Raw genomic sequence first — 71215 nt, 5'->3', positions numbered from 1 at the left:
ATAAATTTAATGGTAAAAGTTTGCTTACTCAAATTATCTGTGATTCTGTGATGAGCAGTGGCAGGGCCAGTATTTTCAAATTGGGTGTACATAAAAAAAATTGTTGTTGGGTAATTAACTGGGATTCTTGGAATAGTTGAGTTGAAGAGCAATATGTTGTGCTTATCCGATTGATGCTCCCTTGAAAGATGGGATTATTGGAATTGGAAGTGTTTCTTTCTTTCTCTCCCCAGATTTCTTGCCAAACAAAATTAACCAGATCATATAGATATAGTCATCACATTATTTGTAATAACTCCCCCAAGCCAAGTCATAAGATCAAAGGTTGAATCCGATAACCAGATGGGATCATGGGAGCTCCTCATATTCATATATATTCAAGTCAGAACTCTGAACAATCAATAATGCATCATGATTCATGAGTCAGAACTCAGAACTTTTACTCGTCTAAAACTCTAAACTCTAAATTAGCAATATGAACAACAAATTAGCACTATGAAGTATGAACATTGAACAACAATGTAGCAAATAGCAATAACATCTATGAAGTATGAATAACAGAACAAATCAACAAATCACCTTCATAATCGGAAATAACACCAATGGGCACTGACGCGCTCGCGCCACCCTGCCAATGCTGAGCTGCGCTTGCGTCAGCGCCGCCGCATTCCCGCACGCGCGGCCGCCGCCCTCCATTTCCAATTTTCCATTCTCGAATTGGGGCTTTTGCCTTTGGGCGTTGGATACTGGGATCAGATTGACCGATTAGGCCGGTCATGGACTCATGGGCGTTAGCTTCGACAGTAAGGCGGTTGGGAGTTGGGCTACGGAGGTTGCCAGGTTGGGCTGTCGGGAGTTGGATTGGCTACCACAGTTCACATAATACAACATGTAGTTAATTTTTTGCACAAAAATTTGGGTGTACATCTGTACACCCTTAACCCTACATGGGCCTGCCCCAGGTGCTGTGGGATCCCTAAAAATTCTGTTTGGTCATATCATCTTTTGTTCATGCAGAATATAAGATCGTAAGCTGTTGTTTAAAATTTCGAAATTTAATATCCTGTTGTATGATAAGATATTAGACTAGATTATATTTGCCACCATCATTGGATAATTTTGCAATACTTGTTACATCTATTTATAACCTTTGATTACTGAACTAGGAGCTCACTCTAATATAAAGGGATACATTTAGGCATTTAGCTCAAACTTATATTTGAGTGCAGCTATTTGCACTCCCGTATTGACTGGGGTCAGATGGAAGTCTTGAGAAGGTTGGAACCCTATTAAACGACTCATTGAGCCTCCATAATTCTGGTCCATCCGCCCTGCACCCGTCGGTCCATGTAGAAAGTTTGCATGATTACACCCAAATATGAGTTTGCACCAGATATCCTGTGATACTAATTCCTGACAAATCCTTCTCAGTTGTTGTAAATTGCTGCTTATTATGCCCTTGATATAATAGCAAGAGCCAAGAGTTCCAAGCTGAAAATTATATAGAAATGTCGAACTCAAAATTTCTAGATTTCACAAGGAAACTGCCCCCTGTTCCCATTTGTATGCCTGTGGAAAGCATTATTAGTTTTTCCAAACTTTCTGGAAGAAATTATTTATTTATATGTTTTATCATATCTTTTTTTGCATATGAATTGACATTCTATCTCATTTGCCAGTGTCTTCGGCCTCTTCAATGTTCCTGCAAAATGGTATTCTTCCTATGCACCTGTTGTTGTTCCTCACTTCGAGTTTATTAGATGGTATTGGAAAGCAGTATGCTAAATGTGTATGATGTCAGGTATGCATGGATTTTGCTGGTGCTGTTTCAGTTTCTTGCAAGCAACGTTTCATTGCTGGGGCACCTGTGCGGCATCTTGTCGGGATTTGCATGTTTGTCCCTTGTTTCCTTCTTATTTGTAAAATCTCCATGAGCTAGGTTATTAATTATCATATTTCTTTCTAATCTTCTCCTTTTGTCACCAGACACTTATGGGCTGTTCAACTACTTGCTGCCTGGACCATCATTCTATTCTTCTATTGAGGGCTTGTCAATGCTAGTAAGTTTTGGCTAAATGATTTTAAGTCTCCTGGACTCCTGGTCATACCATACTCCATCATCCATAGGAAAATGCTTCAATTACCGATATTTATTGTCTGAAATACTGGATGCTAGTCTGTTTGCGTGAGGCGTCCTGGATTTATTCTTTGTACTGGAGGGACTACATATGGCCAGCTTCCTACATACTCTAACACGTCTACCGCACCAAGGTATTATTGCCACATTGATTTCTATCGATGTCATGTTCACAGAAGTAATATAATAATTTTTTTAATTTACAGCGCTCTGATTAATGGAAATTTCTTAAGAAATATTTCTTCATGGATGCCAAGCAGGCAGACCTCCACTACCCAGGTAAATTAAAAATTATGGATGCTATGTCTGTACTTACAGCTGCAAGTATAATTCTTTGTTGATGACATTCGTCCTCTGCTTTTGGGCTTAGGCAAGCGTTGTAGAAAATTTTGTTGGAGATCTTTTAGGACTTTCTCCAATCTAATTGGTTTTACACCTATCATGTGATCTAATTATGGTTGCTAGACCTGCATGCTACGATCTGGGTCTATTGTAGAAATAATTTTGAAACATTCTATTGGAGAAATAATGAGATAGAGCTAATTGATCCATGGAGCTTTTCCAGGTAGCAGTCTTTTAAAGCTACGAGGAACCTGGGCCCAAAACAGAATCATTCCTTGGATAGAAGGCGTCATAATATTATTTGCTTTTGATGTAAACTTTTGTGCAACTTGATTGTACTATTGAGAGAGAACTCATTCCAAGCATCACTCTAACTAAAACGAGGAGTTACACTTGCTAGTACATTTGCTCTTAAAAGACAATTGTACAACAAAATCTATTTTTAAAACACTGTTTACCTCATGAACTGTATATTGGACAATTACACAGCAAAAGGCCAAAACCGCCATCCTGCTTGATTCATGGTTAGTAGATATAGTGCTAGTTTCTGTCCTCTTGTATATTCAGTTCAAGGTCAATAACACCTTTTGTTCTGTCATCTTCATTTGATCAATATATTGCACATATCTTTAGCCATCTTCCTGAAATATGGGCTATTCCTGCAGCATATAAGCTTAAGACTGTTGAATCCTGTAGGAACAAGAAGACCTCAGGTTTCCAGGGAGAGCTCGAACACTTGGTTCTGCAGGAACTGAGCCAACTGCAAGGGAGGCAAATGCAAATTTGCATGCTAGGTTGTTGGATAACACAACTCCAAGTGATCCCCTAACACACTCACAGTAATGCATTTTCTACTTGACATTTCTTTAATGTATCACACATCCATTGCCTGTTTCGTTTTCTGTTCTCAGTCAGACTTTTACATTTTTATCCCTAACAAATAATTAGCTCAATGCCATTTATTTCAGTGGCTCCCGTTTCTTTTGTTCGTTTTTATTTGCTTCATGTAATTTCTACGTCCTCCAATATATCATACAAAACTTGTAGGAGACAAGAGATCCTAGTTAGGCTTTGTGTGTTTTTCCTTTGGTGTTGCAAGCTTGGCTTGATTGGTTCATCTCCAAAATTTTGGCTCAGTACTAAATCGAGCTTGGTTCAGATGCACCCATGGTTAAATTATGGTAGCCTGACAACTTAGGTATACAAAATTTGTATCTCGTTCGGAACTTTGTACATAAGATATAACTCCAATTAAGTTATGTGAACTTTGCATATCCAAATAAGAGTATATGATACAAAGAAATAGGCAGGAAAGAAGCTTTTGAATGGTTACAGCCTTGTTGATTCGGTTTCATTCCTGAAACGCGGCAGATTTGATACCAATTGGCAGTATGCAGCCAGAACAAACAACACTATTGGAAAATAAAGAACTCATAGGTTTTCCTCTTCCTACCCAGCTATGGAGTATGGACAGAGAAAGTTGTTGGAAACAGGGAAAGTTTTATCGTCTGGTTACTGATAACCAGACTTCTCGCCAGGTCAGATAATGATGCGAATGGGGCTGGGAATTTTGAATGTAAGTTTTAAGGAAATCACAATCGGATGTCATTACTTTACACTTGCCCTGTTGTTGCAACAACAGTTTTGGACGAGTTGAGTTGTGGGTCTGAATCCTCAAGAACACATTCTTTTTTCTTTTTGCCTGTTTTCCTATCAAAGTTTCAGCTTTTATTCAGATAAACTATATATTGCTATTACATAAGAGACGCATGGATTAGTAATTTTTACACTTGTTTTTTCCCCCCTAATATGGGAATGAACTTTACTGATTTGCATTTTCTAACCTTCCACTACAACAGGCATGCAGCTGCAAACACAGTCAGAGTTGATGCGACAGTAACACCTGATCAGGTTATGTGTTCCCAACCTTCTCTTGACCCCTCATTAATTTTTCTATCGGTTTAGTGCTGAATTTAATGACTAATGACTGCTCACCTTAAAATACATTATGCAGGCTGATACATTTGATGAAGAACTTAAGAAGCTGGTTGGGATGGGCTTTGAAAAGGTACTTCAAGTTTTGTCCTGAACGTCAATTGCCTTGTTGCACTTTTTACTATTCCCATTTATCATATCATGCTTGTACATTGTTTTATCATGTACCGGCCTCCATTTGGTCCGCCCATATTATATTTGGAGCAAAGGGGTTAGACAAATGAACAAACAGTCTGTTTTCAATGTTGGTAGTGTGTGTGATTGGGGAGTTGTTAAGAGGATTCAAGTAATTGCATTGACATTAGTTATAACTCACATGTTTTATAAGAGATGACTGTTTTACTTGTCACTCCACGTTTGTATTTATGTTGTTCATATGGCACGACCGCGAAGCATCTCATTGATGGATTGATTACCTCGCTGCAGACTCAAGCTGAAGTTGCTCTTGCTGCGGCCGACGGAGATCCAAATGTCGCTATTGAAATCCTTATGAGCCAGCAGGTTTGTATTTACACGTGTGCTTGTTAGTTGATTATAATTATGATTATTTTTGAGGTTATTACAATTCTTTTCGGTTCCTTTGGCCTTAATTCCAGGGTTAAGAGATTAAACCGCCTACAACTATTCAGAGCAAGCAAGCATAGATGTTGAGTCACCTTGTTTCTTTGTGGAGGTTCAATATTAGGCTCTGATGCTGGTTGGTTAACTTCGAGAATGGAGCATTTGTTGGTTTGATTGTGCCAAAGTGGTTACCGGAAAAAGATGCTCGTAATCATGTTTTTGTTCAAGAGGTAGGAACTATAGTGCACAGCCTGGTTGTATTTCAAAAGGCTCTATCCTGAATATCTGTAAAGTAGGAATTGATGTTCGTGGACCTGAAGAAATTTGACATACGGACAATATGGAAAATGCAGATTTTAATATGAAAATAGCTGGTTTAATGATCATCTGGGTCAAACTTGAGGTTAAGTTCAGCTGCGATCTTTACTCGTATTATCAAGAATGAAATAACCGGCGCTCAACTTTTGCTCATTTCACCTCCGGTTTCTTGTTGATTAGATTTCTCTGTCTCGAATTCCTCTGCTCTTCCAATAGATCGAATACAAAGAGGGATACTGTATTCATATGAAGAGTGATTATGCACTTCGGTGTACAAGTTGTTTCTATGAGTCGCTCGTGTCTATTTCTTGCTTCTCTTATCAGCCAAACCATCAGATAAACCCAATCCAAGCTTCTCTGTGCTGTCATCTCGAGGACGTTCACTTGGCCACTGCCACCACGGAGCATCTGATTTTGGCCGCCAACTCAGCGCAGCCTTGCACCATATGGGCGTCAACTCAGCTGTTGATCTCCAATCTCTCATCGGGTTCGAATGGAATGCTGAAGCACATGAACTGTTTTCGCTCTCAAGGTGATTTGCATTTACTCTGTGGCAATTTATTTGTTTTCATGACACGAAATCATGCCTTGCAAGCAAACAGAGAGGTCGAGGATTACATTTATAAGAGTGTGCATCCGAGCTAGAGAGGATCATAAGCAACTGTCCAGCTTTCTGCACGTAGAAGCTCCAAATGTATGATGGAAGATTTTCAACTCGCATCCCTGTGACTGCGCAAATGCGTGCCTCATGCATTTCCTGCCTACTCATCACACTTTGCAGCTTCTTTATCATTCAAATTTTGGTGTGCAAGTGAGGGAATGGTATGACAGTGTAGATTTACATTTCTTTTCCTTCTCTCTCACCAACCTTTGAGGGCAAGGTGTGACACCGTTTTCGCTGTCACGGTGAATTGGCCATTTATGTGTGAAAGAAATATGCAAGTGCAATAAACAGAGGATGAGAAGTTTCAATCTTTTATGACAAGTAGGAAGCAACAAGTATTTATGGATCTAGAAGAATTATGAAAAGGTAAGAGAATCATCAAATTTCATCTAAGATTATCTTTCACGAGGTCTATCTCTCCAACCTAAGGATAACCAGTCAACAAACCCGCAATCTTCACGGAATCTTCACAAAGCTAACCGTACGTCTGCGACGGGAACATCCTTGCCTATCCATAAACTGTTTGCGTGCCTAAACAATAGTGGATCCTGAATTTCCCTCCAGTTTAGCACCTATTTTGCATCATTTCGAACGCTTGGAAGCTACCCTGATCAAATCTTATCTGTGGTTTGTCTTCCTCCAATCTCTCACTCGAGTGCACAGAGACTGTTTTTGTTTGTAACCTTCAAGTCTGCACTATCTGTCAGTGTTAATCTTTACTTGTACGTGTTGCTGTCGTGTTCCGTCGAGTCGTGCGGCCAAAACATGGCGTGAGTTGTTGCGTGCCTACATAAGGCTCTGTAATCAGCGCAGTGGAGCGTTGGTGAAGAGGCTCTGGTGTGCAGAGCAGAGAAGTCTTCCGTGCGTGTTTTGTGTGCTCACTGAGCGTTGTGCTTGCTAGCTTCTTCATAGTACGTGTGTTTTCGCTTTGAGTTCTTGCTAGCTTCTCCACGGTACGTAGAGTTGAGTTCTCGCGTTGAGTTCCAGTCCGTGTTTGAATGTTAGCTTCCTTCTCTGTGCGTGTGTGAAAGAGCTAGGCCAACAAAGTCGGTGGAGTGAATGCTCAAGATGATGCCTCATGACGGGTAGCTGAAGTTGTCAGAAAGCGGTGTTGCCGACAGCTGCGCTACGTCAAGAGTGATGGTGAGGGAGGGAGCTGTAGTGGTGGCTAGAGTGTAGGTTAGTTAAAGCGTGAAGCATGGTGTAGTGGTTAGATTTATTGTGAGTAGTGAGCAGATCTGCAACTAGAATTTGAGTGCACTTATGGGTTACTAGAACTAGTTAGTCATGTATGTGTTTATGGTGAGGTTGGCTGTTTGCCGACATCGCAAATGATGTATGCATCAGTGGGAAGGTGATGCGGCTCGACGATGAGAAGAGTAGCGGTGGCACATCAACGACAGACTCTATGAGAAGTGAAGATCGTAGGTGGCGGCAGACTCTATATGAGATGGAGGCCGGTGTAGGTGGCCAAAGCTATCGTCGCAAGAAGGGATCAGCATGAAACCGATGGTGAGCATAAAACCAGTCGGTGTGATACCGATAATGACGTGTATGTCACGTAAGCTGTTGCTGCGTGTAGCAAGAGGAAGTTGTTGTGTGCGGCAATACAAAGTGGTGATTGGCACTGTAAAGGCGTCATCTAGGAAGCTACTGCATGTGGCAAGGAAATAGCCAGCTCTTCTGTGATGAAGTCAAGACAATCAAGTCAAGATTAGGGGTAGCATTGTTAGTATTAATCTTGACTTGTGTGTTGCTAGAGAGTTGAAGTGGTCAGTACATGGGTGTGTTAGTGGCGCATCCCTGTGCGTGAGAATAGGTAGTGGTTAGTGGCTGTGTTAGTGCGGCAGATGGCCATGAGTTCAGGAATGCAGTTAGTGGCTCATTGGTGTATAAATGCAAGGAGTGATGACTAATGAAAACCATGGCTGGCAGAAGGCTTGCCGTGGCTGTTGAGTTTGGCGAGATGTAGTTCATGTGTGCCTCTTCTTTTTCATCGTGTTTCTTCTCCTGTGTGTGTGTTGAGAGGTAAACACAAGTGAGAGAGTTAGAGAGACGGAGATGAGCAGATCATCTCCAACTCTACCAACCAACCTTCATATACAAAATGAAGCCCTGCTTGTGAAGAGCTGTGATCACTTTAGAGGCATTTGCCTCTGGCATTCCTGGTCCTGGGTCTTCTTCTCCTCTGGCAGGATGTATGAAATGGGCACTATTTGAAAAGTAAGCTCCCAAGCCTCTACAGCTTTGCATTGAATCAAAACATATCAATTGAGCAGTTCAGAGCTGATCAAGACCCTACAAGACATTTCTTCACTCCCCTCACTATGCAAGCATATGAAGAATTACAGGTATTGCAGGAAGCCATCAACGCAATTCAAAACAACAATATTAATAAGGATACTTGGGTCTACTACTGGGGTCCTCGGAATTACTCTGCACAAAATTATGTACTCTACCTTTCAAGAGCCTGACTCCACTTCCACCTTTTCTTTGGATCTGGAAAATGAAATGCGCGGCAAAAATAAAAATCTTTATTTGGCTTCTCTTCAAGAACAAGCTAAACTCTAGGAATCTCTTAAAGAAGAAAACTTTTTGCTGTAGAAGGAAACAATTACAATTGTGTGCTCTGCAATCTGAACACTGAGAAACCTCTTTTTTGAGTGTAATTTCAGCGTTCGTTACTGGACAGCTATTGGTATACATTGGAACCTGGCCCTAAATTTCTTTACTATGATACAGAGTGCCAGAACAGCCTTTCAGCATCATTTCTTCATGGAGGTTTTCTCTATTGCTGCTTGAGAAATCTGGAAGCAGCGTAATGCTCAGATCTTTGAGAGATCGGATGCTCACTTCAGCAGATGGAGGATTTGTTTCCTGGAGATAGCTTTGATTCAATCCCATAGAATGAACTCTGCTCTTAGTTCTTTGTTTATAGCTTGGCTTCTCAGCTTTGCATAGTTTTCTTCTTTCTTCTTCTTGCTTCCCTCCTCCCTTGTACTTGCTCCGTTTTGTGGGCTTTTCTTGGTTTCTTTATTTTAATAAAATCTCAGAGCTTCCCTCTCTGTTTTCCGTTCAAAAAAAAAAAAAAAAAAAAACTATGGTGGTCAATTTGGCATGGACGGTCACTCAGATCCATGGGTCATTCTAGTCACTAGACAGATGAGCCGTTGGAGTGAATGAACGTGAACAAAATTGCGTAGCATATAGATCATAGAAGTTGTGTGATTTCATATGGGATGGATGCTTGCATGAAATGCATGCATACCGGAATGGCAAGAAATAGTGCGCACGGACAGTCGTTTCGACATGGTTACACACCACTGGTGCTGCGACAACACATATCGACATTTATATGCCCGCTAGTCGAGGCCATAGCAATTTAACGCCCGTTCTTACGTGTGGGCGCTGATGCAACGCTTTGTAGAATACTGGCTGCTCACACACGTTAATTAAAAAAACGTGCCATCAGATTAGTCACTTGCAGTGATATGAAAATAAAAAGAAAACCCAAGACTGACCCCGCGTGGTCCCTGTGACGACTCGGGGTGACTCCTTCGCCACCTAGATACCCCTCCTAGTGGCCCTGTGTGGTCGCTGCCGCTATCACTGACCGGTGGAGGTGGCGACGCTTGGTGACTGTCTCAAGCGGCGTAGTTCGCCCTCTCTTTTTTTCTTTTTCTTTGTGTTTTCTTCCTACTCTGCCAGTCTCCTTCCCCGTGTCTAGGGGGCCACCGGTGTCGTCTGACCACGGATCTAAGGCAGGCCTGGCCAGATCTGGTGTCCTGCCCTCGGGGTGTGGTGGTGCTGGCTGTGGTTCGATGCTGGTGGTGCTGGCTGCCGTTTTGGTGGGCGCTACTCGCCAGGCCACCCACCGGTCCCGACGACGGCTCCTATGCTGCTCTATCTCGATCTGCTGCCTTGTCGTTTGGATCTGGATGTCGTCTTGCTGGATCTTGCCGTGGCGGTCCAATTTGATGGCTCCCCAGCGGTTGGTGTTGGCTGGTGGTCGCCCCCTGGTGCTAAGTCGTGGGGCTTGCCTGATTTCATCCCCACCAGGTGGCCTCCCTGCTTTGGTGGGGTGCCTATGTGGTGCTCGGCTGAACCGACACTGGTGGCAGGCCTGCCCCTCGTGGTTGGCTGCGCTAGCTCGTCGGCGGCATGAGGCCTTTTGCTGGATGCGCTGGCAGCTATGGCTAGGTCCCCCCGCTGGCCTTCTATCATGCTTTGCGACGTGTGCCACGCGTTGTGCCTTGGCGGCGCAGCTGTCATGTGCTTCGTTGTTGGTGCTGCTCAACTCGCCTCGCTCCACTGGCTCTGTGGTCCTTTGGTGCTCGGCCACGACCCCTCTGCCTGCCCCTCCTCCGATCGAGCTCCTCCCCTTGCCGGTTCTGCTTCTCCTCCCCGAGTCGGCCAATGGGGAGCCTGATTGACATGTGGGGGCTTCTCGAGGCACCGCACTCTCGCGATGACGGCGGTCTTGGCGGTTATGGCGAGTCTTTAATGCTGGTGCTTGGGGGTTGGAAGTCATGGGCGAAAGCTCAGGTCGACAATCTGCTAGTGCTAATGTCGATGATGTCCGTGGGCACCATTTCCTCCTTGGAGGCGATATTGTTACGTCTCTCCCACCCTAAGGGTATCTTTGGGTGAAAACCTTGCTTCAATTTTCGGTCGGGCGACGATGGTGTTGATGTCGCTACCTTCCTGAAGGCGTCGTCCTCGGAGGCCCTCCTGCACTCGTTGGTGATGCTTGGTGCGTCTGTTCGTGGTGTGCCGCGCCGTCGGTGCCTCCAGCTTCTTTTGTGGGGTGGCTCCTTCACCTCCGCTCGGCGCGGCGGTGCTCCAGTTCATGTGGCGTCCCTAACTCCAATTGTTGCTTGATGCGCACTCCTTCGAAGCGACGCGCTCGCTGGCTACCTCTAGGTTTGGTTCGGCGTGGGAGCAGGCCTCCGCCAACCAAGCTGCTACTGGTGTGGATGCATGACTCCGCCGGCTTGTTGCTCAGGATGTTAGTTTGGTGCGCAAGTTGGGTTAGGTCGAGTACATCTGTTTGTCATTCGCGCCGTATGTTGTGGCCATCGTTGAGTTGTTCGGGTCGTTTTCACCAACCTCTTATGTAGTTCCACCCCTATGTCCTTGTTTCATGGCAGCTCTTCTTCAGCTGGTGCTTCATGGTAGAGTTTTGGTCTAATGCGTGCTCTTTCGAAGCGACGTGTTGTCGGCTTGTGTGACAGAGTGGTGCGGTATGGGAGCAGGGCTCCGCTGATCGAGTTGTGAGGGTGTCAGTTGTTTGGTTGGTCCTGGCTGTTGTTGGATTTGTGCTTTTGTAGTGAGCATCGTCTGTGGAGTTGAGGTCATATTGTCATCTCGGGGTGTCTGCCGGTTTTCTTTAAAGCCACGCAGTTGTGAGATTTTTAGACCCGGTTTCTCTTATAAACTAGTTCAATTCTCTTATTTTTTATAAAATTCGGCAATGCTCTTATCGTCTGTTAAAAAAAAATTAGTCACTTTCTCAACACCAAGCTCATGCATGAAAAGAAAAAAAATCATCAAGTTTTATCGGAGGTGTAGATGAGGTTTTAACATAGGCGAATGCTGACAAATCGATGGACCTACAACTACCAAATCAAAAACAATAGTGCATCGTGGATTTCCCTCCACTATACTCGGATGGGGAACACTAGAACTTAATGCCGCGCAAACCGAGTGCGCACGATTAACTAAAAGTGCCATGAAATTACTTAATCTCGTTCAGCAACAATCGCTTATTGGAGGATCTCATCGGTGCTGGGTCAGCGCCGCGGAGTGGCTACTGGGGCAGTACGTGCGTGGGTTGTTTCCAGGTTCAAGGGACATTGGTGTGTATCTATGAGGACCTTACTGTTCAGATCCGATGGTTTAGAATGGTGACTCATTTTTGGGAATACATAATTCACATGAGAGATATTTGGGAAACACTGTTTTGCTAAGGAAAATGAATTGTACTTAGCACATCACTGAGGCCACATTGGAAGCTAAAACAAAAAGAGATCCACACTAAAAGCAGCAATGAGACGTATTTATGTATGACTACCGGGGCATGGCACACTTTGTATGAAGTAACACTCTAAAAGACATATCAGTGCCGGTTGAAAAATAGCTTTACTGTTAGTTTTTTAACTGGTACTTTTTACTTGGTAGTGATAGTCGGCTACTATCAGTGCCGGTTGACCACTGATAGTATTGCCATTTTCAAAGAATAAAAAAAAAAGAGAAAATTGACGCCAGAGCCGCTCCATCTTTCGGCTTCCACTGAATCTAGATTCATTGTCAAAGCTAATTCAACATCAGCTAAACTGATAGAATCCAAAATCACAAAACATGATTCAACATCACACAAACTGATAGAATTACATAAGATAATCGATTCAACATCACATGAACTAATTCTATCCCTGGACTCATTCAACATCACGCAAAAGAATTGATTCAATCAATGAAGGCGCTCGGCGGCCGCTCAATAGCAACGTCGTTGTGGGCGTCGATGTAGGAGCGCATGGACATGAGTGGCTAGAAGACCACACGGACCGAGTTGAAGCTATCTGCACAGCAGCGGCGGTGATGGTTGGAGCCCTTCTTCATCTTGCCGAACTAACGGCAGAGCTGGAGTGTTGGGTGCCAGCTCGATGCTACGCCTGTTACATGCCACTCGTCTCTGACCTCACCGGTGAGCTTGAGGCTGTCGAGCTCCCCTCCGGATCTGCAGGCGTAAAAGGCCGTTAGCCCTAAGGCCTGCCGCTCCCCTTGTCGCTGTTGCCGTTGCTCCCCTTGTCGTCCACTCTCGTGGCAGTCATGCCTCTCGCCATCGAGAAAACCCATCTCTGGATCAATAGCCCCTTGGCCTCTGATGGAGAGAGATGGATTTGGATTTGATTGCCCACAGGAGTTAGAAGATTCCCCAATCTTAGAAAAAATCCAACCGCACAAGTTAGGGTTCGTACCAACAAAAAATCAATCCAAATATGGAGGATGAAGGAAAGTCAAGAGTTCCTTCAGGTTGGCTTGCTCACTTGCTTTAGTTGCTGGAGTTGGATTTGACGGCGTGGGAAAGGAAGAGGACGCTAGTGTGACTGTGTGAGCATTGCTCCTTTGAGCTCGTGACTGAGTGAGGGAGGGAGAGAGAGAGAGGAGAAGAGATAAGTTGGATAGAGAGGGAGGAGACGAAGAGATAAGAGGCTAGTGATCAGAGCCGAACGGACGTGAGCCAAAATGCCATTAAGAGAAATTTTGGATCCGTCTGCATCAATGCCGATTCTTAATGGCTCGATCATTATTCGGACGCAAGAGATTAAGAATCGACAATAATACATTTTCACTGTTGGTTCTTGTACAACTGATAGTGATAAGCATGTTCATTGAAGTGGCATGCTGACATGCTTGCATCCAATTTGTGTATGAAGGCAATTGCAATTATCGCACTTGCCGATTCCATTAGGCCATTGGAATATATAGAGTACAACCGGGTTGTTACATACCAAAAAAAAAAAAAAAAACAAAGCCTAACAGATCGCTACTTTATCTCCTGAACAGGGAAAGTAATCGCTAACAGAACATGAACTCTGCAGGCCCTAGTGCTGAGTTTGGACGCTGCACAGGTGCACTGAACAGAGGTGGAGCCAGCCGGGAAGACCATCAGTTTCACCATCTTTACACGATAGGGTCAACAACACAGATGGCCAGCTGGGAATAGTAATTTTCTATAGGATTCATAGAATTTCGTGGGGCATCGGGGTCGCATGACCCTGATGGCAAAGGCTAGCTTCTCCGCTGACGCTGAACGTGGATGCAACATAGCCACATGCACGTACCGTGCATGGTACTGTTCCACTAACCCCCTCCCCAACCACCTTGGAACCAGAGGAGACCTAACATTCAAATTGAAAAATAACTTTTTGAAGAGAGCCGCAAGGAGATCTTTGGTGAAGATATCGACGTACTGAGAGATTGTCAGCACATGAAGAACACATACTTCACCCAAGGTGACACATTCACGGACGAAGTGATCAATCTTGACATGCTTCGTTCGTTGATGCTGAACGAGATTAGTCGAGAGATATACCACATTGATGTTGTCGCAGAAAACAACGGTAGCTTGCTGTAGAGGCCGATGGAGTTCAGCGAGGATCTGACGAAGCCAATAGGTTTTGATTACAGTGTTGGCTACATTATGGTATTTCGCCTCGGCATTGGAACGAGAGACTGTCGGTTGTCGTTTGGAGGACCACGAAATAAGATTGTCACCGTAACACGAGGTAGATCTCCAAGTGTTAGGGCAGCCAACCCAGTCGGCGTCAATATAGGTGGTGAGAGAAGTCGGTGTGGTCAAATGCACCTGCAAACCATAGTTGATGGTGCCCTTAAGGTAGCGAAGAACACACTTGAGAAGATTAACATGTGGTTCGCAAGGATCATTCATGTGGAGGCAAGCTTGTTGCACGGTGTAGGAGATGTTAGGACACGTGAACATCAGGTACTGAAGAGCATTGATGATGCTCCTGTAATCAGTAGGGTTAGCCACTAGGTCACACATGAAGGAGAGCTTGGCGCATGTGTCGACAAGTGTACTGCAAAGTATGTAGTTCATCATGTTGGCACAGGCAAGAATATCCTTTGTGTACTGTCACTGTGACAAGAAAAAGCCAGTGTCAATGTGCTTGACGGTGATGTCGAGGAAGAAGTGCAAGTCATCGAGGTTCTTGAGGGAGAACTCGTGGTGTAGAGTCAATGACGTGGTGAAACAAAGCTGTCAAGGAGACAATGAGGATGATGTCATCAATGTACAATAATAGGTAGATGATGTCCTTGCCATGGTGATAGATGAACAACAAAGGGTCCACCTTCGACGCTGAGAAACCAAGAGACACAAATTAGGTCACAAAGCGACTGAACCAAGCCTGAGTTCAGACGCTGCACAGGTGCGCTGAACATGGTCGCAACACAGGCACATGCCCGTACGTGTATGGTACTGTTCTGCTAACAGTGTATACCGGGGAAAGACAACAAGAGAAAGGTATTTTTAGACCCAAAGAAAATAGCCAACTTTAATGACAAAGAATATCAACAATCTAAAAATTATGATATACAGACTCCATTTCATTCTTTGTTCAGCACTCTTTGCACTTTGATGTATGGATCATCATAGCTCGGAATGGCCTCTACGATGGCGTCTCTGCATTGAGGAAAACAAAAAAGACACTCAGCTTTTCGCTGCAAAGCATGGGGATGCTTCAGTGAAAAAAAATATGGAAGAGTAATTGCTTCCAGGTGTTAGCAAATGTTTCAGGCTTATCTTCTCTCAAAGAACTACCAGCCGTCGTACCTGTGGACGAGATAGCGGAACATGAATAAGGTTAGCACTTAACACATTATAGTAGACGTACAGAACAGGGCTACAGGTAAAACACTGCATAGGGACACTTCTAGGAACTCTCAAGTCTTAACAGCTTGAGGGGAAAAAAGGGTTACATCGTAGTAACTTTTTTGAGATAAATCAAATATTTGAATGAAAGCATAGAAACACTAATAAAGTTAACCAAAGAATAAAATACATATAACTCTTCTCTCTGAACTTAGAAGGCTTGCTACCATATGCAATATAACTTTGTTTAAAACGATTAGTTAATCTCCTCCCATGATTCTTCCTTTTTCAAGGTACGTAGCATCTACGAATATATAAGGTTCAAAAGCATATGTATAAACAGCCATTGGTAAGTTGGTTAGTTAAGTAACTAAATAGTGTATTTATTCTAAAATATTAAAATTTAACATGGATAATATATTATGACCCATACCATTGCAGAAAACAGGGCTGAACCACGCGTGATGTGAATAGCCAAGTGAAAATAGTGTAAACCAAGAATGATGCAAATGTCTAAATGCTAGCTAAACATTAAAAGCTCGCTACTGTGTCACAGCTTATTGGGATTATACCAGGAGACTTACTAAATCATATGACAGGTCAACCTTAGTATCACATTCGCATAAAACGGCACAAGCTTACCAAATTCTATCAAATCAAGAGACGCTAATGAGAAATAATCAATGATGAAATTGTGAAGAACAAGATGCAGACCAGCCCTAAGTGAAGGCTCAATGGACCCAAGATCAACTGCCTGAAGTTGCCCAAACCTGTAAAGACAAATAACGAGCTATTAAGTTCTAGCCCAAAAAATCAGTGAAGCATGATTTTCTCACAGCCCATAAAAACATCAATCCAATACCCTCAAAGTGTCTAAAACGGCAAAACCCTGGCCTTATGCCTTCTCCTGAACATAGAACAGGAACAGTCCACTTTGCGATAAACAACACAACGACACATAATCATCATCTGAGACTACTGTATCTATTATTTTGACTACAAAACATGCCCTCCAGTTAGACCACATCGGTAAGAACCATTATCCCTCACATTTTTATCTCTACAAACTGCAAAATGTCTGATCTGATAAATTTATAATGCTCACATGGCCAGGTTAGAAATGCTGACCTTTCACAAACAATAGGTCTGTAACTGTTCATGCATCACGGCCACTTTATCCCATCCAGACCGTTACCGCCCCATAAACCTCATAATAAAACGTTTGTCTCGTACTCTCGTGGCATTCTTCCACAGAAAACTGCATGTGTCTCTTAAGATGTTCATATTTCCCTGGATACTAAAAATCTACAATCCATCACCAGTGATTACTGGGACTAACAAATGTTTAGGCGATGGGAACGCGTGGGGGGTCAGCACCAAATAGATTTATTGGCAAATTGGTGTTGGCCAAGAGACGCTGTGCCTGCTGGCCCCCCACCATCTTCTTCAACAGTGTAGAACCATCGGTCCTTTTTCATGTGAAATTGCGATGCCAATGCACATAATTAGATGTTAAGTTTAGTGCGACTACAATAATGCATGTTTCACACTCTGCTGGTTGAATTGTTCGGATGAGCTTATAAGCTAGAGCTATCTTTTTTCTTAAATGGAGTAAACTAGAAGCACCTGTATTGGGGTGTCTCGATGGGTGATGATTCTTTTGGTCATATAAGGTAAAATCATGGAACAAAATATCCAGCAAGTCAGGCACCTGCAAACTGCTGTCAAATCCCTATTTAAAGAATAAATGTTGCATCAAAAGTCCTTTACATAATCAAACAAGCTTTCAGAGTAGTTATTTTGATTAACGTTCATGTGATGCTTTGGTTCAACCCCATTGGATCTACAGTTAGTTTCTATGTGTTGAATCAGTATGTCATTTTCACCAGGAAGTTCTTTTACATTTTTACAATCGAGCACCTTGGAGTACATGATTCACACAACCGTATGCAACAGATAAATATGGCATATCTTTTATGTCAGAATAATGGAGAGTCAAATATAAAAACTTTCTCGCAGAGGCATCTCATTGTGAAGTTTTGGCCCCATATCAACGTCATATATACTATCAATTATTTGAAACTTTAAAAACATGGGAGGACACATCGGTTTCAACCTTTGTAATTGGACAATATATCACGCTGAAGTCCAAATGAATTTGTTCTATTTACTATTTTTACGGTCCCAGAAGAAACTGTGCATATTTCTAACAGCAACGTGCAAAAATTACACTAACAAGAAACAACGCCTCTACATTAACAAGTACCAAAATATATTTTAGTGTAGAATTGGTAATGAACTAAAATATTTGCTCTCAAATTCCCCAAGTTCCATAAGTCGTCATTTAAACGAGCAGCAGCGCCTTGGTGGGGTGGGGTTCCTGGTGGTCTACTCTACACCACTTTTTCACAGGAATCCACCAAGTCCAATTCACGAGCACTAAAAACCGGAGCTTGAATTATCAGGGAGAGAGAGAAGGTAGCATAAATTACCAGTCCACCACCTGCCGAATCTTGGGGGCGAACTCCTCGGCCTGGCGAGCGAGCACATAAAACAGGAGCAAGCGTCAGCCTCTCGAGTCTCATCTAGAGAGCTCCGGAGTGTTGACGTCGCGCGAGAGAGGCAAAGAAAGAAGCGTGGTGACTAACCTCCTGCGGGGAGAGGGAGATGCGCGCGGCGTTGGCGAGGCGGGGCAGGTCCGGCAGCTCCAGCGCCGGCGTTACATGGGGAGCGGAGGAGGAGAGGGGCCGCACCAAGTGGGTCCCCGCCGAAGGACGCCGCAGCGGTAGCGGCGAAGGCACCACGCGGAGCCTAGGGATGGCCGAGACGGCGGCATGGAGCATGGCCGTCGCTCGCTGCTGCCTCCAGCTAAAGATTGGAAGTGGGCGGACAGTGATCGATCGAGCCGCTTCCCGAGCGGCATCGCCTCGCGTGGCGGCCCAATCAACACGGCCCACTTCTCAGCCTCGTCGGTTTGTTTGGTCTCTTCGCCTCCCAAAAGTTCGGTGCCGGGGCCGGCCGAGATGCATCATCATGAGCATGCAATTTCAACGTAGCAACAAAGTCAATGTAGAGAGGCTATAGTCCTCTGCATTAAGTGAAAGTCCACCGTTCGATAAAAAAGAGAGCTCAAACCTGGCGCTACAGTATCTTGCAAACAGTAAATTGCGTTGGTACAGTATGACGCAGCACTGTTGCTACAGTACTTACTACAGTAATATCAATTAACTATTGCAGGCTACTGTAGCTTTTGACTTATTACACTGTTCATACAGTGATTCTCTGCATTAATAGCGATTAAAGCAGAGGATTCGGGTCCAGCAACACTAGTTCTAGTTGCTGCATGCATCTGGTCGTAAGCGAGGCAAGGTAGTCCATATGCATGCATGGAACTAATAGAGCAGTGATAGTTATAAGCTTGCAATCGAAGTCTAGACGATTTTTTCTCTTTTTTGTTGAAAGGAATCGAAGTCTAGATGTCGAAGTGCCTTTGCTGTTGCTGTTGGCCTGACCTCTACTGGGTCCAAATCTCTCCCTTACAAGTGGGCCTGGCCGCTGATCTTTTTGCGGTTTATGGGCCCCGCTCCAGGTGCGAAACCCTCCCGTCTTTTATTTGCATCGCCCGAGTGGATGTGAGCGCCTCCACCATGCCGACGCCTGAGAGCTCTTCTCCGCGGCAACCGAAGGGTTGGGGAATCCATGCAGTGTTGGGAATAGATAGGTTATGTTAGCATAAAATAAAAAATTAAGTTTTGTCGTATTCAATCAGAAAATTATATGAGTAAAGAATTATGTATCGTTACCACTAGATACATAATATAGTGAATGAAGAGTGGAAGAGGATCGATCTAACATCATACGCGTCGATGTAGAGGAATCAATCTATCTCAGCAGGGTTGTCATAGGCGATCGACCTCCTATTCGGGATCAACCTCCGGATTCGACTTTCTTGTTAGGAGCGTTCTGACTAGTCGTGATCGTCTTGTCGGGAGTAATGTCGACCTGATCCATGCTATAATACCAGCAACTCACCCCTACGGTATCCACACGTTCTGAGGTGGAACATTGAACGTCGGAGTGCTAGCACCATACGTACAACTAGGGTTTCAAGAGGTCAGTGAAAAAGGTTTGACTAGTGTTTCTGAGTGGCTCAACCGTATGTGCTCTTCCCCATGCCTCACTTTATATAGATCCTATTATATGCTCCTATGTTGAAATCCCCTCATGGATCATAATCCGTTTAAACGCTCTTACAGATTAAATCTATGTATTCTGTTTTAACCCATTAAATATGTGACCTGTTAAGTTTATACAGAAAAGGCTAAATTCGGAAACCCCTTTTCGAACCAAAATTAACAGCGATCTCTAGCAGGCCTTATTGACTCTTGAATATACATATAAAATCTTGAGACACACATGCGTCAATCCTTTTACCTCACGATACCAGTTAAGCTCAAGGCGAGACACGTTTCATCCTTAAAATAGCTTGATCATTTACTCAATCTTGTAGTGGATTACTTGATTTATGATTAACTCTTTAATCATATTAGTATGATCTATATTGAGGGCTCAGAGATATCTCTCCTACTGTATAGGAGACGATAAATTCTATCTTGATCGTTTGCACCCTATGACATATTTAATGGCAAATCCGAAAGTTACCTTTATAATTATCTAGTTACCTAGTAGTGTTTGATAGACTTTAAATATACTATTACATATTCTATGAATCAATAACGATCTTAGGTCTAAATATCATATAGGTACACCATTTGAGATTATAATTAATGACACATTATATAACCATCATAATAGTATCTCAATGTGAGTTTATCCAACATTATATTCTCTAACATGTGTCCACATTATTGATTTGATATCTCTATATTTATGATCTGTAAAGTATAATCATCAATTAATACATGTAATAGTCTGTGAATCGTTATTATCCTATATAATAATATAAGATTAGAGATTATTTAAAATAACATCACAATAAAACAAATAGCTTAAAAAAAGTCACATACTCATAATCAATATAAATAATAATTATCAAACAAACCAACTAACATATTATTAAAAATATATAAATACATAAACATCATACAACTATTTCTATGTTAGACATATCATCATATATGTAATCATCCCATGCACCGCCGCTCGACTCGACCACTCCGTGGCCTGTGGGGGATGATAATGGCCTCTCGGGATCATTTTTTTTTTCTTTCCTGGGAATGCTGTAAACTTGCTTCTTGCATGTGCCATTTGGTCGTCGCGGTCGCCATGATCTTGCACCGGGTTTACGATCTTCTTGTTGCGCCGGCGTGACCGAGATTCAAGAGACGTTCTGTATAGTTTATGTGTGGGTTTAAAATAACGGTGGTAGCAGGCCGGTTGGATCGGCCCGCGGGTAGGTTTAGGTGTAAAATTTGTCCCGTGGGGCTATCGGATAGGGCTCCGACCCAAATCGGTTTCGAAGGCGGGGATGTATTTGCCTTGCGGGTTCCCTATGGGTATCACTCCTGGTCCATGATCCGCTCGCTCGTCACTCCTGATCCACTATTTGCTTGCCTCCTCTCGCATCTTCTTGCGTCTCACCAACTTGTGCCGCTGTGCTCTGTCTCTGCCTCCCGGCGCCAGACCTATCCAAATGGGCCTATCGGACTGGCCCAACATTGGCCCGGTTAGGCACGGCTCGACATGCCCGATTAGTTTAATGGGTCGTGTCGTGTCAGTCCGCGTGCCGCGCCCTCGACCCTTGACACGCCTCATCAGCCATCGGGCCAAGCCATGCACGGTGGGGCCCAATGGGCGGCTAAGCACGGCGGGCCCAGCAGGCCCGGCCGACACGGCAGCCTTGGCCGCCTGGTAGCACTCCAAAAATAGGAAAAAGAAAAATAGCTACAAAATTCAAGTTTTTTAGGCAGTAGATAAAATTGAGATTTATTGATTGGTTGTCTCATTTAAAACATTTCTATAGAAGGAAAAAAGAGTATAATCTATGCTCCAAAAATTACATGATTTCATTAGGAACTCTATGTTTTTTCTTGTAACATATAATATGCTTCCTCAAGTGCCATGTTTCACTTGTAGACCTGGCACATAATTTATGGATGTATATATTACACTTAACAAATTTTATGTGTTTCTCGTTTATTTCTCTAAAGATATTTTCAAAATATTACCATATTGGTAACTATGCATGTAAGTTCTCGGCGTCTTGATACATGAATGGAAATACGGAATTGAATTATGAAGTGGGCAAGTGACTTTGGCTAGTAAGTAGAAAAAGAGAGATGGATGGCCATTGAGAATGAGATCACTCGGAGTTTGGGTGGTGGTTATTTATAGGCTAAGATAAGAGGTGGGTGACGGGTCCTCAGTTGCTTTAAAAAAATAAAGAAAAATCATAAAAATTAGAAATAATTGGACACAAAATTAATTTTAAAAATAAGCTTTATTGATAGGTTGTCTCATTAAAAATCTTTCTAGCAAAGAAAAAAAAGTACAACTTAGCTTAGAAAATTAGAAATTACACGTTCCCATCAACATCTAAATACAATTTTCTGAATGGTTCAAGCTCACTGTTCTCTGCAGTGTATTGCATTCGCGCTTCTGCTTGTTCCCAGTATTTTACTATAGTAAGAATTTCCACCATCTCACTTGACAGTCTAGTTCTTCTCTCTTTGATTATCCTTCTAGTAAGACTGAAGACAACCTCAAAAAAAACTGTAGATACGTGAACCGTTAACAAATCTCGTGCTAACAGTGAAAGCACTGGATAATTCATCTTGTGCTTATGCCACCATTACAGTATGTTGAAATTTTCTTGTTCATGGCTGATAACATCGCTGTGGATGAAGATAGTTAGCTCCCCTCCAGATGTTGGAATTTCGATGATAGACGATCATGATGAAGAGTCTGAACTTCTTGATGAAGAACCTCCACCAAATATTTTCCCTCACGTTGTCGTCTTCTTACTTTTTGTGGGTGCTAGTGGAGGTCGTTGCAAGCGAACTCCATCATACTTTGTTTCATATTTACTATAAACATCGAATAACTTAAAACGAACATTAGTACAATAAGTAGAATAATCGTGACCAAGAGCATCACCTAGAATTGTGAGAATTCTACAAAAATCTACGATTTTAGCTCTAGTATCTAAAGTAAAGGCAAAGACATACAACAAAAGAATTTCTTTCCAATATTTTAAAATTTATATTTTATAGGAACTACACAATCTCTTAAAAGATTGTCATTTTCATAGTTGTTTAAATGAGTAGCAATTTTAATAATATTATGTACTACCAAACAAGATATCAAATAATAAACTCCTGATAAACTCACAGTTGAATCATAAAAAAAAAAATCAAAAATTTTAGTCTCCTTTCGACAACATACCAATACACTTCTGTGAGTAAAGATTGACCCACATGCTAATGATAGTGTGTATGAATAAACACACCAAATGTTCTCTTATATGATACAATATTTTTTAGCATCAGAAAGTAGAGTTCTATGTTATCGGCATGTCCACAACAAACTTACGTGGATGCACACCCATTGCAACACAGTACTGCTTATATGTTGTAATTCGTTAGTTAGAAGAGTTCACAAAAGATATTGCAGTACAAAAATCATCTAGGTATTACAACAACCTCTTCAAACCAGATTTTACTATAAGATTGATAATATGATAAGCACAACGTTGATGTAATAAGAAAGATTCATCATATGTACTCAACAACGGAGTAACAATATTCATTATTCTAGAGTTTGCACCAGCGTTATATCAAGCGATAGAAAATATTTTATTTGTGAGACCAAAGTCTTCAACTACTTGAGATATTTTTTTAGCAATATTTTCACCGATATGCGCATTGTCAATCAACCGGAAACCTATTATTCTCTTTTTTTAGTTCCCAATCATTATTAACAAAATGAGCAATCACACTAAGATAATCCTCTCTAGCCCTACCTGCGCATATGTCTGTGGTCAAAGCAACTCAAAACGTACATATTTGCAATATTTTTTTAAGCTTTCTACGACACATATTATAGTATTTTACCATATCCCTACTAGTTGTCTGTTTAGAAACATACGTGAATATAGGATTATGAGCTTGCTTAATGTAATCTTCAAATGCAGCAGACTCACTGATGTTGAGTGGTAGATCCGCTCTTGCAATAAAGCAGTATATCTCTTTTTGAGCATTGGCGGAGTCATGCTCCCAATGACGAACAGAGTCGTCGGGGTTATACTACAACACCGTATGCTTTATGGTTGCTTCACTCTTTTGCTTGGAAGTTCTGGCATGCCTTATCAAGTGTTTGGTTCCACTTGAGGATGTTACAGATAATTCATGTTTGCAAATATAACACCTAGCATATCTGACACTTACCTCGTCTTCCTCTCTGTATATCCTTTCGAAGTCTTGCCAAACTTCGGAAGCAGCAGTTCTTAATCTTTTAGAGCGAGTGCTTGATGATATGTGTGCACTTATAGAGCCAAACACTGGAGGTGCTGCTACATATGAACAAACTGGTGGTTCACCATCGGTCCTTTTTCACCTGCAGCACTGCTAGCAAAGGGGTCGTAGTCCCCTGAGAGTCCTTGAAGAAAAAAAATCATGATTGATGGACGTATCATCATAATCATGATCACCGGTGTAGGATCAATTACACACTAATAAGGCAATTATAGGGTGGGTGAATGATTATAGAAACCAAATTCAAAGATTAATTCACCCAAATTGAAAACAGACTTATACTCGATATTCCACTCGAGATAGATCGCACATACTCTACTAAAATTGATGTAGAGTAAGATCTGGTGGTCCGATTGCCCTCCACATTGATCAAAAGAAACTAGATTCAAATACGAAACTATTATGAGAAGAATCAGGTCAATCAGATATGTGGATTAAGAATTATGCTTAGTCGAAGTTGATTGTACCACACAAAATCGAGTAGATTGAAACCTAGTCGATAACGAATAAAATCTACTCGAGATCATATCAAAGCCACTCTAAATTTTCTCAGATCAAACACTAGATATTCTAGCAAGGTTTTGGATGAATTAAACCTAGATGAAACTCGATAAAAACACAAAATCAATCGTAAACCAAAACTGTTCACGCAAAATATAGAATACAGAGAAAGTTCTGAATTAGCAATTCATCAACTTATGAAACTTGATTTTCAGTGTATAGATGAGTTTACAAGACGCCTCTCTAAAACATCCAATAAATTTTTTCACGAAATCCCAAAACCACTCTCTCTAGCATTTTTCTATCTTTCTCTCTACTGTGTTATCTACCTAATACAACATACTTCTCTATTTATTGGATAGCCACACGCATAAAACTGAATCGAACTACAACTCCAAGTCATATTCAACCTGATCTCTGTCCTCCTCTAATCATAACAGGACAAACAACTTTCACTAATTAAGCTAACACTATGTAAGAAACCAGCAAATGAGACACCATATTAGTGATGGCTGCTCAACACGCGTCACTAATGTCCTATTAGTGACGAGTCTAATAAGGACACGTCACTAATGTGTCTTCTGATCGGGACCAAATATAGACCCATCACTAATGAGTGTGCATTAGTGGTAGGTCGTAACATGACCTGTCACTGATGATAATAGGGACGGATAAAGTTGTGACCCGTCACTAATGATTAGGTCATCAGTTACGGGTCATCCTAGGCCAGTCATTAGTGACGGGTTAAATTGTGACCCATTACTAATGATAAGGTCATTAGTGATGGGTCATCCTAGGCCAGTTATTAGTGTGGGTCAAGTTGCGACCGTCACTAATGACCTAGTTATTAGTGACGGGTCACAACTTGACCCTTCACTGATGATCCACTCATCAGTGATGGGTTGTCCTATATCAGTCATTAGTGACAGGTCAACTTATAATCCGTCACTAATGATGGTATTCGCAAATATTTTTTATTTTTATTTTATTTTTCTCTTATTTTTTCTCACCTCAGCAGCACTAGAATACGAAATTTAGCAAAATTAGTCATTAGTGACGGGTCATGGTTATGATGTGTTACTAATGACTTCTGGCAAAGAAGGTTAAAAGGATAAAATATCTGGTTTCATTCATAACTACGTGATAGCAGATGTGGTAAGGTGGCTACATGCGTGGGGAGGATGTCGCGGGTTTGATTCACATGGAACGCAAACTTGAAAACAATATGAGAAAAGCGTGGCTTGTGAGGCATATAGGATGTGCCTACGTTGGGACGGTTCAGGTGAAAAAATAATTTTTTGACTTTATTTGTGTCAAAAATATGAAAAATGTGCATTGGTCATTAGTAATGAATCAAGATTAAAACCCGTCACTAATGACTGATGGGTCACGATTATGACCCGTCACTAATGACATCAATAATGACGAGTCATCACTCATCACTAATGATCTATCATTAGTGATGTGATAAGAGTGACGGGTACAAGACCCGTCACTAATGCTTGCTATCACCTATCACTAATGACTTTTATTTTTCACGTAGTGTAATCAACCAACAACTCTCACGTAATCATGCATGCAATATCTCACATGCATACATATATGTACATAACCCACTCAGAATCCGTCTCTGACACTAGCTCTTATCTCAAGCCCAGCCACCACACGACTCCCTCGTGCTTGCTCTGACTCGAACACGAATTAGTCTTCACGACCTCTCACAATCAGATCACGTCCTACATTTATCGTGAAACCTTGTCTCCATATGCATTGTTCTCTCAGCTCGAACATCATGCATGACATCCTCGATCATTACAACCTCAATTCCTCCTGAACCTAGTCGCCAAACCTCAGTTCCTCCGTGAACTTAGTTTGTCGATCCATCATCGACCACGTTAGCCTTCGAGCAACACCTGCACATGAATCAAACAACAATCGAGTACGAGCACAAGTCCTTCCCAACTTGGCTCAAGATCAGTTTACGCAACACTACTCACATGAGTATATTATACCATCTCTACGCTAACACCAGCGTATAAGCATATCTAGGCAGCATCTTAGCAATTCATGAGCATTATCATAATATCATTATGTTAAATCACTTTGCTCTATCAATTTCATCATTCAAACCAATTTTTCATCACACGACCTCATAATCTCCCCCTTGATGAAAACATTAGCAATCCTCATGTGAACATTGACAACATCTTAACAGACATGAATCCAAAGCAAAGTGAAAACAAAAATCCCCCCTTTGACAAAAAAACTCTCCCCTCACAACAAATTCTCCCTTTGATGAGGAACAAAGCTCTCTCCCCCTTTGAATGATTTCATTAAGAAAATCCAATTTTTTTTTTGTTGTTTTTATCATAATAAGCATCATAGATCAGTCACATATATAACAGATACTCGACCATACCACACTATATTAATATCTATATCAACCCATCTACGCATGTAAAAATATAGTGTGAGCACAATTTGTCAAGTGTAATTTATGATTTATTTGCAATGAATCTCAACTACTTGAATCCTCAATTTATATGCTATAAAAAACATGGATACTAAAAGTATGTCATTGTTTTGAGTAAAAAATATAGCAAGATGCCAATTGTGCGGTCAAGAACTTCTCATATTCTTTTGCAAGGAATTATATGCACCATCAACCTTATTCTATCCAACCATGCAAAGTCTATGTCAAAAAGAAAATCAGAAGCTTAAGACAATGCGGTCATACAAGACTTCTTCCAAGTTCACATCAAAGTGCAATGATAAGCAGTCTCGTAAAGAAGAAGTGCAACAGTGCATACTTCCTTGATCTTTAACCTATCAACTATTATTTAGTACCTTTTCATTTCTTTTAGTCTTTCACATATAGCATTTTTTTTTATCAAAGATCAAAGCAATCAAGAGAGTTTAACCATGACAAGATTTAATTCAAGTTGTCATTCAATTTAGAAAGTCATGATAAAAACTACATCATTCACATATAGATATGAAAATGCAAAAACTCCCATGTAGCATAAGCATTGGCTTCAAAAATCACATATGTATCAGATATGATGCTCATCATATTTCATTATTTTCTCATTTCTAAACTCCGACAAGCTCCAAGATATAAGAACTCTCCCTCAAAATAATCTTATAGGATGAATAACACAAAGTTCTCCTCGAAGAAAAGCAAAACGAGAAGAATCTAAAAGTTCTGTGAAAATGTCTGCCAATTGATATTTAGTATCCACACAGAGAAGTTCAGTGTTCCCTTTTTCCACATCGTCTCTAAAAAATGAAATCTGATGTCAATGTGTTTAGTCTGAGAATATTGCACAGGTTTTTAGCAATACTTATACCTATAGTGTTATCATATAAAAGTGGAACACTCTCTAAATTAACCCCATAATCTTTAAGTGTAGCAACTATCCAAAAAGTTTGTGAATAACAACTAGCAGCAGCTATATATTTAGATTCAGCAGTAGATTATGCAACAGAGGACTGTTTCCTAGATGACAATAGCAAGAGAATTATCCAAGAAATAACATGTACCAGATGTACTTTTTCTATCAATTCTGCAACCTTCAAAATCAACATCAGAAAAAAAAAACTCTTAAGCTAATAGATGAAGAAGCAGAAAGCTAAATGCCAAAATCTTGAGTACCATGAACATACCTGATAATATGTTTGACAACTTGTCAATGTGAAGCACGTGGGGAAGCTTGAAATCGTGCACACAAACATACAACAAATTGTACGTCTGGCCTTGAAGTGGTGAGATGCAAAAGTGATCCAATCATACTTCTATACTCTTTTATGATCAACTAGCTCACCATCTTCATCAGGATCAAGTGTCGTTGTCGTTGTAATGGGTGTCATGATCGGCTTGTTGTTTTCCATCTTAAAATGTCGCAGTAGGTCTCGTGTATACTTTTTTTATGAACAAAAGTAACTTCCCTCATTTGTTTGACTTGAAGGCCCAAAAAGTATGTAAGTTCACCCATCATACTCATCTCAAATTCCCTGCTCATCGTTTCAGAAATTTAGAACACCAAAGCATGAGAAGAACAACCAAAGATGATATCATCTATATAAATCTGAAAAAATAGTTGATCATTACCATGCTTGAGCACAAACAACATCTTGTCCAATTTTTCCATTACAAATCTTTTTTAAAGTAAGAAAGTTTTTAACATATCATACCACGCTCTAGGAGCTTGTTTTAAACCATATAAAGCTTTAGACAGCCTGTATACATGATCTGGATATTTAGAATTCTCAAAACCAGGTGGTTGCTTAACATAAATCTCTTCATTAATGTAGCTATTCAGAAAAGTGCTTTTGACATCCGTTTGATATAATCTAAAGTCTTTAGATGCAGCAAAAGCTAAAAGAATTTTAATGACTTATAGTCTAGCAACTGAAGCAAAAGTTTTCTCAAAATCTAGCCCTTTTATCTGTGTAAAACCCTGAGCTAGAAGTATAGCTTTGTTTCTAACAACAATACCATCATCACTTTATTTATTTTTGAAAACCCATCTAGAACCGATAAGGTTATGACTCGAAGGAGCTGCGACTAGCTTACAAACTTTGTTATGTTCAAAATTTTCAAGTTCCTCTTGCATGGCATTGATCCAAAATTTATCAGCTAATGCATGTGAAACATCTTTGGATTCAAAGAAGTAACACAAGCTGACTGAGCATGAAAACTAGAATCAATAAACCTGGATCGTGTGATTCGTTCATGCAAATCTCCAATCATCTGATCAAGTGGATGACTCCATTGAATGTGCAAAGGAGTATTGACTCCAGAAGCAATCTCTTCTTCTCCTTCAATATGCACAGATGATGTAATAGCTTGAGGATGTCTAACTGTAGCCAAAGTAGTCGAAGGTGTCAAGAGATGTGCAGTTAATTATGTCATTGGAATTAAAATCTCATCCTCATCCTCCTTCTCATCATCCACATAAATGCTCTCGGACTACCCCCAAATATGTATACCTATAGCTGTATTATTTTGTCTAGTTCTAGGACTAGCCTCATCGAAACTTACCTCAGAGGTTTTAACAATTTTGTTAGTTTCTAAAATAAGCACACAATAGCCACGAGTATGAGCATGATATCCAAGAAAAATATCGTTAGTTGATCTAGACTCAAATTTATCCAAATTTCTAGATTTCAACACAAAACATTTACAACCAAAAACTCTAAAGTGAGATACACTAGGACTATGTCCAAACCACAACTCATATGAATTTTTACCCTATTTAGATATCAAGAAAACATGATTTGAATTATAACAAGCAGTAGATATAGCTTCACTCTAAAATTTTCTAGAGTAGAAAATTCATCTAATATGGTCCTAGCAATCTCAATCAGAGTTGTATTCTTTCTTTTAACTACACCATTTTGTTGAGGTACTGTAGGTGATGAAAATTTGATATCCAATCCATTTTTTAGCACAAAAGTGACCAACAAAAGAATTCTTAAAATTAATTTCATTATCACTTCTAATCGCTCTCAAGGATCCTGGGAGATCAATATAGAATCTAAGAGCTAAACTTTTAAAATAACCAAAAGCTTCATCCTTAGATGTCATAAAGTAAATCCAAGAATATCTAGAGTAATTATCAACAATAACAAGCACATACCATTTACCTCCAAAAGATTGAACTCTAGAAGGTCCAACAGTATCAAGGTGTAAAAGTTGACTGGGTGCATTTGTCATGGCCATGATACTAGGTGGATGTGAACTAGAATGCATTTTCCCATGTCTACAAGAAGAACAAACTAACTCGCTATCACCTTAAGCTTAGGCATGCCACGAATTAGATCTAAACCACTAACTCGAGTGAGATGATCTAGACTAATATGACCAAGTCTACGATGTAAAAGAATAGATCTTTAAAAACATTAGCAACAAGAAATCTAAGCTTAGAAGAAGGTGATGCATCAAAATTGGCTTTAATAACTCTTCAAACATGTGATATTCTAAAAACCAGATCACCTAAAACATCTAATACTTTGCATTCATTTTTCTTAAAGCACACCTCAAGGTCTTTATCAATCATTTGTGAGATAGCAAGTAAGTTAAATTTCAAATTCTTGACTAGAACAACATCCTTGAATATAAACTTATCATTTACCTGCACTATACCTTTTGCAATAATTGATGTAGAATAAACATCACCAGAAGTAACACTTTCAGCACAAGATGCACGTACGGGAGGAAAACTAATTTGTGTCACCGGCAATATTGTGTAATCATCTGAAATCGACTAATCATATGTTCTCCTTTCTCGCTTGAGAAGCTTACAAAGTAACAGAAGATGCCGATGCCTCAGTACTGGGGTTAGTAATAAAGCATTTAAGAATCCAGTACTGAGTCACCTAACTAGAAATGCGAGTAGGTAAAATACGAGTAACCCGAGTAGACTTAGCTCGAGTAGCTCGAATAGGTTCAACTCAAGAAGCACTAGTAGTCCAACTAGGCTCATGATGAGTTACACGAGTAGTAAAAGCTCATGGTGAATGTTTCACCCAAGGCACAAAGTGAGGTGTCACAACCTCACAAGGAATAAAACACGTCTTTCTCAAATTAGACCTAGCCTAAAACTTTAGCTAGTCTAAAGTAAAAATCTACTAGATGTTCATCTCTACCACAATGAGTGTAAGTGTACTTAACCAATTATGTGGATTTAGAAAAAGTTACATTTGCACTCATTGCAGAAGATAGAAATCCAGCATCGTTAAAAACAATATTCTTATGTTCAGATTCAGCAAATATTTCAAATTTGCCACTACCAAGAGCCCTAACAACAATGGGTGTATTTATCTTAGAACAAGCATAGAGATCAAAATCCAAACCTTGTTGACATGTGCTTGACTTAGATTAATCTAAAATTAGGTTCAAATTTTTCTTTCCCTTTGAAAAATATTCTAAAATTCCTTTCAAGTAATCAACCTGTTTAGAAAGAACTAGGCACTTATCACAAGCAACATTCATGTGGTTCTTTTGTTTACGACAATTAGAGCATGAAAGAACCTCATGAGTAATTATGTCATTAGCTATCTGAGAAACTCTAACATTAGCATCATACAACTTTAATTTAAGAATTGAGCAATTAGAACACGAAGTTGAAACAAGCAAATCAAACGTTGAACAACTAGCATTTTTGACATGTTTGCAATTCAACCTAACAAGTTTCTCATTCTTTTCAATTTCTTCTCGAAGTTTCTCAAGAGTAGAAGCATGAATATCTCTAAGAAAAGTAAGCTCAGAATAAATTAAGTTATATGACTTGTAAGCATCATCATCAGGAATTAGAGTCTTAAGTCTCATGCAGAATTAAGCAATTCAATTAAAATATCATGTTTCTTAATTTTCTTGTTATATTTCTCTAAGAGCGTACCAAAATGAACAACATTATTAGATAAATCATCGTAAGTAGGTAATACCTCGTTGCTGTCGCTGTCAAGTTCATCCTCGGTGCAGCTTTCTTTATTGCTTGCCATGAGTCACAGCCTAGTCAAATCACGCAATGTCTTGCTCTTGGATGTTGTGTCATCCTCGCTGCTATCCAAATCAACGTTACTCAAGTTGACTTGTTCAAGTGCTGAAAGAACTCGATGCACAACAATGCGGTTGAGAAAGCTCTTTTTCTTCATGTCGTTGAAAGGGTGCTTCTTCTTCTTCTTCTTCTTCTTCTCCTTTGATACTTTATCTGCAAGCTTAGGACAATTGGAATGAATATGGTTGAGATCACCACATTCATAGAATCTTTGAGGACCTCCACTTCCTCTCTTTCACATACGCACATTATGTAATGTTTTTGAGAAATGAGTAGACAAAGTGTTAAATCTTCTTCAGGAATCAACTCAAGCTGATCATCGGTTAGTGAAGATATAGAAGATAAAGAAAAACTTGACGAAGAAGATTCAATATGAGACATACTAGGTTGAGAGACCAAAGCATTTGATTTTTTAGCGTTATTCCTAGCAAATACATCTAGCTCATGAGTTTTCAATTTAGAATAAAAAACATCTAATGTAAGTGTACTCATGACCATAGATTCTCTTATAGATGTCACCTTCATCTCCCATATTGACATGTCTAAAGCTCCTAACAGTTGTCGTGCATTTTCAACATCAATATATGCAACATTAACAACACGCATGTTGCTAAGAATCTTATTAGAGCAAGCAAAGAAATCATTGAGAAACTCACCGAGCTTCATATCAAATTTCATGTATTCTTTATTATATAAATCTTGATGTACTTCTTTATTGGTAGATGAACCTTCATGGTAATCATATAGTACTTTCCATACCTCTTACTTTTATTTAAGATGTATCACACGACAATGTGGGTCAAACTGTAGCTGCCCCGTCCATAGGCACGGAAATCAGGAAGACCTGAGGAATCGTATTCCTCGCAATCGGCATGATCTACGGACAATGACTGAAAACCACCGTGAAGAATGTCGTGAAGATGATCACCGCCACTATGACCGTAGATTTATAGGACGGGGATGGTTGACATGACTCCCCTGCTCAAAGAGGCGGGCATGACAGTCCCCCCCACCTCCTCCTGATGAGTTCGACGGAAGCTGTGAGGCTTTCGTACACGAACTTTGGTCAATTCGGTGGCCCGAGAAGTTCAAAGGGGGCTCGATCCAGAAATATGACGGGAAAAATCAATCCCAATGAGTGGTTGCAGATCTACACCACTGTTATTCGAGCAGCCGGTGGTGACAATCGAGTAATGGTCAATTACCTGTTAACCGCCCTTGATGGACCAGCAAAGTCATGGTTGCTAAACTTGCCACCCAACTCGATTAGTTCATGGGCAGAACTTAAGGCTTAGTTCATAGCCAATTTCTAAGGCAGATTCGAGCACCTAGGAATGGAGAACGATCTCCACCAGCTACACCAAGGCGACAATGAATCTCTTCAAGATTTTATCCACCGGTTCAGCGACAAGTGTAACACGATCCCAGACATCTCCGATGAGTCGGTAATCATTGCCTTCAAACGAGGTGTTTAAGACACAGATTTACGTGGAAAGATGGCTGCTCAGAAGATTCGTACAGTCAAAGAGCTTTTCGAGTTAGCCAATAAGTGCGTGAAATGAGTGGAAGCGTAGGTGCGCACTAAAAACCTTCAATCTAGCAAGGACAAACTCGAGTCCTCGAAGAGTGGAGGAAAGAAGACCAAACTTAGTGACAAGCGCAAGGGACCCGATACGACTATAGCTGCTGTCGACAGGAACAAATTGCGCAACACTAGGGACAACAAAGACCTCAGTCAAGGTGGCAGGAAGTGGTGTCCCATCCATCGGAGCAACCAGCACGACTTCAACGAGTGCTATGAGTTCAAGAAGAAGCTTGATGAAAATATCAAGGTGAACACCGAGCGTGGCAATAAGTAGGCTAAGTCAAACGTTGAGGGCAGCGAGCCCTAGTTCCATGAGGCAGACCACAGCTTGACGCACCTCTTTGGAGGATCCACCATGTACGAGTCCAAAAGGCAATACAAGGCGGTCGAGCAAGAAGTCAACTTGGCTCTAACTGGGCCCACTCGGTATCTCAGGTGGTCGAAATAGTCGATCACCTTTGGTCAAACCGATTATCTGGTCGTGATACCACATCCTGGTCGATACCCGATCGTGGTTCAGCCGACCGTACTCAACATCAAAGTTTCCAGAACTCTGGTCGATTGTGGTAGTTCACTCAACCTCATTTTCTCCAAAACCTTGGATAAGATTGGAATTAAGATATCAGAGCTTAAAACAGGAGTCGAGCCTTTCCACGGCATAACTCCCAACTCATCGATCATGCCTCTCGGCCGGATCGAGTTGCCGATCATGTTTGGCACGTCTGACAATTTTCGCACAGAGAAGCTGACCTTTGATGTTGCGGACTTCGAGATGTCGTACAATGTGATTCTAGGCCACCCAATGCTGGGAAAGTTTAAGGCGGTGGTTCACTATGCTTACAAAATGCTCAAGATCCCGGGTTCTAAGGGGGCAATTATAGTTAAAGGGGATCAACGCGCAACGGTCAAATGTGATAAGCAAAGCCTGGATATGGTCGAACACTTCGGTCGAATAGCTATCATCCCCAAGGATGCAAATTCTAAGCGTCAAAGGCACCAAGATGTCGTCAAGGCCAAAAACTCCAGGTTCGTAAGTCTTGCTAGCACCTCTGAGTTCGACGACGCCAAAGGCAAGATCAGCGATGGCGTCAATGATAAGAAGACCGATGGTTGCGTCAAGGTAGTGCCCCTCAACCCGTCTGAACCATCCAAGAAGGTTAAGATTGGGGCCAATCTTGACCCCAAATAGGAACTCGAGCTTGTCACTTTCCTCCAGGAAAATCAAGACATGTTCGCATGGCAACCGTCCGATATGCTCGGTGTCCCCAGGGAGGTGATCGAGTATCGACTAGTTGTTAAACCCGGTGCCAAACCTATGATGCAGAAGTGATGAAGACTTTAAATCCTCTAATAATGTTGCAGAATATGGAGGATTGGTAAACGGGCTTCGGATAGCTGCATCGCTTGGGATTAAATGACTTCTTGTGAAAGGAGACTCACAGCTAGTTGTAAACCAAGTTCAAAAGGAGTACTACTGCTTGGACGACAACATGACGACTTAGTTACTCGAGGTACGAAAGCTCGAGCAAATGTTCGAATGGCTAGAAGTGACGCACATCAGAAGGAGTGATAACTCTGGTGCGGATGAACTTGCTAGGCTCGCTTCTTCTCGAGCACCGGTACCCATAGGGGTCTTCGTTGAGAAACTCCTTAAGCCATATGTCCCGACAGTTCGGCGAACGGATGCTGACCAACCCGACCAGCAGTCTGGTCAGGTCAGCGAGGCAGAACCCGCAGACACGGATGCTGCACTACTCGAACACGACCCGACTTGGATGACTCCGTACCAAGCCTATCTCGAAGTTCGAGACATCCTTGATGATGATGCGTCTGCAGAGAAAATTGCTCGTAAATCTAAGCTATATGTTTTGGTAGACGACAAGCTCTACCGAAAGGGGAGTAACATAATCTTGATGAAGTGCATCACTCGAGAAGAGGGCAATAAAATATTACTCGATATCTATGGAGGCACGTGTGGTAATCATGTATCTTCTCGCACCTTGATCGGAAAAATTTTCCGCCAGGGATTCTATTGGCTGACTGCCCTGCAGGATGCTTCAGAGCTGGTCAAAAAGTGCGAAAGTTGCCAATTTTTTAGAAGGCAGACCACTCGACCAACCAAAGCTCTGCAAACAATTCCTCTTTATTGTCCTTTCCCGTCTGAGGCTTGGATATCCTGGGACCATTCTCAAGGGCCCAAGATGGTTACAGGTTCCTATTCGTGGCTATCGACACGTTCACCAAGTGGATAGAGGCTGAACCCGTAGGAAAAATAACCGCAGAAGCGGATAAGAAGTTCATGAGGAGCATAATTACTCGATTTGGCATCCCGTATCGGATAATTACGGATAACGGTAGTCAGTTCAGAAGCGGAACCTTTATTGCGTTCTGCGAAGAATTCAGCATAAAGACTTGTTTCGCCTCAGTAGCTCACCTGCAGAGTAATAGTCAAGTTAAGCGTGCTAATGGTATAGTCTTGCAGGGTATCAAAACTCGGGTGTTTGACAGGCTGAAAGCCTACTCAAAACGCTGGGTAAAAGAGCTTCTCTCGGTACTATGGGCTGTTCATATGTCGACTAATAGGACCACCAGTGAAACTCCTTTCTTCTTGGTTTATGGAGCGGAAGCGGTGCTCCCGACTGAGTTGCAGTTCGGATCACCTCGAGTGGAAAGTTACTCTAAAGAAGGGTAGGAGCACCTATGAGCGGATGACATAAATTTACTCGAGGAGTACCGAGATCGAGCGTCTATTCAAGCGGCTAAGTATCAGCAGGCGTTGCGTAGATATCAAAGCCAGAAAATTCAACCCAGGCAACTCGCTGCTGGGGACCTCGTCCTACGGAAGGTGCAGAAATAGGCCCAGTGCTACAAGTTATCACCTAAGTGGGAAATACCTTACATAGTAGTCGAGATCACTCGACCTGGGTCGGTACGGCTATCTACTCCGAACGGCGAGATACTCGAGCACTTGTGGAACATCGATCAACACCGAAAGTTTTATTCATAGAAAAGATAGGTTACAGGTAAGTCGATTACATTCGATTCGGTTAGCTACTCGATTACATAGTTTTTCTTTTTCACTCTAATCCGTGTGGCTAGTGCAAAATTGACAGAAAGGATCAGCTCAGATCTTTCAAAAAACCTTATTCGTCCTTGAACGAGTTGAGGAACCTTTTATACTCCTCCCTCGGGCGGTAGCTGATCATTCCAGGGACTGGCCACCAACCAGCATAAGGACCGGGGAATGTGGCCGAGGCGAAGACCCTGCTAGAGCTACTGATCGACGCCGGTGATGCCGAGTGGTCTTCTGCGTGGTGTGAGGGCGATCTGGCGGTTGTCGACGGAAAAGACGACCATGCCTCCTTAGCCGGTGATGACCTGAAGGCTCCACCACCGAAGACCTCGATGGCGGCTTGGTCGATGATCTGGTCGAGATCACCACCATCCTCAATCCTCCCTCGTGCGGAGTGCTACGCCGTCTGGCTTGAAGCATAGGTCTTGATGTCATGGCAAATACGCTGAATGAGGGGACGACAATTATCTGCGGTGTGCGCTTCTTCCCTCTCTTTCTTAGGCCTACCATTAGAGTCCTCGTTGTTGGAGGAAACGATGATGATTTCAGGAGGGACCATGGCGAGAGGCCTAGGGGAAAGGACTTTTGGGATTAGTTCACGAGGTGGAGATGGAGTGGAGGCCATGGCTTTAAGCTCTACAAATCCTAGAAGGCAATGGGCAAAGGAAATAAAGGGGGGCGATATGAAAGACAGACGACTTCGAGTCCCCTCTATTTATAGCGGGGGGAACTGGTCTTACTGCATAAACGTAGTCGTCAGGATCCGAAACGATGGTGTTGCCTCGGGCGTGTAGCGCGTTCGGCGAAGTCGAGATGTCATGATGGCATTATGGCTTGTCTAATCTCTGCAAAGAGGGATGAGCAGTCATTATGACGTGTCAAATCAAGATTGCGGTGAAAACGAGCACAAATGGGAGTGGGTTTTTAATGCCCACCTACCCAACGGTTTGAGCTCACTCGATATTCACATTGCAGTTAAAACAATAATGCTCGGGGGCTTGCACTCTCGAGTATTTAGTCGAGGATGGTGTGTTGATGCATATGCTCTACTCTCTGTCTTGATTGCCACATCAAACAGAGAGTTGGGGGCTACATCGCATACCTTCGATGCTGGAACTTTACTCTTTGTTCGACTACATTATCGACCAATAGTACAGGCATATCCTTTTTTACTCTCTGATCGAGTAATTTCTTCCTCAACCATAGAGTCAGGGGCTACATCATAATACCATATTTTTTGCAAAATTTTATCTGGCTTTGCGTCGATCACATTGAATAGAACCAATGGAGACATGTGTTGGGTCGATGACGGACAATTATACCTCAAGAGGCATAACAGCATAGAGATTGTCAGACATCTCACACCTAACGACCAAAAGGGTTCTGAAGTGCTAGTCAGCCTTGCTTGTGCTCTCTATCGAGTTCATGTTTATGTGCTGATTGAATGCGCAAGTTGATAAAAGTTTACAGAAAATCCGATATGCTCTAAGCTCTGTATTAGTCTTTTTTCTTACTATTATGATCTTCTCGAGTACTCGAGGGTTGCGCATCTAATAGCTTATCTAGTTAAAATTTCAAGTTGGCAGATACATAATTGTATGGTCTTGAGAACGATGACAACATGTACCTATCAATTTTTACATCTTCTTATGCTAATCCTATTTCATCGACAAGAAAATAACAGACAAAAGCATAATAGACTGACAAAGTATAGTATTGTTGCAAGCATTCTCAGATCATAAAATATATCTTACAAATGCCAGAACAGGCTGAACCATCAGTTTGATGGACTCTCCTCACTATCACCATTAGGCAAACTAAGCCTCAAAGACTCGACACGCTCGCGTCAGGCCAACCTAGGAGCGGATATCTAGCTTAGTGACAGCGACGGCCACGAGCGAGGATGGTTGTGTCTCGGCGGTGTCCACACGGGAAGGCACCGCGTCTTGGCAGCGGGGCCACGCATGATGGGGGGCATGGAGGTGCGAGGGAGCAGAGGGCTGCATAGAGGAGTGGCGGTGCCGTCGGTCGTGCGGAGGGGCGAGGGCGTGGCGGCGTGGTTAGGCATATAGAGGAAGCGGCACGGTATGGCAAGGGGGCAGTGGTCGGGCACGCATAGGTGCAGTCTGGCGTGGAGGAGCGGGGGAGCGGAGGGCTACATGGAGGAGTGGCGGCACCGTCGGCCGTGCGGAGGAGCAGGGGCGTGGAGGTAAGGGACATGTGAAAAAAAATAAGGTAACGGGAAAAAATTAGGAGCGGAAGAATAAGTTTGATGTGGGAGGAAAGAAAACTACCGACTTTTCAAGTAGAAGAAATTATAAGCTTTTGTAGAAAATTTTTGGAGAAAAATTATTCAGAGAAAATGTTGAGAACGAGAGACGCACCTTGCCAAAAAAAAACGAAAAGGGAAACAAGATGTCGAACTGTGTAAAAAAAAGGCTCATGTGGCTTTTCCACAAACATCATCTATATCGGATTATGCGCAAGTAAGAATGCAAGTTATATATATATATTATTATTACGTCGGTCTAAAACTCTAAAAATTAAACTAGTTATTCACTTCCATTAATTAAGTTAAAAAAATTAAAAAAAACTACATATTATATACCTACTTACATTCCTATACGCTAGCAGCCGTTCTCGCGTGCGTGCGTGCGCTAATTAGCACCGTCCAAGAAATGCCCTGCCGTCCAACCTGGCAATCATGGCTATGCTGTTGTTGTTGCCCGGTAATGATGACCATTGCAAGCAAACAGTAAGCAGCATCACGGCAGCAAAAAGAAGCAGACAGGTGGGCCCAGGGCGCCCCTAACCCGTCCAGAGTGCCATAAAGGCCTGGCTTGCGCGTTCTTCCACTCCATTCCCGTCCGCAGCCGTCGGAATTGGGATTCTTCAGCCTGCGCGCACAAGGGACGAGGAAAAGGCCAACTACGCAACGGATCCCCAAAATCTCCCTGGTAGGTGGGCCCCCTCCCCCCGCGGCCCTGGCGCTCGCCGCGTTTTAAATGCAGCGGAGCCGGAGGTGGCCTGCCCTGCCCGCCGAACAGGAAGAGAGAGACAGAGAGAGAGGGGTTTGATTCGAGCGCAAGCAAGCGCGTCGCACGAGCGCCGCCACCGCCGTTCTTCTGAAGCGCCTAGTCTCTACCCCTCCCTCGCGGCCGCCGCCTCTGCACGGCGGCAATCTTGGTTCCTGATCCCTGCCCTGCGCGCTCCTCTGATCCATGCAGGTAATCCCACGCGCCGCCGCTCGACTCGATCGTTCCGTGGGGATGGTAATGGCGTCTGGATGGTTCCGTAGCATGATTCTTGCATGCGCCGTGCGGTCGCCGTGATCTGGTCCCGGTTTAGGATATTGCTATTGCGCCGGCGTGCCGCGTGGGCGATCGAGATTAAAGAGTCGTTCGTCCTAGTACCGGTACCAGGCCTTCCCTTCCTGAATCGACCCCCCCCCCCCCCCCCCGATGAAAAGAAGGACCTGCCGGCAATGAGAAATTTGAATCCATTCTTTTTCTTCTACCTCGTCCTCTCGATTCTTGCGGGAATCGATACTCTTGGTTGGTCGACGTCATGTCTTCAGTCGTTTCTTTTCTTTTTGTTTCTCTGCATGTCGTTTATTTTCTGTCAGTTAGTTAATTCCCTTTTTATTAGTCCTGTTCTGATCCACTGCTCCATTGCAACGTCAAAAATCCATGTTTTTTAATTAAGGCGTTTCAATCAATATGTTTAATCTATCTAATTACCTGTGTGTTCAAAGCTACACAGTTTCTAGAGAAAAGGCAAATGCTTTATCAAATCAACTTAAATATTTCATCGCTTTCTCGTGTAATGATGTTGACATTCTTCTAGAATATGGCACTGATGTTGTTTTAATACGGCGTGTTGGATCGATAAGATCAAATTTTTTCCTTTTAGATTTAAAGTCAGCTGTCGTATCATGTGCACGATTATAATATTGCTTCAAAATCAGTTCCTCATGCATGAAAGAATTTAGAGTTAACATATATGACCACATACCCTTAGATGAAATATTGAAGATGAAGGATATTTTTAGAGAATTCGTTTACGGGTGTCTGTTGGGCCTCTTAATTTCTTATCCTTAAGGTTTGTCTTTTATCACAATTCCAGTGAGGGGTAAGACTATGTTATCAGCAGCAGCAACTGCAACTGAAAGCAGCACAGTTAGCATCAGTATGCCCAGCAATAATGGCGTATCTAGCAGGCAGCAACAGTTACCAGTTTATATTTTTTGTTAGATTTTCTAGTACCAGAAGTTTACACTTTTTACTTTTATGATCTACGAATTACCATTTTATTTCTTGTCTTAATCCATTGCAATTTGGATTATATACCATGTATTCTTTTGTATATCACAGTTATGTGTATCAGTTAAGTAATTCATGCAAGGCTTATTTTGATCACATTTAAGTATTCTGGAAGATAATGCATTTTCCTTGTTAAAAAAGATTCCGATTTTGGAGTTGAAAGATAAATCGAATGGTTATTGCATTGGTAATAAATACAGCTGGAACATTCTTTAGTTGTATCCTAGACACAATACTGTATTAATTATATTCATTATATGGCATAATGCAATAAGTGACTGCTGCTGTACTTACTTTGTTGTTAGAATTTCATAATGGATAATCTCCTCAACATTGCATGGCTATAGCTAAATAATCAGGACTTTTCTGCAGACAAGATGAAGTTTGGTGCGACATATGAGGAGTATCTCCGGGCAGAGCAGGACAAGTACCTAGGAAAATGCTCCCATGTAGAATACAAACGCCTCAAGAAGGTGCTGAAGAGATGTCAAGTTGGTCGCTCATTGCAAGCAGATGGCGCAGATGGTGATGAGCAGCTGGAGGATAACGATGAATCTTCAGAAGTTTGTGAATGCAACTCATGCACATGTATGCCCAACCTTTAGTCCAACAAGGCAGACCATGCATAATTCCTTCATCTTTCTTTCATACCTGACAATTATCCCTTTTGCATCTGCATGTTAGTTTGGTACTTCGATCCAACATGTGATTTTATTTACAACTAAAAAATCTGACCCAATAATCATATTTTTACCAAATACAAATTGAATTAATTTTACACTGACTAGATAAAACGAGATTTAAGATCACTATCTCTATACTTACGAATATGTTAGCTTACTAGTTATGACATGCAAGTTCTAAGCATCAAAATAGATGCCAATAGTCAACATTCCCTTTCAGTGAATGAATAAGAAGTCATATTTCACTTTGTACAGCTAGTTTCTCTGCTTTTCAAAGATTAATAGTTCTATACAGGAGGCAATTTCATAGCTAGTTGTCTGTTTGGCGTAACTGTGTAGTATTGTAGGTCCAATGATTTAATCTCATAGCTGGAAGCCTGGAACTACATAGTGTTACTACAATAATTTACTTTCCTGGAGGTCATTAACATTAGACTTCGCTACTTTTCTCGATTTTGTTCAACTTGTCTTACAACCTGCACTACTGTGGTTCTGACTTTTAGCATCTTCTTGTTCAGTGTGTGATCAGATGTTCTTTACAGAACTCACCAAGGAGGCATCAGAAATAGCAGGCTGTTTCAGCTCTAGAGTAAAACGCCTCCTCCATATTCATGTCCATTCAGGATTACAACGCTACATATGGCGTGTTAGGCAGTGTTTCATAGATGATCAACAAATCATGGTTCAAGAAGGCAGACTGCTTCTCAATTATGTGACCATGAATGCTATTGCTATTCGCAAAATTCTCAAGAAATATGACAAGGTAAATGATCTCCTGATCATCGTACGACATGTTCAAGGTCTTTGAGCTTATTTATGTGGTTAATCTTGCAGATACATGGTTCTGTGAGTGGCAGAGATTTCAAGAGCAAGATGCAAACTGAGCATATCGAACTGTTGCAGTCACCTTGGCTGATAGAACTGGGTGCTTTCCATCTCAACTGCGATGATACAGATGCTGATGAACCTGGAGGGTTCTTCAAGAATGGATTCTTCAAGAATTTTTCCTGTGACCTGACAGGAGCACAACCACTACTGGCAATGACTATTTCTGAAACTCTGAAGTATGAGTACAGCCTAACTTGTCCAGTTTGCTTGGTGAGATATTCTTCTTTAACCTCCATTTTCGTTGCATCACAATTGTATTAGAAAAGAGTGGCCTGGTTGTACCCAAGTATAGAAGTAGCTAGATTTAACCATTTCATTTTTGCAGTAGCGCACATTAGTTGTGGTGTTGCTTACACAGAAAGTATATAGTTGTTAATTTCTTGAATTGCCATTTCTGCAAAGTGATGCCTTTTATATAGCCACTGCATTCTAAAATGTACCTGCAGCCTCATGTTACTATGGCTATACAGCCAGTCGACATAAGCAAGCAGTGTCGTTGCATAAGATTCTGCTTTGTGCATGCGTATAGCATACTGTTTTCCATCTTAAGAAAGTGTCTTCAATCTTTCGATGCATTATTGTTTTAGTAAATCCAACGTGAGGTTAGGTTAGTAAACAAACTGCACGCAAATGATAGAAGTAGATGGTCCCTGAAGAAATTTTTGATAGGAAAGATTGTAGAGGTTGAAAACTTACCCCAATCCTAGGGGCGGAACCAGCCATGGGCCAAGCCCTGGGCTGGTCCATTAGGCTAAACCTCGAAAGTCTATCATTTGTACAGTAAAAGTCAATAGAAATTTAGATCCAAGTTCTAAGCTGAAGCCTAGGCTGCTATGGGCCTGATTCCGCCCCTGCCCCAACTATTCTATTTGGAAACTTTAGATATTGTCTCTACTGGCATTTTTTCCTTTAGTTTGCTAGAATACACCATCCATCTATGCTTACTTTTTTCACTTAAAATATGCCATTTGGTACAGGACACTTTGTTCAACCCATATGCACTTGGCTGTGGGCATCTCTTCTGCAAAGCTTGTGCATGTGGTGCTGCTTCTGTCTACATCTTCCAGGGTGTCAAGTCTGCACCTTTGGAGGCCAAGTGCCCTGTTTGCCGAGCGGTATGTGAGCAATCCTGCTTGCCGTCAAACATCTTTCTTGTTCAATCTCCTTGCTGCACTGGAATTTATCTTCTGTTAGGAATATAGAGTCCTTATCTATCATGTATAGGTCAGATTAGTAAAGTTCTTATCGTGTACTACACATTTATTCTATATATTGTCTCCAGGACTACTATTGAATACAAGTTGTTATTCATGATATGGTATAAGAGCTGGGTTTTTCTTGAATGCCGCAACTCGTTCCAATGTAGATCTATTCGACTATTCCACCGCTAGCTCTTCCTCTCTCCTCCTCATCGTTTCTCTCTCTACGATAGCTTTGAAGAGATAGCTATTGGATGTATTAGTCTAAATTTATTACCTAGTGCCACCTCTTACAAATGCAACGTTTTTACATACGTTTTATATTTGAGGAGGATATTAGAAATATAGAGTTACTATTACGTATATGTTAGGTTACTAGAATCCTTATCTTATAATCATCATGTACTATTAAATACAATTTGATATTCCTAGCATCTTCCATTTCTGATCTGTTTTCTTTTGGATCTCCTTCGCTACATCACCCATATTTTGTCTTCCCTTTCATGCTAACCAACTTGTTTTTTATTCTTGAACTACTGCTTAGTGCTAAATAATGAATTGCCCTGTAAATTATGGAAGCTGTATTCCATACATTGCTTCAACTTCCATGGTAATGATTTGGTTTTGATGGTTTTCAGGTTGGTGTGTTTGGCCATGCCGTGCATATGACTGAACTTGAGTTGCTCCTCAAAACAAGGTATTGGAATTTAACCTACTTCTCTTTTTCAACAATAATTATGGAAATGATATCTTATATTTTCTAGATCTAATTTGCATCTCTTGTTTGATCAGGGACAAAGATTACTGGAGGCAGAGACTCCGCGAAGAACGAACCGAGATGGTGAAGCAATCCAAAGAATACTGGGACTCACAGGCGATGCTATCAATGGGGATCTGAAGTTCCAATCTTACCAATCCATTTGTAATGCTAATGTTCGTCAATAATCATCAAGATGGCCATCAAAGCTTCTCTAGCATGGGTTCTTCTCTAGCTGATAACATTTGTTAAGTGCCAACCAAGGAACTGCCTTGCTATAACAGAGGTCGTTTTATTTGAGCCCTGGAGGAAGTAAGCCAGATCCATTGCATTCTGCTGTTGTCCACCTGGCTCAGATTTGGAAAAATGTAGGCTGTTGTATTTCTTTATAAAGTTAAGTGTTGGAATGTGATGCATTTTGACATGTAGAACTACATTTTACCCGCTCATTTAACTATTTTCGAAGTCCTGAAAACAATGGCAAATACAAAGCAATTCACTTTACCAGCTTTTTTTGGGCCCTTCCAGCTATCCTAGAATTTAGGATTCGCGCCAGCAGTGTCAACAAACAGATGAGTACCATTCTAGCTGCTATATATTACCTGTACTGATTACCTCATGTGACATATCATCTCAGTATATATTTCAATATCTGTATGTTCCTCTGCCTCAACCTTCGATGGGCAGCCGTTTAGACCAGGAATTTTACAAAAATAAAATAAAAAATCAACTAAGAAATCTGCCAGTCCATGACAGTAACAACAAATCTGTACAGGCAAGCATACACAAACTGTAACGAACAGACTTGGTATGAGCAGAAGAAACATTTTGAGAACAAGTTTATAGGCTAAATTCGTCAACATTCACTCATCAATCAGGAAGCAAGCGAAACAACCAACCACCACCGTGTATTACACACTATACATGCATATAGCTTTCGCTTGTGAAAAATAAGCAAAAGCGTTTCCATGACATGAACAATAGAAAGATCAACACGAAACCATCCTCATTCCATGAGATGGGGAAAAAGCAAAACCATCAACTAAAGAATCAAAACAACACCGGCTCCACCCAACTTTCACTAAAGAATGCAATGCGATGCAAACTTCCCAACTGACAGCTATTTATTTACATGAACAGCAGATGCTTCTTCCAGCAGGTTTTACTAGTTCTTGTGAGGGTTTTCTAAATTCGCGGGCACTTGTCCAAGAGTAGGAGCAAACCGACATTGTTACTTGATAAGCCAAATGTATACCTATCAATCAAGTAGGAAAGCTGTCAATATCACCATGCTTTACAGATAAAAAGAAGTATATAACATGAGCTGAATTCCCATTGAAGTCTCTCCTACCTGCTTTGCGATGGCTTCTTTTTCTTAACAAATAAAGTCAGGACCCACTGCAAATGATGACAACAAATACTTTAGTTTGGAATAAACTACTATGTTGTGCTATGAACAGTTAAAGCAGTGTAGGCACAAAGGGAATGTCACAAGGATCACAAGAACATTCATGAGGTGCAAAATAGCAATTTAATTAAGCTCTGTTGCTACAAGTGCTACTTATAAGTAGCCAGATTTTTTTTAAAAAAAGTTTAACTCGCTTTAATGGCCATTGGATTTGTAAAGAGATTGATGTGCTATTTTCAAATGGTTAATAAATGTGGCATATGCTTAAAAAAAGAATTAAGTTGTCCTACAAAAAGACACCCCCTTAGTTAAAGTCAGTGTTACCTGATACGAACACAAGTGTCAAAATCCGACTAGGATCGGGTGTCCGATTTGGAAAAGAAAATTTGGACGCACAAAATACAACTCAGAATCCGACTCAAATTCAGGGTGTCCGATTCGGCAAAAAAAATTGGACACGAGTGTCCAAGTAACACTGGTTAAAGTACAAAGCAATCAGAACAGAGGAAAGTACACGGGTGGCTAGGCAGCTAGCCACTGCCACGAGCACCCCAACCATATATAGCAAGAACGCAAGGAACCCCACATACATGCACGCTCAAAGTTTCTCTAGTGTTTTGGCCTCCCAAAACTTGAAGTGCTGAATACTTTTCTAACAGATGTTCAAAAACGAGCAGAATTGAATCGATTAATTAAGACCAAACTCTAGATGTGCTATTATTTGGGCTTATTTAATAAAAATATCTAGAAATAAGTTATGTTGCTGCAATCAACAACAATTTAAATCAAGCCAGTCAGCGGGAAAAATGTAGATAGATATTCCAAATTTGTCGCTTGCTTCATCTACTAATGAATGAATCTGCGCAGATGCTCTAAATTAAATATAGCAAAAATCATCAAAGCTTCAATTCCGTAAGTTTTCTACAATTCAAATATAGTAGATGAAAATTAAGTACAGTGAATAACTGTTCTCTCCTATTTTGGCTCCTAATATAACTTGAAATATGGAATACGGTTGCACATAGATAATCATATTAAGCATGGTTAATTGGTTACCACTTACCAACACAGACACATTACTATCTTTATGGACTGACTAGCAAAATCCTTTAGAACTAAGACTTGACCAGACCACTAAAAGGAACCATTATGTAGTATGTACTGCAACAGAAACATTCTACAACAATCATTTCGATCAAATATGCTTGAATCTCAGCAAGAAAATGCTCAGAGATATTACATAGCTGCAATCTACTGGGTCAAATTAATGAATCTACAAATGATTTATATACAAATAAACACAAAACCACAATAACTTAGATCTTAGTAAACTAGGACAACATAAAATCTAGTAGATGAAAGCAAGGTCCAGCATGTAAGATATCAACTGACGCATGCAATTTACCACCAACCTATCAGTATCCTAGCAACAGAAATAAGCATCATACCTTGAACAAGGCAACCATGGAGAATGTCTTGAGTGCCGCCTTCTTATCCTCCGTGAACCTCATTTCTACAACCCCCACCATGTTTTTTCCAGGTGAATGGTTTACACCAGGCACCACCCCAGCTCTTGCCCCAACTGGAGCTGAATCCTTGGCAAGCTGCTGTGCAATCTCACGAAGAAGCACAAACTGCGCCTTCTCAGTACGCATCGCCACAAGAGCCTGCCGCATCGACTCCCGGTCAGCCTCCAGCGCCTCCAGCCTCATGTAAAGCTTCTTAATGTCTGGCTCCACCGCATCATCCTGGTGCTTCTCCGGAACCTTGGCTATTAGCACAGACGCACCTTGATGCACCTTGACAATCGTGTAAACCCTATCGCTGCCGCTTGCACTGCCAACACCATCAGTCTGGCTCACCCCCTCCTCCCCACCTCCACATCCAGCAGACGGAGACTCTGGCAGGTCCTCATCATCATTATAGAGGTTGCTCCTATCTTCCACAGCCTCCTCAGGTAACATCTCGTTGGCATAAAGGCCACCTCGTCCCGGCCTGGACGACTCTGGCAACACCTCATCTGTGTAAAGGTGGGCGCCTTCCTCCTCTTCCAGAGACAGCTCAAGCAGGTGCGTTTCCTGACCGTGTTCGAGGAGGCAGATCCGGCGCTCCAGATCGCCGACCACCGCATTATCCTGCTCCTGCCTATCCTCATAGTAGTACTCCCCGTCGTAGCAGCGGAGCTTAGGGTAGTAGCCACCGTCCCCGTCGCCGTAGCCTTCTTCGTCCTCGAGTAGGAGCAAGTCCTCTTCCTCCTCTCCGTTCTGAGCGACGACGTCCTCGCCCTCAGGGAGCGGGATGCCGAGGTGGAGGCACTGGAGCCGGTACTCGCGGAGCCTGGCCCGGAGCCGGACGAGGCACCGCGCGCGCTGGGCAAGGAGCGCGCGGAGGTGCTCGATTTCGGCGGCGTCGAGCGCCATCTTCTCGTCGGCGAAGCGGCGGAACTGGCGGAGCTCCATCTGAACCTCGGCCTTCTCGCGCTGCAGGCGGAGCATCATGGCCATGGCCTCGCTGGCGGCGCTGGCCGCGGCGAGGCGCTCCTCATCGACCTCCACCCGCAGCAGCGCCGCCGTGCCCTGCGCCGCCGCCACCGCCTCACGCAGCGCCGCCTCCTCCTCCTCCGCATCCACCCGCGCCGCCCCCTCCTCCTCCCCGTCCCCCTGTTCCCCCCTCTCCTCGCCCAGCTTCCGCTTCACGGACCGCCGCCACGCCGCCGCCTCCGCTGAGGACGGCGAAGAGGAGCAGCACGGGCACCACCCCCCGGCGCCCGCCGCGGCCGGCGGAGGGTCGGAGTCCTGGTCGCGCTCCTCGTCCATGACGGCGGCAGCGAGGGTTCGCGGCAATCCAAGTGCGGCGCCGCGCGGAGCTTTGTTTGGATTTGGGGGGTGGAATTGGAACCGGTCCGACGAGTTGGGTGATGTGTCGGCTCTATCGGCCTCTTTTCCCCTTCTCGAGGTGGGGTCGAGGAGGAGACAACAAACGTCACGTTTGTTTGCTTTTGAATAGTGGATTTTAGATTATGTAAATTAACGGTTAAATTTTAAAAATAAATTCTACAAATATATATTTAGATTATAACATAATCTATAATCTATTTAAGATGAATTTCTACAATCTACAATTCAGATTTCAAAGAGATCAAAGTACCGTAGGTTGCGGGGCGGCTCCGGATGAGAGATTATTCGGATTTCGCATGTTTTTCTCATTACTACTCCTATTTCTTTTCACCTGTTTGAAAAACGGATATGTTTATGTGGGAAAGTTTGAAAAACGGATATTGTTCGTGATTAATTCCTACCAAACTTAAACTGCGTTCGGCTAAATTCTGCAAAATTCATGTGAAACCCCTGCGCTGTCGATAGACTACTGCTTTCCACGGTAGATCATACTGCCTTGGCATCCTCCCTCTTCCAGCCCTCCATCTATTTTTAAGAGAGGAAGGAGAGAAGGGTGATGAGGTGGAGGAAAAATATTTCGTTGCTTCATGATTTCGTTGCTTTCCAAGAATATCAGTTTTCTTCGTGATTTCGTTGCTTCCGTCGCTAGGCGTAGGTCATACTATTCACTTTTTCCCTATCTCTCTAGACCGTGATGTTTTTGAGATATTTATGTCAGCAAGGAGCTGTAGTTTTCACCAATTTCGTGTTTGTGCAATTGGATCGTAGCAAGACGTGGACTTGTTCTCAGCACTTCAGTAGTCGGAATCTGTCCAGAATACGGCCGTGCCAACTGTGGATGAATGATTTGATTGGTACTCACAAAGAAATTTTGACGATTGGAAATAGCCTTAGCAGTAGGTTTAAAAAGAACAATGAGAGATGATTAAGAAGCAATCCTCTTCGTTTTCATCTGTAGAGATTATTACAGTTAGAGATTTGATTGTTACTAACAACCTTTTGATCCCGTTTGGGACTCCTAATTTTCTTGTACAGATTGGAAAGGAGCTACTCATTCTACCTCTACAGATTTTATCTGCAAAATGGACAATAGGGGTTTTTTTTTATCAGTAAATAAAATTTATCGAGAGCCACCGATAAATATGATATAATGGATATATCGGAATCAAATTCAAAAAATCAAAAAAAATGAACATAAAATAATCAAATTTAAACTTTGATATAAAACAAACAAATGGCATAGGACATAAGATATCAGTTAGCCTAGTTATTATCAAAATACACGGTCTCAAATTCGAAATTCATTCCTAGAATATGTACAAAGCAAGACTCAAACACTAGTAGACCTTAGCCTATAGGAAAAAATATTGTGCCATTACATCATAAGATTGTTTCTTCTTTTTTCCGTGCTTGGTTCATTTTATACGTCCTTAAACTCAAATTTAGCAAAAATATTTTGACTGGTATTTTACCGGGACTCACCGATCCACTGGATTTTTTAGACCAATTTGTTTTCCAGATGGACAGTTGCTCACATAAAAGACCACCGTTTCAACATCGATCCCGAATCAAATAACCAATAAATGGTAGCGATAAAAAAAATTGACACAGTATATGAGCACGAGCTTGGGTTTGGACGAATAGTGGAGGTGGTTGTATCTCTATCTATTATAGACCAAACCATATATTTACTTCTTATATGTCTCATCAAGGCAGAATTTTCTTTCAGCGGTAGACGAAGTACTCGTCGATAATAAGGTATCTGTGGTGACTTTGTTAACCTTCGAGGTCCGCATCTTCAATATTCAGTAGGCATTGTGTGAGTGTGTGCGTGTGGTGGTGTGAGTGTGTGCGTATATCTACGATTTGTATTGGTGTTTCTAAAAAAAGTATATATGAGCTTGAAGCAGCAGGCATTGTGTGAGCTCGTGCATATGGCGGTGTGTGCCTATGAGTTGTACTTATTTTTTTTTAATATATATATATACACACACGAGGACGTTGATATACAATAATTATTCTACACTTAGGGTATACAATAACTATTCTACACCCCGATCTAACCCTGTGCCCGCCACGGGTCCCGCATTCCCTCACGTGACGAACCCCCTCATGCTCGCCCCCGCCCTGCCCCCTGTGTGCAACTACTTACCACTGGCGCGTGAAGCAGCTACTAACAGCTACTGAACTACTGGCGACTACTGACATAACTAAACAAATTTTCTATGACTTGAGACTACTTAACAGCTACTGATATAACTACTGAGCAAAACTATTGTGAACTATTGAAGCATCCGAATCATAGAAAATTATTGAGTGACAACTAATGAACAATTACTGAATAAAAACTATTGAACAGATATCGTGCTAGCGGGCGGGTGCCAGGGTTCGAAAATTTGTCGAAAACCGGTCAATATTTGTGAAAACCGATCAATTTAGTCCACACAAAATTCTGAATTTGACTGATTTTCGAATTTGAATTCAAAAAATTCATAAAATTCATAAAAAAATCTAAAAATAACAGAGAAAATTCTAATACCTTCTGTGAAAAAATAATATCCTTTGAATCATATTTCATGGAGAGGAAATTTGAAAAAAAAAAGAAAGAAAAAACATGCTTTAAAAAGTGTGCATCTCATTTAGGAGGGTTCACGTTAAGAAAAATATTAAGAAAAATATTAACATACAAACACATATTTTTTATATAGGGTGTAACTTAGGAGAATATATAAAATTAGTTTCACTTCAATTAGAGTTTTATTAATTTCTCCATGAGTTTTACAATGTCCACAAGCATAAAGTGAACATATTACGAAATATTAATGTAATTAAAATTTTCATATCTACCATTATTTTCCTATATAAATCATAGTATAATTAAACTAATAAAAGTGGTTTCACTAATTTTGGAGGTGTGATGGGTTAGTTATGAATTAATCTAGTTGCAACACATTTACATAATCCTATATATTACAATAACTATTTCATAAGTTCATGTAGTTTAAAAAATTATAGGATCATGTAAGAAAATTAACAAAATTTGTTTCATAATTTTTGGATTAGCAAAGAATTAACTATACAGTTAACTAGGTTTAGCAAATACATTTTTTCATAGAAAATATTCAACTTTTTTATGATTATAAATACTTTTATCATGTATATCTTGTTATAAGGAAACCAACAAATTTGTTTCACTTGATTCAAAGCTTAAATGAATCAGTTATTAATTTTATAAAGTTGAGCTGTTTTTTGGTTTTTTTAACTTCACTGAAATTCGAGAAATGCGCTCGACAAATCAGAAATTCGAGCGGTTTTCGACTAATTGGTTAAAAATGCGATCGGTAAATCGGATAATTCTTTTGGTTTTTGTGAAATTCGACCAGTTTTCGCTTACTTGATTTGATCGATTTTTGTCTTCGATTTATAAATTTGATCAAGTAAATTTGTTCGAATTTTTATCAAATTTCAATCAATTTTCCAATTTTTATGAATTTAAAAAATTCTATAGGTAGCCATTTTCGTTGAATTTTGAACCCTGGCGGGCGCAAGGGCAGGGGGCGCATGGGCAGCTGTGTGCTGGGCCGGCTGTGTTGGTTGTACAATAGCACCCTGTGTTGTCCAGGAGTAGCTGTCAGGTTTCTTTTTTTTTTTTGTGAAACCGTTGAGCCCTGCACGTTGCGTGGTTTATTACGGGGATGGGATAGGAGATCACGAGATGGACAGCCGTGTCCTTTCATCTACTTTTTCATGCTCATCTGGTCATCTTCCAAGTTCCAAAGTACGTGGATTAGTAGTACAGCACGTACTCTGTTCAGGTCCACGGAACGAGTAATCACATGGATCATCCACGTCGTGATCTAATCTTGGACGACGTACTTGCTTGGTCGATTAAATCCCAAGGGTTCCTGCAAACAAGCGTGGTTCTGGGATAAATCGCTCGTGTTCCTGGCAACTCGTGTACCCGTTATCTTTTGCCGTCTATTTTTATTTTAAAATCTATGCATCCAATAACAGGAGATTATATACATCTTGTATTTATATTATTTTATTTATGTAAACAGTGTAAGACCCCTCCTGACATGCATCAGGGGAGACAATAGACAGATCTGATATGCACATGCACTTTGTTGACCCACCAGTATATCCAACCTATTAGGTCGTCTCCGGTGGAGCCTTTTTTCCAGCGCTATAGTGTTTAATGCAGACTCCTACTCTTGCAAACAGCTTCAGCGGAGTCTTTTTCACGTGCTACAGTATCCAAACAGTGTTGCAGATTCTGAATGTCATCCGCATATTTACCGTTTCTCTCGTCTATTTCTACTACTGTTCACAGAAGATGACTGTGAACCCGAAAGAAGAGGGAGAGTAATTGAAGATAAGAAATAGAGTAGTTGCTGGAGATGGAAAAAATAGATAGTATTGTAATAGTGTTAGGGAATGCTATAATAGTGTTATAGAGAATGATTTTTTAAGTATCTGTTGAAGATGAACTTAGAAAAATATCCTGTGTACCATACTTTTTTATTAATTCAAAGCCATAGTCATGATCAAAGGTTCTACCACTCCGGTAAGAATCTAAACCTAGGATCTCGTATGTCTTCTATATTAGTCCTTAGATCAAATAGCTGATACGTATAGTATAATAATTATAGCATTACGGTCAAACTTCGTACATAAAGTATTACGATTTCAGAGTATAAAAAATTTACAAATTATACCGTATATTACAAACCTAGCCTAACGGCCAACAAAAGAACAGCGAAAAATATCTATCCAAAGCCACAAGCAGCTAGAGTGTGAACGTGACTTCTAACTCTACTCTTCATTCGTGCCTCCATCTTCGATGTAGTCGACATCAGCTTTTTTATCTGAATGATAGTAAGAGTGAGTACGGAAACTACTTGGTAAGTCCTATACTATTTCAAGATGTTTGATAGATGCATAAGGGATTGAATCAAGGATAAGACTTTACAGTTTAGTTTTAAGTGTAAAGCGATTTTATGCAGGTATTCAATTGAGTTCTCTACTGTTAACCTTTAAAGTAGTTTGAAAAAGAAAAACCAAGTAACAAGGTATATCTAGGGGGTTTTCGGTCCTGAGATAGGCTACACCTCGCTCCATAATCCCTATCAACATATCTGGTGTCCTCTAGTACCACATAGCTCCTGATGGATTGAGACAACAACTTCACCTCATAGACATCTGGTCCACACACACTCATTAAGATGCACACACCCTGAATCTAATCAAAGCGTGACCAATATTTCATATGTCCATAACCATGGACACGACTACTCGAATAGATTTACACTTTACAGAGGTTGTACATTGTACTCACACGATATGCTCAACCTCCGACCATTGCAAACTGAGGAGTGAATCATACCGAGACATTTTAATCACTTTTCATTGCTGGACACTACTACGTGATACATCAAGTGCTTCAGGTCTTGTATAGAGTGGAGACCCCCAAGATCAGCTGGGACAAAAACTCCTTCGTGACAACCTGAAGACGCTTTGATCAACGTTGCCCCCAGGCCCCCTTAGTAAGATGTCCAACTCAGTCGGGAGAAAGAAAAGTCAAGTCCTGTCCATAACGGGACGCATGGTTGCACTAGGGTGACTTAGCATGATAGTGTAATGACTCGATACTTATACGACCGAGGTAGGTATCTACTGTTAGCAATGAATCACCACCAAGGCGATTCAAGCCCCCAAAACAGCATCCTCGGCCAGAGGACTACTCCACCTGCCCTCACCAAATTAGTTTTCACCCATTTTTTCACCGCTCTCTCCATATCCCACATGACATCAAGGATTTCACAACCATAACGGAATTCACAACCATCAAGGATTCATGGCATAAGAGTTAACATTGATAAACAGTGAAGCGACATCTCCGAAGAGATGTACTCCAAAGTGACATCTCCAAAGACACGTATTCAATCCTAAGCATGCTAGATATCAAAGCGTCACCTGATGTTAATATAGATAACTATAGGTAATCTTAGGGTAATATGTATTCTAGATGATGACATTTTAAGGTATGACAATTGTTTGATAGGATTTAACTACTGCAAGCAGTTTAATAGCGTAATACATAGCACATGCGATAATAAGTCCAGTTTTAAGTTGATCATGTAGATTATTGCAAAATATGGGTTCAATATGATCAAAGAAATAGGATTTTCCTTCTCCGAAGTCTGCTTCTAAGCCTTGGTCGAAGTCAGTATCCTCTAGGTCCCTGATGCTTTCTGCGCAGCACTCACAAAACTCTTTTGGTTCTGCAATACATAATTACGATCAATAACGAACTACACTAGAGAAGAATCAAATAACACCAAATAGAAAACCAAATGAGCCCTAATGCATATCACATTGTGATAGATACGTAGATATCTCAAATTTAGATGAATTTTGGTGAAAGAATCACCGAAATCAGAGTCAGAACAGAGAAGTTATAACTTACAAAAGATTTAATCTAAAATTAAATAGAGAAATTATAAAATGAAACTATTCATGGGCGGGGCCCACTATTCGGAAGAGCTACGATGATGGAGTAATGATGGCGGTGGCGGAGCGGATTGGAAGAAAGGGCGAAAGGGGGGACCGACTGTTGCATTTATAGAGGGAGGGGAAGAACAGAGAGTTGGTGCAGCACGTCGTGTTGTCCTCGATGAGCAGGACAGCAGCAAGGTGGTGTGATGGTGCCCACCTTATTTCCCGTGGTATGACGGCACTGAGCTGGCCAGCGTGTGCGATGGGAGCCAAAGTCAAGTGGTGTCAGATGGCTTGGGTGGCACGCGTGTGCGAGTGTAGAGAGGGGAGGGGGGAGAGAGCATGAAGAGATAGCGCGAGGGGGTGAGGAAGCCGTTGACACATTGAATGTGCTGTCATTGCGGTGGTGTGGCGAACAGCGTGATGCTGTCGTGCTAGAGGAGGAAGACGACACCGGCGTAGGTGGGCCCGCATGTCGGTGAGGTTGAGTGGGCGCGGGCGCTTTTGTGGAGAGGGCGCATGTCGGATGACCGACGCATGGACAGCTACGCTCGTGCGCGCAGACGCGCTTGAGCTAGGCCGAGCGAGCACGTGAGAGCTGGGCCCCGTGGCGCACGCATGTGGGCCGAGCGCGGGGGAGGGAGCGAGGAGAGAAGCTGTGCCAGGTGGGCTGCTCGGTGAGAAGGAGAGGAGATTAGGCCCGGGACAAAAAAAAAAGGAAAAAGAAGAAGGATTTGGGTTTAAATTCGAATAGAGTTTTTGAATTTGGATTTGACTTTGGACTTGGCATAAGTTCAGTTAGGTATATTTGAATTATGCAAAGAGAGTAAAGCTCTAAGATTTGGAAGATGATTTGAATAAACAAGATTTGAATTCAAATTGGATTTGAGCTAAAAAAAAACTAAGAGTAGATTTGAAATTGATAGACATTCAATTTCAAATCTCCACTCAAAGAACCATAAAAATAGTAAACCAATTGCATATGAATCAATTAATGTATGGAGAAGTTTAGAATTTAATTAGTGCATTTGAATACTTAGCCAATTTAATATATATGAATATATACATTCAAGTATACATATATTCATATACATATTTCCTTGATTTTATGTGGTTTAATTAATTACAAAAGTTTTAATTTGGACTAAATTTTGCTATAATCTGTATGCTAAAACTCAGGATGATAAAAAATATTCAGGTATAGAATCGTGGCCTTAACATGTCCAACCTTGTATGGTTTGATCATTTGAACTACTTTAGGATTGCATAAATGTACATTTCTTTATAGTATATATTAGGACTAATTCTAGCTTTATTTATTCATTTCAAATTCTTTATAGTTATTCTATATATTTATTTTCTTACATTTAATATTTTCAATATTTTCCATGTACACTATACAATATAATATTCACTCCCAAAAGAGTAAATTGAAGTACATAACTCCATGTAACTTGTGATTTACGTACCACTAAACTATTAAGGTTACGATAAATAAACAATAGAGCAATGAAAAATGTCTATGCGAAGCAAATTGTGCGATAAATCCGATTGTGGCGTGTTTCAATTAGTTATCCTTTTATAAATGTTACCAGTAGATCCAAATTTTTTTATCGTGCCCGAGCAAGCAAGCTATCGTGAGCATCAACTGATCTAAACATTGATCACATGATCCCCGAAGCACATGTTAGTCGTTGGTCTGTCAATCTATTAATTCATTAAATTTTTCTTTAACTACGAGGTTAATCCGATCAGTATATACATGTTCCACTTAGTTATCCATGTATACACATTACAAATATTTCCATGTACAACATTAGGAAACCATGGTGGTGTACCACCTCGACCCGTGTCGGAGCAAGCAATCTATCCCAATAGGTTATTTGATCTAAATAAATTGGCATATTTAATTGAAGTAGTGACATGAAATCATCTTTTGAATTACTATAAATTATCCATATAATTGTTAATAGTTTATGACATTATTAAGTTGGACCATCACACGCTGTCATGATGAGCAATGGTTATACAAATAAAAGTACACACCCAAGGCAAGCTATTTTACTTCCTTAGACCAGTGCCGAGTAAGAAAACTATTGCCAAAAGCAATTGATCAAAATAATTATTTGACAACTATTTACCTCCTAATGGCACATGGATGACACGCTGGCATTGTTCACGCAGACACCCTGAAATCGAGAAAGTCTTTGCCACTAATAATTTAACTACTATTTATTTCTCAATGATACATGATGGTACATAAGTGACACGCTGCCATGATTCACATGTACACCTATAAAACCAATGAAGATTTTTTCAATAATTACATAACTACTATTTACTGCCCTATGGTACATGGTGGGAATCTCCCCCGCTGAGCACAACTATTTTAAATTTGATCTTCAGGACGGTGAAGATGTAACTCGGTTATTCGTATTCCACCGTGAGTCGCCACATCTCGTCAGGTGGGGAGAAAGATGTATGCCGGAGGATTACCTCACGAGCGGCCAGCCGTAGTTCAAAATTTGATCAGTTTGCTTCCAAAATATATACTATATATGTCAGTTTGCTAAAATTTGAGCTGTTCTTTCTTTCATGTGTACAACCGAATTCAAAATATTTTCAGGTTGCTAAAAAATGTAATTAATGTTTGGTTAAACAATATAATTACAAAGCTCCAACAAAATTATTTCAAAATAAGAACAGTTTTCAAACAAAATATTTTCAGACTGGATTAACCTGTACCAAGTTCATGTATCACCAGTGCAGTCATTAAATTACACAAAAATCAACAAAATTATTCAAACATCATCAGTACAGTTCATGTATCATCATGTACAGACCTGTACTAATGAAAATTGCACTAAAAGCATTCAAAATAAGAATAGTTTTCTTCACCACCTCACAAATTTGATCCTGTAGACACCATACAACCGAAAAATAGAGGAACATGAACAAACTAAATTTCTATGAAATTCGAATATGTACACCACACATGAGAACATGAACTGAAGGATTGATGCAGTTGGTGCGGTTGCCTTCCATTTTGCAAGATATTGATAGCTGTCCACTTGGTTTGGTATGATTCACCTGTCTCCTATAGAGTTAACAAAAATAAACAAATTTTGTGCACTTGTAGTTAATCTGAGTAGATATTCAATAAATCGTGAAGAAATATGAGGTGTATTTGAGACTCATCAACCAGTGGCCTGGTGTCTCCCTCGATCTTGGTGTAGTTCCTCCCCCCCCCCCCTCCAAAAAAGCATTCACCTTTTCTCACCAAGCACACACCAGCAACGGCCAAGATCACAACTTCATCCCAAATTCGAAGTTCTTGACTCAAAAAATGAAAACGATATTGGCAGTCTGTGCTAGTACCTGAGACACGTAAGCATCCCGGTCGATCTTGGTGTCTGCGCATTGAAGGAACAGACGAACACAGCGTCGGCGGAGTATAGCGGCCTCCGGTTGGGTGATCTGGCCATCCTCACCACGACCGACACACATAGGAGATGATGAGGAAGCAGGGGTTCTTCCCTGTGCCGAATGAGTGCCACCTCCTCGCATGTGCTACGCTCCTCAGCAGATCTAGAGCCAAGTCAGATGAGGAAGGCCATAACCGAAGCCGTAGGTGTACCTGGCCACTGAATGTACTAGCCCAAATTCTTAAAACAAAACTAAAAAGTTTTTCCAAAAGAAAATATAATAATTTGCAAAACTATATAATCCTAAGTGTATATATGTGTATATATTAGATTGCTTGATTTTGTGAGCTAATATAAGTATATTTGTGTGTTATATACACTATATGTATATATAGATACATGTGTATGTACATGAGAGAAATAGATTAGAAAAAGGAAAAGCTTTTAGATTAAAAAGGTTGAAGCCCACCTCTCTCTTTTTCTCTTCCCTCTCTTGTCTCAGTTTCAGCCCGATCCAACCAGCCCAGCTGTCACCCTCTCTTCTCCTTTCTCTGGGCCACAGCCCATCTCGTAGGTTTAGCCCACCCAGTCGTCCCCAACCTCCAGCTTCCCTCTTCCTCGCTCTCTCATGCTGCCATGCTATGCCACTGAGGAAGCCCGAGCCGGCCATAGGCCAAGGATCAAGTCCGATGTGCATATGAAGGATAAGATCTTCTAGAAGCTCACCAGCTACGAATAAGCAAGAATCATGGCCGAAGACGCCTTTTCTCTAAACGGGATCAAGCTCAAATCAGAGTCCGAGTTGATGCAGCCACCGTTCAAATTGAGTCTGAGCTGCCCACTGTCATGCTCGGTTTTTCAAAAGAACCACCATGTGCATTCCACATATATGCTAGGATCAGTTTCATCATAGATGCGGTGACATTATCAGTGATATACAGTTCTATATCGAACAAAACAACTTTATTGAAATAGATATCAGAGTTTTTAAACAGCAGCGGAATAACAAGAGGGAACTCCAATGAAAGCTTTAGGGCACACCATAGGCAATCGACTGGGGGCAACGCGACCTAGGACGCTCTGTCTTCATTATACTCTTCTCTAACTGAATAATATTTATTATTGAAAATAGCAAGTATGAGTACGTAATGAACTCCGCAAGTGTGGGGAAGCATGACATGGGGCTTAAGTAAAAAAAAAAAGTAGACATTGTTTTACTGCACTAAGCAACCTTAACCTATAACTCCAAGAAATAAGCATCCTATTTACTAAGTGTGAAGACACTACTTAAACAAAAGGAACAACTCATTGGATTCCATCTAACTACCAAACTCGCCAGATATACCATATCTGTCGGTGTATCAAGAACCGAGGGTCCCTGAGTCCCGAGACCAAGCCAACCGTCCGCCACGTGTCACCATCCCGCGAGGTCCCTCTTGCAGGATGAGGAAAATCTAAGTTCCGGGAGAAGGTGCTCGGGGCCACAGCCTCTGGTCCCCGAGCACCCCAGTTCCTCGGTGACCCGCAGAGTCCAAGTACCGGGAAGAAAGTGCTCGGGGAGGTACCCGCTCGCCCCCGAGTACCCTAGTCCCCCGATGGGCAGAAGAGCTAAGTGCTTGGGAGAGAGTGCTCGGGGCTGCGCGGGGTAGCCCCGAGCGCTCAGTTCCCCGAAGGTTCTACCGAAGTGCTCGGGAGAGAGTGCTCGGGGCTGCACATGGCGGCCCCTGAGCGCTCGGTTCCCCGAAGGTTCTACAAAAGTGCTCGGGAGAGAGTGCTCGGGGCTGCACGTGGCAGCCCCCGAGCACTCGGTTCCCCGAAGGTGCGTGCAAAGGCGCTCGGGGCTGCACGTGGCAGCCTCCGAGCACTCGGTTCCCCGAAGGTGCGTGCAAAGGCGCTCGGGAGAGGGTACTCGGGGTTGCACGTGGCAGCCCTCGAGCACTCGGTTCCCCGAAGGTTCGCGCGAGGGTACCCGAAGCCCCGACGACCCAGAGGGGCCCACCGACGAGGCGTCAACCAGTTAGAGGTCCAAGGCCGCATTTAATGGGCATACGCGGCCTGACATCCTGACATCCTGACATCCCCAACTGCCCCCGCCGCAGTGTCAATCCCTGCCATGCTTTGACAGGGGGGCGTGGGTCCATTAATTGCACGGGTCCTGTCCCATATCATCCGGGGTATCTTGGGATAACGTTGCCAGGATCAAAGCGTTCCACCTGCCACCCTGCCCTGGCAGAGGAACAAGACAGGGTGGGCGCGCCGGGTGCCTCTGTGGCTGCCCGGTGGGCCCTCTCAATGGCGCCAGGGCGTCCACAGTGACGGGTGGTCGGACGCGCGCCGTGTTTTTCCACCGCCCCTGTCACTTCGCCCAGAGGGAATGATAACGCCTTTCTCAGTCGTGGTGTCTTGGAACATGTGCCCCTTCTTTCCCATTTGGGGTATGTCGTGGCCGGCGAGTGCATAAAAGGATGGGCATACAGAAAGAAGACGAGAGGAATCAAGAACACAGACCAAGACAACCCGAACACACGAGAAAACATCCGAAGACAGATCGAGACGATCGAAGACATCATCCGAAGAACACCGCAAGCGAGCTTGAGCAGAGCTAGAACAAGGGAGCCTCAAGCTCTCAATTAGACAATACATTCTTGTAACCAGATATATCCCTGAGGGATCCCCTTCGGGGAAGGATATTGCATCCACACAGGAGTAGGGTGTTACGCCCCCATGCGGCCCGAACCTGTCTAAATTCCGGTGCATTTATTTCTCTTTGCACTAGGCCGACCATCTCCCACCACCGGCCGTTGCATTTATTTCCAGTTCCATTTATTTCTCCGACGAACTCATTCAGGATCATCCCCCCGGCCAAATCTCTAAAAAGGGGTCTCTCGGGATCCCTGCGACAGGAGTTCATCCTCCGACAGCTGGCACGCTAGGTAGGGGGGAACATCCCTGAATCTGTTCGTTTGTTTTCTTCCACAGGAAAAGATGGCCGGTGGGCACCGTCTCCAGCGTTCCGGCTCCACTTCCAGTGACGGAGTGCTGCCCGACGCCCAGGAGGCCCCAGTCGCTGCTGCGTTCCAGCAGCAGCGACTATCTGCGCGCGCAGTTTTTCCATCCCAGGGGGATCAAAGCGCTGGGCCCAGCAGGGCCGCCGCCGCTGCCGCCGATGCACCTCCGACCCCCAGCAGGTGGTCGAAATCCCGGCCGCCAGGTCCGCCTCTGGGCAGTACCGGGTGCCACTTTGGCGCAGACTCGCCTTTAGCGAGGCTAGCCAGGGGAGCGCGCTGCTTGCGGCGCATTCTCTCCTCAGGCATCCGCCCGTCCAGGCAACGCCGAACACTCCGGAAGGCCGGTGGATCCAAGATGTCGTCGCCCTGGTCGGCACTGCTCGCTGCCAGGTGCTGGCCGGGAGTTCTCGCACCACCACCCAGCGTGGTGCTGCCAGAACTGGCTCATCAACGGGCAACGTCCGCACGGGCCGAGGGGCCTCCAGGCGGAGCGCTGCCCCCCTGGCCGTGTCCGAAGCCCGGGACCTCCGCTTGCGTCTCAACGAGCGGAGGGGCCACGAGGATGCCCGCGTCACTCCCGAGCGCCAGCGGGAAACCCGGCAGGAGGCCGATGCAGAGGATCAGGCTTCCTCTTTCCTGGCCCACGGTCACCGGGAATCCCCGGCTCGCCGGCATTCGCCACTAAGGGCTCCCGCCCGCACCGCGGGGTACGGCACCGGCTGCCGTGCCTTTACTACTGAGCTCCGTCGGGTCAAGTGGCCCTCCAAGTTCCGCCCCGAGCTGCTGGAGAAGTACGACGGGTCCATCGACCCCGTCGAGTTCCTCCAGATCTACACTACGGCCGTTCAAGCTGCCGGAGGCAGCGAAAAGGTGATGGCAAATTATTTTCATGTTGCCTTGAGGGGTTCTGCCCGTTCTTGGCTCATGAACTTACCCCCAGGGTCTATTAGCTCCTGGGATGACCTCTGCCACCAGTTTGTGGTCAACTTTCAGGGAACATTCACGCGCCCCGGCTTGGAGTGCGACCTCCATGCCGTCAAGCAACAGGAGGGGGAGACGCTGCGACGCTTTATTCAGCGCTTCAGCCAGGTCCGCAACACCATCCCGCGGGTGGCCCCTCACGCTGTTATCGTCGCTTTCCGGTAGGGCGTCCGCGACGAGCGGATGCTCGAAAAGCTAGGTACGCACGAGATCAAAACCACTGCGGAGCTCTTCGCACTGGCCGATAAGTGCGCCAAGGCTGCGGAGGCCAGGGCGTGGCATGCTCCCTGCCCCACTGCCGACCAGCCAAGTTCTTCCCGTTCCGATAAGCGGGAAAAGAAGAAGAGAAGGAAGCGCGAGGCCACTCCTGTCTAGCTGGCCCAGGGCCCCGCCCATAGGCCGGCCCAAGAGCCTGACTGCCGGCAAGAGCGCCGAGCAGCCGCCGACAGACGGCCCGCGCCCGCAAGGGCCCCTGCCAGGGCCCCTCCTCGGGCCCCGGCACCTGCAAGGGCCCCGACACCAGCTAGGGCACCGGCTCCAGCAAGAGCCCCGGCCCCCGGCCGGGCTCCTGCTCCAGCGAGGGTCCCCGCTCCCGCGGGGCCCGAGCCAGGCAAATGGTGCCCCCATACACCAGACCAGATGGCACGATCTCACGGAGTGTCGTACGGTCAAAGGCCTCGTCGAGCAGCGCCAGAGGGAGCGCGACGAGTCCCGCGGGGCAGGCGACGCTGAGGCCGCCCTCGACAACGCCGAGCTCGGCTTTCAGGAGCCCGAGCATGCCGTCGCCTTCATCGACGAAGGCGCCTACACGCCTTCCTCGCGCCGTGGCATCAAGGTCATGTGACGCGAGGTGTGCTCGACAACCCCGAGCGAGGAGGCCGCCAGGCCCCTGAGGTGGTCGGACGCCCCGATCACGTTCAGCGTGACTGATCACCCCGCGAGTACTGCAGCCGTGGGGCGACTACCCCTGGTGGTGTCCCCCACCGTCTGCAATATCAAGGTCGGTAGAGTGCTGATCGACGGTGGTGCAGGCCTCAACCTCCTCTCCAAGGAGGCTTTTGAGAAGCTACAGGTGTCCTCCAGGCGCCTAAGGCCGTCGCTCCCCTTCTGCGGAGTGACCCCCGGGCACTCCCTGCCCCTCGGGCAGGTCGAGCTACCCGTGACCTTTGGGAGTCGGGACAACTTCCGCACGGAGAGCGTCCTCTTCGACGTCGCGGAGCTCCCCCTCCCCTACAACACTATCCTCAGGCGTCCGGCACTCGCCAAGTTCATGATGGCCGTGCATTATGCGTATCTCACGGTTAAGACACCGGGCCCAGCGGGCCCCATCTCCGTGATCACCGACTCCGACGGCGCCGTCTCCTGCGCCGAGCAGTCGTACATGGCTCTAGTTTCAGCGCGGGCCGAGGTCGAAGGCTGCACAGGGGACCCGGGACCCTCTTCATCCAAACCCCGACTCACCGTCGACGCCTCTGTTCCAACGAAGGAGGTCGTGGTGGGCGAAGGCGCTACCTAGGTTGTCCGAATCGGCGGTAACCTGGGCAGCAAATAGGAAAGCGCGCTCGTCACCTTCCTCCGGGCTAACGCAGACGTGTTTGCCTAGCAACCGCCCGACATGCCCAGGATCCTTAGGGAGGTGATCGAGCATCACTTGGCGGTGCGCCCGGACGCCCGCCCGGTGAAGCAGAAGGTCCGATGGCAGGCGCCTGAGCGCCAGGAGTTTATCCGGGAGCAGGTCAGCAAGCTCCTTGACGCTGGATTTATCCGAGAGGTCCTCCACCCCGACTGGCTGGCAAATCCAGTCATCGTCCCGAAGGCCAACGGCAAGCTCCGCATGTGTGTGGACTACACCGACCTAAATAAGGCTTACCCTAAAGATCCCTTTCCCTTACCTCGCATTGATCAAATTGTAGATGCAACTGCGGGATGCGATCTTTTATGCTTTTTAGATGCCAACTTTGGGTATCACCAGATCCGCATGACCGTAGGGGACGAGAAAAAAACTGCTTTTACCACTCCGGTGGGGACTTACTGTTATATGTCAATGCCTTTTGGTTTGCGCAACGCTGGATCCTCTTTCCAGCGCGCCATTCGCATTACCCTTGATTCACAGGTTGGTCGTAACGTCGAGGCTTACATCGACGATCTCGTGGTCAAAACCCGAGACCGCACCACCCTGCTCGAGGACCTTGCCGAGACTTTCAACAGTCTCCGCACCACCCACCTCAAGCTTAACCCTGAGAAGTGCGTCTTCGGGGTACCGGCGGGCAAGCTCCTCGGTTTCTTGGTTTCTGGCCGAGGAATCGAGGCCAATCCAGAGAAGATCCGGGCCATCGAGCAGATGCGACCCCCGGCTCGACTCAAAGAGGTCCAACGTCTCGCCGGTTGCATGGCGGCCCTCGGGCGCTTAATCTCCAAGATCGGGGAGCGAGGGCTCCCCCTCTTCAGACTTCTGAAGAAGACCGGTCGTTTCGACTGGACGCCGGAGGCCGAGCAGGCCTTCCGCGACCTGAAGAAGCACCTCACCTCGCCACTCGTGCTGGTGGCTCCCTCCGAAGGTGAGCCCCTACTGCTCTACGTTTCGGCCACTCCTCAGGTCGTGAGCATGGTGCTGGTGGTGGAGCGTGATGAGTGCGCGGGGCCAGGTGCTGGGTCCCAGCTCCCAGTGGCCCCCGAGCACTCACCCGTCCTCGCGGCTCCCCCTGAGCAAGGGGTCAAGCCCGAGCACTCTGCTCCTCTCCACCAGGGAGTCGAGCCCGAGCACCCAGCCAGCCCCGACTATGCCGCCGAGCCTGGGGGCTGTAGCAGCCCCTCGGGTAAAGCCACCGTCCGAGCCCGCCGGGTACAGCGACCGGTGTACTTCGTCAGTGAAGTCCTCCGGGAGGCTAAAACAAGGTATCCCCAGGCTCAGAAGCTGCTCTACGCCGAGCTCATCGCTTCCCGGAAGCTGCGCCACTACTTCCAGGCGCACAAAGTCTCGGTGGTTACCACGTATCCACTGGGACCCATTCTCCGGAACCGGGAAGGCACCGGGCGTGTTGTCAAGTGGGCAGTGGAGCTGGCGGAATTCGACCTGCACTTTGTCAGTCGCCAGGCTATCAAAAGCCAGGCGCTCTCCGACTTCGTGGCAGAGTGGACACCTGTCCCTGAGATCGTCCCAGAAGAGATCTCTGCTTATCCCGGGCACGACGCGCCCGGGTACTGGGTCATGCACTTCGACGGCTCCCTCTCGCTGAAAGGCGCAGGGGCCGGAGTGGTTCTCACCTCCCCAACGGGTGAAGAGCTCCGGTACGTCGTGCAGTTGCAGTTTCGCGCATCCAACAACATGGCGGAATATGAAGGTCTCATCGCCGGCCTCCGGGCTGCGGTGGGGCTCGGGATTCGTCGCCTCCTGGTCAAAGGAGACTCCCAACTAGTGGTCAACCAGGTATCCAAGGAGTACCAGTGCACGGATCCTCAAATGGCGGCGTACGTGGCAGCAGTCAGGAAGCTAGAGAGGCGTTTCGATGGCCTGGAGTTGCGGTACATCCCTCGCCGCGACAACAGTCTGACCGACGAGCTCTCCCGCCTGGCCTCCTCCCGTGCGCGCGTCCCTGCTGGAGTCTTTGAAGAAAGACTCGCACGGCCTTCCGTCCTGCCTGCCGAACAGGACGAAGGGGAAACCTCGAACTCAATTCAGGGGACCCCGGTGGTGCCCTCAGTGGGAAGCCCCATCAGGGTGCCGCCGTCCGGCGAGTGCGCTGCACTCGCGGAATGTTCTCAAGATGCCTCGTGGATGTCTGACATCCGAGGGTACTTGAAGGAAAAGTTCCTTCCCGGGGATGAGGCGTCTGCCGAAAGGGTTGCTCGGCAGTCCAGACGCTATGCCATAGTAGATGGGGATCTCTACCGGCGTAGCGCAGGAGGTGTCCTCCTGAAATGCATCTCCCGGGCAGAAGGCGGCTGTCGGTGTATTAGGAACCAGGGGTCCCTGAATCCCGAAACCGGGCCGGCCATCCGCCACATGTCACCATCCCGCGAGGTCCACCCTGCAGGATAAGAAGAAACTAAGTCCCGGGGGAAGGTGCTCGGGGCCGTAGCCTCTAGGTTCCCGAGCACCACAGTTCCCCGATGATCCGCAGAGTCCAAGTACCGGGAGGAAAGTGCTCGAAAGGTTTCTCACTTACCCCCGAGTACTGTAGTCCCCCGATGATCCAAATACCGAAGTGCTCGGGAGAGAGTGCTCGGGGCTGCACGTGGCAGCCCCCGAGGACTCGGTCCCCCGAAGGTCCCACCAAAGTGCTCGGGAGAGAGTGCTCGGGGCTGCACGTGGCAGCCCCCGAGGACTCGGTCCCCCGAAGGTCCCACCGAAGTGCTCGGGAGAGAGTGCTCGGGGCTGCACGTGGCAGCCCCCGAGGACTCGGTCCCCCGAAGGTCCCACCGAAGTGCTCGGGAGAGAGTGCTCGGGGCTGCACGTGGCAGCCCCCGAGGACTCGGTTCCCCGAAGGTCCCACCGAAGTGCTCGGGAGAGAGTGCTCGGGGCTGCACGTGACAGCCCCCGAGGACTCGGTCCCCCGAAGGTCCCACCCAAGTACTCGGGAGAGAGTGCTCGGGGCTGCACGTGGCAGCCCCCGAGGACTCGGTTCCCCGAAGGTCTCACCGAAGTGCTCGGGAGAAAGTGCTCGGGGCTGCACGTGGCAGCCCCCGAGGACTCGGTTCCCCGAAGGTTCGCGCAAGATCGTCCGACGATCCGAAGGGTCCCATCGTCGGGGTGTCAGCCAGTCAAAAGCCCAATACCGCATTTAATAGGCACGTACGGCCTGACATCCTGACATTCTCAGCTGCCCACGCCCCAGTGTCAGACCCTGCCATGCACTGGCAGGGGGGCGTGTGTTCATTAAATGCACGGGTCCCGTTCCATTTCATCCGGGTGCCTCGGGATAACGTTGCCAGAATCGAAGCGCTCCGCCCGCCACCCTGTCCTGGCAGAAAAACAAGACAGGGTGGGCGCACCGGGCACCTCTGAGGCTGCCCGGTGGGCCCCCTTAATGGCGCCCGGGGGCATCCACAGTGGCGGGTGGTCGGATGCGCGCCGCATTTTTCCACCGCCCCTGTCACTTCGCAAAGACGAAATGATGACGCCTTTCTCCGTGGCACCTTGGCACTCGCACCCTCTCTTTCCCATTCTGGATATGTCGAGGTCGGCGCGCCTATAAAAGGAAAGGATGGAGAACACGTAAAAAGTAGTAGGAAAAAAGGAAGAGGACACAGACGCTCACAGAAAAAAGCCCGACAACGCACACGCTCGAACCAGCTCAAGCAAAACTAGAACACGAGAGCCTCAAACTCTCTGTAAGCGGCTCTCTCTTGTAACCAGATACATCCTTGAAGAATTCCCTTCAAGGATAGATATAGCACTCACACAGGAGTAGGGTGTTACGCCCCCGTGCGGCCCGAACCTGTATAAACCCCGGTGCACCCATCTTTCTCGCACTAGGACGATCATCTCCCACCAGCCACTGCATTTATTTCCGTTTCCCGCTTATTTCCCAAACAAGCTCGTTCAGGATCATCCCCCCGGCCGAATCTCTAAAAAGGGGTCTCTCGGGATCCCTGCGACAGGAGTTCATCCTCCGACAGCTGGCGCGCCAGGTAGGGGGGAATATCCCTGGATTGTTTGTTTCGCTTTTTTCCCACAGGAAAAGATGGCCGGTGGGCACCGTCTCCAGCGTTCCGGCTCCACTTCCAGTGACGGAGCGCTACCCGACACCAGAGGGAGCCCAGTCGCTGCTGCGTACCAGCAGCAGCCGCCATCCACGTGCGCGGTTTTTCCCGCTCAGGGGGATCAAGGCGCTGGGCCCATTAGGGCCGCCGCCGCCGCTGCCGACGCACTTTCCGACCCCCAGCAGGTGATCGGGACCCCGGCCACCAGGTCCGCCTCTGGACCACGTCGGGTGCCATCCCGGCGCAGGCTCGCTTTCAGCGAGGCCGGCCCGGGGAGCGCGCTGCTTAAAGCGCATGCTCTCCTCAGGCACCCGCCCGTTCAGGCCACGCCAAACACTCCGGAGGGTCGATGGATCCAAGATGTCGTCGCTTTGGTCGGCACTGCTCGTCGCCAGGTGCAGGCCGGGAGTCCTCGCACCACTTCCCAGCATGGTGCCGCCAGAGCCGGCTCCTCAACGGGCAACACCCGCACGGGCCGAGGGGTCTCCAGGCGGAGTGCCATCCCCCTGGCCGTGTCTGAAGCCCGGGATCTTCGTTTGCGCCTTGACGAGCGAAGGGGCCACGAGGATGCCCGAGTTACTCTCGAGCGTCAGCGAGAGACCCGGCAGGGGGTCGGGGCAGAGGACCAGGCTTCCTCTCTCCCGGCCCAAGACCACCGGGGATCCCCGGCTCGCCGCCACTCGCCACCGAGGACCCCCGCTCGCGCTGCGGGGTACGGCACCGGCTTTCGTGCCTTCACCGCCGAGCTCCGCCGGGTCAGGTGGCCTTCCAAGTTCCGCCCCGAGCTGCCGGAGAAGTACGACGGGTCCATCGACCCCGTCGAGTTCCTCCAGATCTACACAACGGCCGTCCAAGCGACCGGAGGCAGCGAAAAGGTGATGTCAAACTACTTTCATGTTGCCCTGAGGGGCTCCGCCCGCTCTTGGCTTATGAACTTACCCCCAGGATCTATCGGCTCCTGGGATGACCTGTGCCACCAGTTCGTGGCCAATTTTCAGGGCACGTTCACGCGTCCCGGTTTGGAGTGCGACCTTCACGCCGTCCAACAACAGGAAGGGGAGACGCTACGGCTCTTTATACAGTGCTTTAGCCAGGTTCGCAACACCATTCCACGAGTGGCCCCCCATGCTGTTATTGTTGCTTTCCGGCAGGGCGTCCGCGATGAGCGGATGCTCGAAAAGCTAGGTACGCACGAGATCGAGACCACTGCGGAACTCTTCGCACTGGCCGATAAGTGCGCCAAGGCTGCGGAGGCCAGGGCGTGGCATGCTCCTCGCCCCGCCTCCGACCAGCCAAGTTCTTCCCGCTCCGACAAGCGGGAAAAGAAGAAGAGAAGGAAGCGCGAGGCCGCTCCCGTTGAGCCAACCCAGGTCCCCGCTCACAGGGTGCCGCAAGAGCCCGATCACCGGCAAGAGCGTCGGCCGGGTGTCGATCGACGCCCCGTCAGGGCCCCTGCTCGGGCTCCTCCTCGGGCCTCCGTGCCCACGAGGGCCCCTGTTCCAGCAAGGGCACCGGCTCCAGCAAGAGCCCCGGCCCCCGGCCGAGCTCCTGCTCCAGCGAGGGCCCCCGCTCCCGCGGGGCCCAAGCCAGGTAAATAGTGTCCCATACACCAGACCAGATGGCACGACCTCACGGAGTGTCGTACGGTCAAAGGACTCGTGGAGCAGCGCCAGAGGGAGCGCGATGAGTCCCGTGGAGGAGGCGATACTGAGGTCGCCCCCGACAACGCCGAGCTCGGCTTCCAGGAGCCCGAGCACACCGTCGCCTTCATCAACGGGGGCGCGTACACGCCTTCCTCGTGCCGTGGCATCAAGGTCATGCGACGCGAGGTGTGCTCGGCAACCCCGAGCGAGGAGGCCGCAAGGCCCCTAAGGTGGTCAGATGCTTTGATCACGTTCAGCATGGCTGATCACCCCGCCAGTACTGCAGCCGTGGGGCGACTACCTCTGGTAGTGTCCCCCACTATCTGCAATGTCAAGGTCGGCAGGGTGCTGATCGACGGTGGTGCCGGCCTCAACCTCCTTTCCAAGGAGGCTTTTGAGAAGCTGCAGGTGTCTTCCCGACGCCTAAAGCCGTCGCTCCCGTTCTGTGGAGTGACCCCTGGGCACTCCCTGCCCCTCGGGCAGGTTGAGTTGCCTGTCACGTTCGGGAGCCGGGACAACTTCCGCACGGAGTGCGTCCTCTTCGATGTCGCGGAGCTCCCTCTCCCCTACAACGCCATCCTTGGGCGTCCGGCGCTCGCCAAGTTTATGATGGCCGTGCATTATGCATACCTTACGGTTAAGATGCCCGGCCCCGCAGGATCCATCTCTGTGATCGCCGACTCCGGCGGAGCCATCTCTTGCGCTGAACAGTCATACATGGCTTTGGTCTCAGCGCAGGCCGAGGTCGATGGCTCTACAGGGGGCCCGGGACCCTCTTCATCTAAACCCCGACTCGCCGCCGACACCTCTGTTCCAACGAAGGAGGTTGTGGTGAGCGAAGATGCTACCCAGGTCATCCGTATCGGCGGCGACCTGGGCAGCAAATAGGAAAGCGCGCTCGTCGCCTTCCTCCGGGCTAACGTAGACGTGTTTGCCTGGCAACCGTCCGACATGCCTGGGATCCCTTGGGAGGTGATCGAGCATCACTTGGCGGTGCGTCCGGACGCCCGCCCGGTGAAGCAGAAGGTCCGGCGGCAGGCGCCAGAGCGCCAGGAGTTTATCCGCGAGCAGGTCAGCAAGCTCCTCGACACCGGATTTATCCGAGAAGTCCTCCACCCCGACTGGCTAGCAAACCCAGTCATCGTCCCGAAGGCCAACGGCAAGCTCCGCATGTGC

At 44.7% G+C, this 71215-nt stretch overlaps 4 protein-coding genes across 9 annotated transcripts in view; 2 read left to right on the top strand and 2 right to left on the bottom strand.

Annotated features, from left to right (window-relative positions):
* The window catches only part of LOC133912965 (rhomboid-like protein 15), a 7654-nt gene extending 2233 nt beyond the window's left edge, over window positions 1–5421 (top strand). Inside the window, exons 4-13 of one of the 3 annotated variants that reach the window (XM_062355970.1) lie at window positions 1680–1712; window positions 1802–1893; window positions 1987–2060; window positions 2177–2271; window positions 2344–2416; window positions 3176–3273; window positions 4339–4390; window positions 4494–4547; window positions 4901–4975; window positions 5071–5421. In XM_062355970.1, coding sequence (XP_062211954.1) covers window positions 1680–1712; window positions 1802–1893; window positions 1987–2060; window positions 2177–2271; window positions 2344–2416; window positions 3176–3273; window positions 4339–4390; window positions 4494–4547; window positions 4901–4975; window positions 5071–5076 — 652 coding nt within the window. In that variant the 3' untranslated portion in view covers window positions 5077–5421. Of the gene's footprint in view, window positions 1–1679; window positions 1713–1801; window positions 1894–1986; window positions 2061–2176; window positions 2272–2343; window positions 2417–3175; window positions 3319–4338; window positions 4391–4493; window positions 4548–4900; window positions 4981–5070 lie in introns of those variants that run through there. The other 2 variants (XM_062355969.1, XR_009908932.1) reach the window with 2 other exon arrangements.
* Window positions 5422–14820: 9399 nt separating this feature from the next.
* On the bottom strand, window positions 14821–18381 carry LOC133912964 (glutamyl-tRNA(Gln) amidotransferase subunit C, chloroplastic/mitochondrial-like). Of its 2 annotated transcripts, XM_062355968.1 has the most exons (5): window positions 18063–18377; window positions 17907–17947; window positions 16129–16184; window positions 15324–15375; window positions 14821–15228 (listed from the first exon to the last, which is right to left on the bottom strand). In XM_062355968.1, the coding sequence occupies exons 1-5, from the start codon at window positions 18255–18257 to the stop codon at window positions 15150–15152; spliced, it is 423 nt and encodes a 140-aa protein (XP_062211952.1). In that variant the 5' UTR covers window positions 18258–18377; the 3' UTR covers window positions 14821–15149. The 2 variants fall into 2 exon arrangements, with proteins under 2 accessions (XP_062211952.1, XP_062211951.1); XM_062355967.1 differs by having other exon boundaries at window positions 14821–15375; window positions 16057–16184; window positions 18063–18381.
* A 21107-nt stretch (window positions 18382–39488) lies between these two features.
* LOC133912963 (probable E3 ubiquitin-protein ligase BAH1-like 1) lies at window positions 39489–44980 on the top strand. Of its 3 annotated transcripts, none has more exons than XM_062355965.1 (7): window positions 39489–39584; window positions 41322–41537; window positions 42151–42395; window positions 42467–42730; window positions 43498–43635; window positions 44358–44416; window positions 44512–44980. In XM_062355965.1, the coding sequence occupies exons 2-7, from the start codon at window positions 41327–41329 to the stop codon at window positions 44615–44617; spliced, it is 1023 nt and encodes a 340-aa protein (XP_062211949.1). In that variant the 5' UTR covers window positions 39489–39584; window positions 41322–41326; the 3' UTR covers window positions 44618–44980. The 3 variants fall into 3 exon arrangements, with proteins under 3 accessions (XP_062211949.1, XP_062211950.1, XP_062211947.1); XM_062355966.1 differs by having other exon boundaries at window positions 39512–39588; XM_062355963.1 differs by lacking the exon at window positions 39489–39584 and adding an exon at window positions 39618–39854.
* Window positions 44981–45302: 322 nt separating this feature from the next.
* On the bottom strand, window positions 45303–48840 carry LOC133912962 (myosin-binding protein 7-like). Its single transcript, XM_062355962.1, has 3 exons — window positions 47333–48840; window positions 45828–45874; window positions 45303–45731 (listed from the first exon to the last, which is right to left on the bottom strand). The coding sequence occupies exons 1-3, from the start codon at window positions 48698–48700 to the stop codon at window positions 45662–45664; spliced, it is 1485 nt and encodes a 494-aa protein (XP_062211946.1). The 5' UTR covers window positions 48701–48840; the 3' UTR covers window positions 45303–45661.
* Window positions 48841–71215: the final 22375 nt, after the last annotated feature.

This window comes from Phragmites australis, chromosome 3 (assembly GCF_958298935.1).
Source record: "Phragmites australis chromosome 3, lpPhrAust1.1, whole genome shotgun sequence".
Taxonomy (NCBI): domain Eukaryota; kingdom Viridiplantae; phylum Streptophyta; class Magnoliopsida; order Poales; family Poaceae; genus Phragmites; species Phragmites australis.
Note: the sequence above shows the minus strand (reverse complement) of the source record. Positions and strands in the feature narration are given on the sequence as shown.

Coding starts and splice junctions, on each gene's coding strand:
- LOC133912963 (XM_062355965.1), top strand. CDS start 41,327: ATGAAGTTTGGTGCGACATATGAGGAGTATCTCCGGGCAGAGCAGGAC. Junction 42,396..42,466: donor TTCTCAAGAAATATGACAAG/GTAAATGATCTC, acceptor TTAATCTTGCAG/ATACATGGTTCTGTGAGTGG. Junction 42,731..43,497: donor TAACTTGTCCAGTTTGCTTG/GTGAGATATTCT, acceptor CATTTGGTACAG/GACACTTTGTTCAACCCATA.
- LOC133912964 (XM_062355967.1), bottom strand. CDS start 18,257: ATGCTCCATGCCGCCGTCTCGGCCATCCCTAGGCTCCGCGTGGTGCCT. Junction 17,948..18,062: donor TCTCCCTCTCCCCGCAGGAG/GTTAGTCACCAC, acceptor CTCGCTCGCCAG/GCCGAGGAGTTCGCCCCCAA. Junction 16,185..17,906: donor ATTCGGCAGGTGGTGGACTG/GTAATTTATGCT, acceptor TTGTCTTTACAG/GTTTGGGCAACTTCAGGCAG.
- LOC133912962 (XM_062355962.1), bottom strand. CDS start 48,700: ATGGACGAGGAGCGCGACCAGGACTCCGACCCTCCGCCGGCCGCGGCG. Junction 45,875..47,332: donor CCATGGTTGCCTTGTTCAAG/GTATGATGCTTA, acceptor CATCATTTGCAG/TGGGTCCTGACTTTATTTGT. Junction 45,732..45,827: donor AAGAAGCCATCGCAAAGCAG/GTAGGAGAGACT, acceptor CTTGATTGATAG/GTATACATTTGGCTTATCAA.